General features: G+C 36.8%; 1 protein-coding gene across 4 annotated transcripts; it reads left to right on the top strand.

Annotated features, from left to right (window-relative positions):
• The first annotated feature begins 32,701 nt into the window (after positions 1 to 32,701).
• On the top strand, positions 32,702 to 65,631 carry FZD6 (frizzled class receptor 6). 4 transcript variants are annotated; one of them, XM_081070077.1, is made up of 8 exons: positions 32,712 to 32,850; positions 33,940 to 34,271; positions 54,780 to 54,891; positions 55,233 to 55,429; positions 57,651 to 58,668; positions 61,337 to 61,485; positions 62,684 to 63,112; positions 64,130 to 65,631. In XM_081070077.1, the coding sequence occupies exons 5-8, from the start codon at positions 57,718 to 57,720 to the stop codon at positions 64,296 to 64,298; spliced, it is 1,698 nt and encodes a 565-aa protein (XP_080926203.1). In that variant the 5' UTR covers positions 32,712 to 32,850; positions 33,940 to 34,271; positions 54,780 to 54,891; positions 55,233 to 55,429; positions 57,651 to 57,717; the 3' UTR covers positions 64,299 to 65,631. The 4 variants fall into 4 exon arrangements, 3 of the variants coding, with proteins under 3 accessions (XP_080926201.1, XP_080926203.1, XP_080926202.1); XM_081070075.1 differs by lacking the exon at positions 54,780 to 54,891 and having other exon boundaries at positions 32,702 to 32,850; XM_081070076.1 differs by lacking the exons at positions 32,712 to 32,850; positions 54,780 to 54,891 and adding an exon at positions 32,954 to 33,166.
• The last annotated feature ends 231 nt before the right edge of the window (positions 65,632 to 65,862 follow it).

Genomic DNA, 65,862 nt, shown 5'->3' with positions numbered 1-65,862 from the left:
TAGTTTCAGGTGTACAAAACAACATAACGATTAGACATTTACACACCTCACAAAGTGATAACCCCAACAAGTCTACTACCCTTCTGACATTGTACACAGCTATTACAATACCATTAACTGTATTCCCTATGCTGTACTTTATATCCCATGAATATATATATATATATATCTTTTAATTATAGTTGACATTCAATATTATTTTATATTAGTTTCAAGTGTACAACGCAGTGGTTAGGCATTTACAAAATTTACGAATTGATCCCCCCTATAGTACCAACTGACACCATACATAGTTTTTACATTATTGGCTATATTTCCCATACTGTATTTCACATTCCTGTGACTATTTTTGTGGCTTCCAAATTGTATTTTCTAATCCCTTCCCCTTCTCAGGTGATTTTTAGTCTGAAATAATCAATATGCATTGTGGGCTATGTTGGGGCAGGCTGCCCTGAACCCCCTACAGTAGGAAGTGTTTAACTTTACAGAACAAAACAATATTTGGAAATACCAAGTAGAACAAGATAACTTTCATTCTTTTATTTTGGCAAAAGGTAATTTACCCAAGATACTCCTCGTATTCCTCTAAACTCCTGTTTTGTCCTCTTAAGTGGAAATAGCTCTGAGATAGCTCTCTAAATATCTTGAAATGAAAGCTGTGAAGGGAGATGATGCCACCTTGGTCATCATTAAACGACAGGAGCCCTGCAAGCAAGAACATGACTCACACTCTGTGTTATGTCTTTGAGGGCTCAGTGTGACCTTCTCTGTCAATGAACTCGAGATGCCAAGAAAAACCTTGGACAGACTGAGGGAGGTAGGAACAAAGAATTCAAAGGGCAGAGGAGTGAGTAAGAGCAGGTTTGGGGAGAGAAGTGGAAAGAAACTGAATGATCCGATGAGTGAGATAAATCAGGTAATATGGAACATGGCCCAGCCGATTGTTTTGTTGGAAATTAGTTGAGCAGAGAGTCAAACAGTTTGATGATTCTGGGTCAGATGTTTTCCTTCTTAGCACCAAAAGATGAAGAGCTCGCCTGGCACAGGGAATGACTCATTGTTGCCTTGCTTTCCCTCCCCCTTTTTAAAAGGTATAGATATTAGGCAATAGAGTGAAAATAAAAACCTTGTAGCTAGAAGACAACCTGGGTCATGTAGTCCAGACTTTGTCTCTCAGCAGAGCAATGCTCAGCTCATAAGAAATAAATCCCCAATTTATATTTTTTTAAAAGAAAAGAGGTTAAAATTTTCTTACAAAAGCTACTTCATACAAGTACATATTTTACATCATCAAGTATGCTCTAAGGGCTTGGGCTTGGGAAGGATGGATGTCTATCCAAATCCCAGCTCCTCAGTTGTTATCTACCATGGTTCCCCCAAAATAAGACCTAACCGGAAAACAAGCCTAACATGATTTTTCAGGATGACATCCCATGTACACAAGCCTTAATGCGTCTTTTGGAGCAAAAATTAATATAAGATCTGGTCTTATTTTTGGGAAAACACAGTACATAGTTATCACACTAAGCCTTGGTTTCCTCATCTATGGAATGAAAATAACAGTGTAACTCGAAATCATAGATTTTTTTTTATAGTTTTATTTTATTTTATTTTATTTTTACATCCCTCACACCATGAACCCCCCTACCCCCATCCACCACCACCCCGACCTCACACGGAGCCATCACATTATACACATAAAATTATAGTTGGCATTCATTAATGTCCAGCCTCTGGTGTACAATGCCATGACCAGGCATCCACAGCATCCCTGAGGTGGTCTCCCAAACAGGACACATCGACATCATAGATTTGATGTGAGGACGGAGTGCTGGTGCTGGACACAAAGAGTCACTCCAAGTGAGCTATTGATGTTTAAAATGTGGGGAAAATTACCTATTTAGAGTTGATGACATATGGTCTGCAAAGCACCTAGAACAGTGTACGGCACACAGTAGGTGCAGATTAAGCCTCAGCCATTATCATGACTGTCATTGCCCTCCTCTTTATCATCAACATAGTAGCCTGGATTTCATTACTTGTGATGATGTTTAGTCCCATTTTATTTTTGTGATGCTTTTTTTTCTTTTCCCTCCAATTGCCAGTGAATTTCTGCTAGGTAATGTGATATTTATTCCAATATTTCCCAAAATGACTCAAAAAAGTATTCATCAACTCTACACAACCACGAGACAATACTGGATTCATGGTAAAAATTCAGTATATGTGGTTGTTATTTAATATTTCAAAATGTTACCTCTATATATAGTTACTCATTATATTCATGGTCTGACAATGGGACAGAACATTTAGAATTCAGACTTTCCAAAATCATCTTGTCTACATTCTGTAGAAATTTATTGGAATTTACCAAGCTTTGTCATCAAAATTGCTTCTTAAATAAATTCTGGCCTAGGAACCCCATAACATGACTTCATTTGCAAATGAATTGGGTCTCTCTTTAGGGACAGTCCTGCTAGATTCCTCACTGGTGCAATAGGGTGGCAGTTTTCCTCCTGTGTGTCTCCTTTCTAGAGCATCTGCTTTCAAACAGTATCTCTACCTGTCAGTATTCCAGAGCCTTATCAGAGTGGTGATCTTTTGCTTCTATTAAGCCCCACTGAGAAAAGGGATATTTACTGGTCATTGGCTGAAGACTGTTCTTCACTCTTCTAAGTACTGTAAATGTTAGAGTTGTATCTCACTGAATCCAAGACTACCTATAAATATTATAACTGATGTTTATTGAGCAATAACTAGTACCAGGCACTATGTAAATACTCTATTAGCTCACTTAATTATCAAATAATTCTTTGAAGGAGAGTCTCTTATTATCCCCCTATGGCTGACGCTGTCAATTGGCTACTCAAAAGTAATTTACATTCCTTTCTTCCTTCTTCATGACTGAAATGCTTATGTGAGGACGAGGGTACAGCAGCCATTTTGCAACCATAAGGCAACAAGCCTGAAGACAGAGGTCTCTGTGCTAAGAATGTCAAAGTAGAAAGACAGGGAGAGCCTGGACCCAGACAACATTCACAAACTACATTGGTCCTGCATGGTCGAACCCTGGACTTGTTATTATATCAGAAAAATAATTCTCTCGGTAACTGACAGATTTTTTTTTGTTCCTTGAGCCAAAGACATTTCTAATTAATGCACCTCATTTTATGAATGAGGAAACTAAAGCTCAATGAGTTTGTGTAATTTTTTTCCAAGTCATGCAATTGGTAAGTGTCAGAGACAGGATTTGTACCCAAATCTGCTCAACCTCAATGCACATGCTCTTAACCACAAAAGTAGCTGCACTGCCCCTCGTCATTGTATGTCCACCAGTTATCACAGCTCATCTTTTCCAGACTATGTGTTAGAGAATGCAGAGATTATGCATAGGTGAACCTCAGAAGAAAAGCCTTCCCCTCCACAATTTACATTAACACTATATCAGAATTTCCAAGAAATCCTGCAACAAAAAAACCCTGCTTGACTCAGTGATTCTCAAACTTATTTAAATATGGAATACTTTTTTTTTTAAAGTGACACTCCTAGTAATTTCCTTCAAAACATTGTTCCCTAGAATTTGGGAGGTCATTTACTGAATTTTTATCAAGAGTTATTTCCTCAGGTTCGGTTTAAAGTAAAAGAAAGTGAGTCACAATTTGCTACTTTGTGAATATTGTTGAGGATTTTTTCTACTGTGCAACTCAGGGCCCCCTATAAAGTCCCAGCTAATAAATTTCGTTGGGAATTTGGTACCAGGACAAAATATGCACCTCCTAAGGAAGTTGTCTGCTTCCTTTTTTCTAATAATGAGAATTACGTAACTTACTGTGCTTTATCTTTTGCTTTGGCTTTCTGGAAGCTCAGAGACAAATGGGAAACAACAATTGCTGGCTCATATTCCTGGGTTTTATGTATTTATATTTTCTTTTATCTGATCTTGGTTTTCCTCTTTATTTTTCCTGGTCCTGATATTGTATTTTAATTTTATTGGTATTATTGTGTATGTTCTTGTGAGTGATATTATATTCTTTGTGGAATGGGTGGAGTATAAACATACTAATTCAGCAAAAACCAACACTATCCTGAAAAAACAGAAGCCACATGGCCTCCTTATCAACATGGTTATGCCTGTGGTATCTGATCAAAGAATCAAGTTAATTTATTTAAATTGATACTGTAAAACTTGAAATTATGTCTTATGAATGTTTAATAAAAGGAGGGAAGTACATCTTCAAAGGAGGGATATATTCTCGGAGGTGAACCTTAAATACCTTTATCTTTATTTGAATATATTTTAATATAAATTGAAATTTTATTGGAATTAATTCTATTTCTCTAGATTACTGAGCTAAATCAGTCCATATCACCAAATCAGGTAACCAAATTAATCACAACCTTGCAGGAAAAAAAAAATTAAGACAGACATACCCTGTGATACATACCTATTTCAGAAACTTAATTTACTTAACTGGGATTGAATAACCATTCAATCCCTAAGGAGGAAGAATTTGCTATAATTGTCAACGCAGAGAAGCAGTAAGTTATTCATGAAGTTGATGACTTGTGCCATTCACTAAAGGGGCAACCTGACAATCCCCAGATCAATAAGCAAATGTTAACTAAGGGCATACTGTGAATTCAGTAGGAGATACAAAGAAATATGATACAGATGGTGACTCCCCAGCAGTTAAGGGGGGGGATGCTCAAGTGTGGAGTAGCAGCTGGGAGAGGCAGTTCAGAGTATGTTATTTGCAGCCACTGTATCAGACAAACTCCTGCAGGGCTGCTTTCAGATATCGTCAAATTTATCAGTAACTTTTCATGTCTCTGTATGGCTTCCCTTAGATCTTTAAAGCTCTAAATTCTAGGCTTTAATCCAAGAACATAGTGACTGGTTGGATAAATTTCATGTGTGAAGGTAACATTTTGAGATCTTAACATTTGCTTCTTTCTCTCTACTCTTTCAGGCAGCAAGATGTCCTCCTTGTGGCTCTTAGAAAAGGTCTGATACAATATAAATGCAAAGAAACAAAAAGAGTCAGATTTTTAGCTTTTGGGTTTCGATGTAGACCTTTGAAATGCATGGCAGAGAAAATAGCTTGAGAGAAAATGGTTTTCAAAATCATCCTTGTCAAGTGGCTAGATGGCTCAGCTGATTAGAGCATGAGCTCTTAACAACAAGGTTGCCAGTTCAATTCTCACATGGGATGGGGGGAATCCCACATAGCACCCCCTGCAACTAAGACTGTAAACAGCGACTGGACTTGGAGCTGGGCTGCGGCCTCCACGGCTGGATTGAAGGACAATGACTTGGAGACGTGGAGCTGATGGGCCCTGGAAAGACACACTGTTCCTCAGTGTTCCCTAATAAAAATTAAAAAAAAAAACCCAACCCATTCTTGTTATACTTGTTAGTTAGGCTGCATAAAACAGAAAATGAAACAGGCTTACATATAGAAATTTATTTCTCCTTTGTGTAAACGAAGTCTGGTAGTGTGGAGCTGGTGTCATCAGGTAGTCAGACCCCATCTGCATATCAGCTCCCTTCTAGTACTAGCTTGCAGCCGCAAGATTATCACCTGGTACAAATGGCTGTTAGAGCTCCGACCATTGTATCCACATCTGAGGCAATAGGAACTGTGAAAGGGCAAAAAGTATCCTTTCTGCTGCATCAGATCACTTACGTAGCCATCACAGAGGTCCCACACAACACTTATGTTTATATTTCATTTACCAGAATTTAGTCACATGGCTATGCTGCAAGGGAGCCCAGAAAATATAACCTTTGTAGGGCACACAGCTAAGCTAAACAAAAGCAGCACTTGGTTACTAAAATAGAAAGGGAGAATGGATACTGCGTGCCAAATAGCAGTCAGTGCCACATCCCTGACGCATTCAAGGTGCAATGTTGATACCATAAATATAAATTGAGAATAGTCCTTGATTATGTAAGATCAAGTTTTCTCACCCCAGATGAGATAAACATCTTTTCAACTGAGTTATGAGAGGAGCAACAGTAAGGAAGCAAGGCGCAAATGGATATTGTGGGTCCCCGAGCAAGTTTCTGTGCCCTAAGATTCACCATCAGATCTTCCAGAGAAAACTCAGATACACTGGAGGAATCCAAAAATCAGAGGTCTGTGCCTTGCTCCTTGGTGAAGACCTGGGAGGTGACAAGCCTCATGGAATTGCCCCAGACCTGTGTGGTGATATATCTGTAATAGAAGTGGCAGCCTGACATGTCTAGGCTGGCAGAGGCTTAGACAACTGTATGAGATGACCTATGACCCTAGAGCAGTATGGAAGAACATCCAAAAATGGATGTCCTCCAACCCTTCCCACTCCATTTTGAGGGGCTCAAAAGTAGCTGAGAGAGGTCAGCTGGCCTGAAGATGCTTAGAGATGGAGATGGGAGAGATGCAGAGTGACCTTCCCAGACCGACTACCAGAGGCCATATGGAAAACCCAGATGTCTTAGAAATTTCCTGTGGGGATGATGTACATCTCCACAAACCTCACCCTCCTCCAACACTGCAGCTTTGTGAAAATTCCCTGGAATTTAGACATCATCCAGGGAATGGTGGTGGTGGTGGTGGTGGTGGTGGTGGTGGCAGTGGTGTGTGTGAAAAAACTGAATTGACTGAAAAAATAATCCTGATTTGAATGAGAAAACTCTGATTTGACTGAGCTTTTTCTAAAATGTCTAGGAATGGGGACTTGAAATTAAAGTTGAGTTCAGTTATACCAAAGACAAATTATTTTTTGGTATAACTGAATGGATGACTTGTGAAAATTTATCTGCAGCACATGCTTTCTCTGTCTCACTCTCGAAAGTCATTCAACTCAGAATTTTGGCACCTCCTTTCGTTAATGGTGTATAAAAAGTAGTGACAAATGAGCATTTTGCTGTTTCCACTGAAGTTATTTTGAGAGAGCAGAATTCAGTGTCACATTGCTTCAATAACACTGTACTTTATATCTGTGACTCACAAACACCCTCCCTGCCATCAAGCACATACACAGGTGGCCTAAGATGATTTCCCAAACTTGAGCTGCATCGAAGGTGAACAATTTGTCCTGTCATGCCCAGGGCTTTTCAAGTTTTAGCACCAGAAGTTCTGTATCCCAGAAATCCTTTCAACAGTCCCGGGCAAACCAGGATGGTTGGTCACCTTGCTGCATGAAAATCACCTGGAGAAGTTCTTAAGCACAGATCCCTGGGTTCCATCCCAGAGCTTCTAATTCAATAGGGGAGGCCCAAAATTGTGCATTTGTAACAAGCTTCCAGAGAATCTAATGCTGCTGGTCTATCACCATGTTGTACTGGCCTAAGGTCACAGGTTTTCCCCCAACAGTAACATAGTAAAGCAATTATGTTGATCCATATATTTAATCAATGACAAATTCATGGCAAAAGCTTTGACCAAGATCTTCTTTCTCTTTTTTATTATTATTATTATTTAAAATAGCAATTCCCTGGCCTGGCCAGCTCTGTGGCATTAGCCTAGAACCTGTCTGTGGGGACAGAGTCCCGGTGAGCAGTTTCTAGACTCTCAGCCTCACGTGGATAGGTGCTGGCTCAGTTATTAGATGGCCATCAGCTGTAATCAGATGGTCATCACTGTGGCTGGGTGGCCATCAGCTGTTACTGGTTAGCCATTAGCCACTAACATAATTGCCGTGGCTATGCTAGGGGGTTGGTTGATTGGTGGGCAGAGAAGCGGATGGCGGATTGCACCTAGCAAGTGGGGTTGGTTGGTTGGCAGAGAAGCAGACGGCGGATTGAGCATTGTGTGGAGCCTGCTTCCTGTTATCTCCAACTCAGCCGCCAGCGAGAATATAGTGGTATGACTCCCCTATCTATGGGTCTGTTGTTCCTTTTTGGCCTCACCATATCCTGCGTTCTTGTGCGGGGAGCGGGAGCTGAGACCCTGCATGACACTGTCCCTCCAGCCCTTCTATAAGTTCTACAACCACTTAATGTTTTATATTAAATCCATTTCTGCTAAAACCAGTGAAAAATTGTTCTGTTATCTGTAACTGAATCCTGACTGATAAAGCATGGGACAATTGAATACAGAGTTTGAGAAAGAATAAAGAAAGGGGAAAAGGACCAGGGCAGAAGGAAAAGCAGAGACTTCCTGAGGGCAAAAGCCTGTCTAGACAAAGATGCCCCTGAACACCTCAGCCATTTATGAACAAAACACTTATAAACCTATTCTAGAAAACCATATCAATGCATTCCTGAACAATTACCGCAGTCAGCAGAGAAATGAGATCATGCCTCCTCTCGATCAGAACAATAAGCCGCTCTAACTCTGTTTACAACCAAAGTAAAATCTGTTTCTCTTCCAGACAGAAATGAACAGGTTTGAGCTCATGGTGACCTTTCTGTTGTCTAACTAGCCTCCCCCAGGACAACATCTTACCCTAGAAGATTACAATTGGAACACTAAACACAGTCAAATCACCTGAATCCTGTGAAGATTGCTAGAACCAGGGACCCAGGTCCACCATTGTGGGGACAGAGCCCCAGAGAGCAGTTTCCAGGCTCTCAGCCTCACACGAAGGGGTGCTGGCTCGGGTAGTAGATGGCCGTCAGCTGTGGCTGGTTGGCCGTCAGCTGTAACCATTGAGCCATTGGCCACTAATATAACTGCCGCGGCTATGGAGGAGAGTCGGTCGGTTGGCAGCAAAGCGGACAGCAGGTCGCACGTCATGTGAACCCTGCCTCCAGTGAGACCATTGTGGTATGACTCCCCTACCTATGGCTCCACGGGTGTTCCTTTTTGGCCTCACCATGTCCTGCGTTCTTATGTGGGGAGCGGGAGCAGAGACCTCGCAGGCTGCCCCGCACGACAAATGGGGCAGCGAGCAGGGTCTCCCGCATGACAACCATGGTAAGAGGTTTAAACACAAATAGAAGAGTCCTACAAATTCGCACACATCTCCAAAGAAATCAACTTCAAAGCCATATCTTTTGAATGTTTACTTAATCCTTAAAACAGTAATTCATCAGGTAAGGTACAAAGGAAAGAGAGATGGCAGACATACTCTCAACTATTAAGGCTGCTAATTTGCTAAATCAAGCATGGAGGAGGAAAATATAAGGCATGAAATCTCAGTGTACACAGTCCTTGACATTAACCTAAACATGCCAATTAAATTCTTAAAATTGGATTATGCATATGTAAGGACCTAGTGTTAGATATTAAAGTTAATATTTCTCCAGATGAAGCAGCACGTCCTCTAGGACTCGGCAAATAGGTCCATAGTGGCATTGGCACATTCAGGGAAGTACTGCACTTTTTTTTTTTTTTTTAATTAGGGAATATTAGGGAACAGTATGTTTTTCCAGGATGTCAAGTTGTTTTTCAATCTAATTGTGGAGGGCGCAGCTCACTGGCCCATGTGGGACTCAAACCGGTGACCTTGGTGTTATGAGCACCGCGCTCCAACCACTGAGCCTACCCACCTGAGGGGCTCATCTCCAAGCTCAAGCTGTTGTCTTCAATCTAGTTGTGGAGGGCACAGTTCACTGGCCCATGTGGGAATCAAACCAGCAACCTTGTTTTTAAGAGCTGGCGCTCTAACCAACTGAGCCATCCGGCTGCCCCTGTACTGCACGTTTTGATTTAATTTAATTTAACTTTATTCATTTTGTTTATTTTAAGATTCCAGCTTTATTGATATGTAATTAACATATAACATTGTGTAAGTTTAAGGGGTACAATGTAATGATTTGATACATGTATATATTGTGAAATGATTACCACAAAAGGTTAGTTAACATCACATCACATAATTACCCTTTATTTATTGTATGTGTGCTGAGAACACTTAAGATCTACTCTCTTAGCAACTTTCAAGTATATGACACAGTATTGTTAACTATAGTCACCACACTGTGTATTAGATCCCAGAAGTACTGGGCATTGCATGAGCCTGATTCTCTTACGTCATTGTAGGCATTACACCACCATATTTGACTCACTTAAAACAATCCTTTTCTGACTTACAAAATAATTGTAATTGGCCCTCTTTATTGATTGCTGTTCTGTAAGATCTCATTCTTATAAGACCACAGAATCAATATCATTCTTTTTTCCCCTCTCAAAACTTCTTATCCCAATAGAAACTTTTCACCCATATACAAGGTATAAAATCATCATATATTGCAGTTTTTAATTTTTTCCTTTTGCTTTTTTCTCCCGCTGCACTTGCAATGAACTTAATGTAATAATTTCATCCAGTTATTGAAAGGCATTTTATCTACAACAACTCCTCAAGTTATGGGGTAAGAGCAAAAGGGTGGTTGAGAATGTAATAACTTCTATCTACTCTTGCCTATCTCTGATCTTCACACAGCAGCAGGGCATTTGCAAATTTTAAATCCAATCATGTTTCTCCCTGATTAAAATCCCTCAATCATTTCCCATTATACTCAGAATAAAAACAAACTCCTTTCGATGGCCTACAATAACAGGCCTCAGGTCTAGAGTTTTATATAGATTAATAAATGTAAAACTTTTAGAACTGTGCTGGCACATAGCAAGTGCTTAGTAAAACTCAGCTATTCTCTCCCTTCCATCTTCACCCTCTTCCTCCTTCTCACTATTATATGACAAAGTTCTCCTGATCTGTCCCTTGCCTCACTCTTTGCTTTCAGCTACCTTATCCTTCCTTTTAGCATGCTGCGTCCACGTTGGTCATCTTTCAGATATTTGAGCACATCAAACTTTTTTCAGTTTCAGAACCTTCCCTCAGACTGTTCCCTCCCTTTTTTCTAGGTGGCTCCTTCTCAACTTTTAAGCCTTATTGGCTCTTCCTCATAAAACTTCTTTCCTGCTTGATTTAAATTGTATCCCACTCCCCATTATTCTCCCACAGTGCCAGGTTCTTTTCCTCAAAGGACCTAATTACAATTTGTAATTGATACTTATTTGTTTTACATCTTTAGCGTCTCTCTTTCCCATTAGACTTTGAACATTATTAGGGAAGGAGACAAATGTTTTGTTCACTACTTACACTTATAGCATGTAACACAGCATTTGGTACATAGAGGAAATTCAATTAATATTGAAGGAGAAAAGAAAAAATAATAAAAAAACAGCTTCAAATATTTATTAAGCATTTGCTTTGTGTCTAGGCATTCTGCTAAATACTTGGCATGCATTAGCTCATCTAACTTTTCAAATATCTGTGAGCTAGATAATTATCTCCATTTCTCATTTGCAAAAAATGGGATTCAAAGAGTTTATATAAACCACACAGGGAATGAGTATCAGAGTTTGAATTTGAACTGAATCTGTCTGGCTCCAAATCATTTGCTTTTCCTCCCACACCAAGTTGCTTCTAGTAACATGAGAACAAGTGAAATTACGGCACACGATAAACTGTTTCTGCCTCATTTATAGCATATAAAGGCTTCCTGAGTGAATGGTTCGTTATCCTCCTGGAATTTGAAACATCAAAGAGATAATTTTGCTAACATGTGATGAGCTTTTCCTTGAGCATGTGCTATGTCTTTTGTCAATAAATACTCAGCAATAATCTAAGGCTTGGGTAAGCACTATGTATTAATTTTGTGACTTCAAAATACTGAAAAGACAGTGCCCACCCACCAACAGTTGTGTTTTCTGGCAGGTACATTTTTGGCCCTGGACTTGCCATTAGTGTGAATGAAAATGTGGTCCTTTTCCAAAGCAACCAGAGGAACCCTCTGCAGAGCAAGCTCACTGGGAACAAAGTAATCAAGGACCGGGGGAAATAATAGGGGGAAATCTGTTGACTCTATATCAACTGCTCTTATTCTTAAAATCAATAACATCTCTTTACAGACCAAATGTTTCTATCTCCCTCAAATTCATATGTTTAAGCCCTAGACTTCAATGTGATTATATTTGGAGATGGGGCTTTTGGGAGACAAACTTAGATGAGGCCATGACAGTGGGGCCATCATGATGAAATTAGTGCCCTCATAAGAGGACACATGAGACAGTTCCCTCTATCTCACTCTCCATGTGTATACACTGAGGAAAAAAACCATGTGAGCACACAGCAAGAATGTGACTGTCTGTAAGCCAGGAAGAGAACTCTCAACAGAAACTGAATAAGCCAGCACCTTGATCTTGGACTTCCCAAACTCTAGAGCTATGAGAAATAAATTTGTGTTGCTTAAGCCTCGTCTATGGTATTTAGTTATGGCAATCTGAGCTGACTAATATACATCTCAAGTTATAACAGTGATTACCCACAGAGTAAAGGCTCTTTGGCTCCTATTTTATTTCTCAAGTAGAACAGCATTGAATAAAATTGAAATTAAAATCCAAGGAAACAAAAGACAAATTATAATATTTAACATTTATTGAATCTTGCTAAGTGCTTTACATGAGTTAACTTATTTTATACTCACACAACCCTTGAGGTAGGCATTATTATTATTCCTAATAAACAGTGAATAAACTGAGACACAGGAAAGTTAAGTAATTTGCAGTATGGTCTTGCTAAAAATTGTGTTGGAGTTGACATCAGTGGGAATCGTGGAATGAGAACAACTGAAAAGCCCCCCCTTCTATAAAAGCAACAAAAACACTGGGAAAATTATCAATATCAACTTTTTCAGAACCCTACAAATTAACCAAAGGCTTGCTGTAATCCAGAGAATTTATTTATTCAAGAAAAATGGCTGAATCTCAGAAAGAACAATAAGAACTTTGTGGCATTTTAACTTGTTTATTCCTATCCGTCTCTCCCATCTCTGGTAGCTTTGAAAACCATTAGTCTCACAATCATGGTTAAAACCAGCAACCACTGGAGGGAGCAGAACAACTCCTTCAAAGTCCCATTCTCAGAGAGTTGTCATTATTTAGCCTGTCTGTCAGTTCCCTGGAAAACTCCCTTTGAGGATTTATCTTTATTTGACTTACGAAGACCTCACCTAGTTAGAACAAACTTTCCCCCAGGAATGTTTATTGAAAACAATCAGCAGCAGTTACTTAACATCACAGATGCCTGGGGTAGCAACAACAGATGGGGTAAGCAAAAAGAACTATCTGGGAATGGCATGTCCCTAGGGGGCTTTGAAAAGTTTCAATATATATTCTTGGGAATCTAGAAGGCCATACATGTACATAAAGCTGTGCACCTGCCCAGGAAAGCTCTGAGAAGGCCCTAAGTTCTCACCTCTAGTTCATCTTGAGGTTCTACACAAGTATGAAGTGGAGGCTGAGTCAGAGTTGTAAACTGTATGCCTGAGCATTTTGTGTGCCCCGATATGCATACAAAACCTCTTGACAAAGCACCCCAAACCTCATTGCACAATCTGGGAGACTTATTCATTTCAGGCGTTTAAGGAAATCTATGCCCAATTATTAGCTGACAACTAGGTTGACCAAGCACAGATTATAGTGGCTACATATGACAGTGAATACAGATTTTTACATGACTATTTTAGAGAAGTCATTAAACAGACAAACAATAATAGCAATGACAACAAATCCTGGAGAAGAGAGATAATCAAATGGCCAGAGTTGCCACATTATATTACTTAAAATGTCCAATTTTCAACAACAACAACAAAAAATGAGACATGTAAAGAAACAAGAAAGTATGACTCATACATGGGGGAGAAAGGGCAAGGTACTCATTACAAACATCCAAGAAGAAGCCCAGATGTTGGGCTTACTAGACAAAGACTTTAAAACTATTTTAAATATTTCTAAAGAACTAAAAGACTATATCTAAAGAACTGAAGTCAAACGTGAGGACAATTTCTCATCAGACAGGGAATATCAGTAAAGAGATAGATAATCAAAAAGAACAAATATAAATTCTTGAGTTGAAAAGTAAATTAACAATAGAAAAAAAAATTCACTAAAGGGATTCAACAGCAGATTTGAGCTAGCAGAAGAAATAATCAGTGAACTTGAAGATAGACCACCTGACACTATTCAGTCTGAAGAATAGAAAGAGAAAAAAATGAAGAAAAATGAACAGAGCCTCAGAGACCTGTGGGACACTATCAAGCATGCCAACATACTTAAAATGGAAATCCCAGAAGAAAAGGAGAAAGACGGGGCAGAAAGAGTATTTGCAGAAATAATGGCTGAAAACTCCCCAAATTTGATGAAAAACATTAATCCAAGAAGCTTAATGAATTCCAAGTGAGATAAACACAAAAGAGATCCACACTTAGTCATATTATAATCAAAATGTCGAAAGACAAACATAGAGTTTGAAAGCAACAAGAGGGAAGTGATTCATTACATACAATGAATTTTCAGTACAATTAAAAACTAATTTCTCGGAGTGTAGAGATATGATGTATTTAAAGTGCTGGAAAAAAACAATGGTCAACTAAGAATTATATATCCAGCAAAAACTACTCTTCAAAAACAAAGAAAAATTAAGGCATGTCCAGGTAAACAAAAACTGAAAGAATTTGTTGCTAACACACCTGCCCTACAAGAAATAATAAAGAGAATCTTTCAGGCTGAAATGGTACAGAAACTAGACAGTAAATTGAATACAAATACACATGAAGAAATAAAGAACACTGGTAAAAGTAACTACAAAGTTAATATAAAAAACAGGAAAGTGTATTGTTTTCTAACTTCCCCCCTCTTATTTGATTTAAAATACAACTACGTAAGGCAATAATTATAAATCTATATTGACAGTCATATAATGTATAGATAGGCAATTGTATGACAAAGTAACACAAAAGAGCAGGAAAGGAGCAGAGCTATACAGGAACAAACTTTTCTATAGTATTGAAATTAAGTTGGCACTAATTCTAACTAGATTTTTCTAAATTAAGATGTTAAGTGTAATGAGGACAACTACTATAAAAGTAATTTAAAAATATGTATAGTAAAAGAAATAACAAGGGAATTTAAATGGTATTCTAGAAAATAACTATTTAACACAACAGAAGGCATTAAGGCAGTAATGGATCAATAAAGGAACAAAATAATACAAAGGTATATAGAAAATAAATAGCAAAATGTCAAATGTAAATCTTACCTTATCAATAATTACATTAAATTTAAATTAATTAAATATTTCAATCAAAAGGCAGGACTTGGTAGAATGGATTTTTAAAAATGGCCTAACTTTATGCTATCTATAATTGATTCACTTTAGATTCAAACACACAAATCAGTTGAAAGTAAAAAAATTGAAAAATATGTACAGACAGTCCATGACAATGATATTTTGAAATTATGATTGTGTGAAAGTGATACACATTCAGTAGAAACCATACTTTGAATTTTGAATTTTGATCTTTTCCAGGGCTAGCAATATGCAGTACAATACCTTCTTGTGATGCTGGGCAGTGGCAATGAGCCCCAGCTCCTAGTCAGTCATATGAATCATGAGGGTAAATAACAGATACTCTACAGTGTACTATGTTGCTTTTTTTTGAATATGTGTTTTGTGTTTTTGTACTTCATCATGTCATGCCCATCCGTGTCTCCTGCTTCTGATGAGAAGAGGAAGGCAATCACTCTTGAGAGAAACAACTGTCTAACTGTAGGCTAATGTAAGTGTTCTGAGGACATTTAAGGTAGGCTAGACTAAGCTGTGATGTTTGGTAGGTTAAGTGTATTACATGAATTTTCAACTTATGGTATTTTTAACTTACAATGGGTTTATAGAAATGTAACCCCATCATAAGTCGAGGAGCATCTGTACCATCAAACAGTAACAAAAAGAGAGCTGAAGTGGGTATGTTGATATCAGACAAAATAGATTTTAAGGAAAAAAAATGTTACTAGAGACAAATATTATATAATGTTAAAAGAGTGAATCCAGCAAAATATATAATAATAATAAACATATATGCACCTAACAATAGAGCCCAAACACAGAAACAAAACCTGAGAGAATTGGAAGAAAAAGAAGACAATAATAGTTGAAGACTTCAGTAACTCCAATTTTAATAATAAAACAACTAGGCAGAAAATCAATAAGGAAATAGAAGAGTTGAACACTATAAACCAACCAGACTTAACACACATGGATGGATTGTGAAAATACTATGCTAAAGAATGTTAGAAACAAAGGGACACATATTGTAGGATTCCATTTATAGAAATTATTCAGAATAGGCAAATCCATAGAGACAGAAAGTATATTAGTGGTTTCTAGGTGCTGTGTAGAGGGAGAAATTGGCAATGGCTGCAAATGGGTACAGGGTTCCTTTTTAGAGTTCGGGAATTAAGCAGTGGTAGCATAATTACTAATTTATTTCTTCATATTAGATATTGCCATGTCCCTGGGGCCTTTTAAACTATATATTGATTGCTTCGGCAGTAATTGCCATATGAAGTCTCTAACTCCTTCATGTGAGTGAGTTTTCAGACCCCAGAGAATGAGCAAAGAATGAGACACCACCTTTTCCTGGCTCATGACGCTGTTTAGCTGGAGGAGGGGGAAGATGAAAGGGAGACATTCCTCTCTGGGATCCTATTATCATGTATAACTCTGTGCCCTTACAAACAAGTTTTAACTTTTCTAAGTATTTCTTTGTGGTTTTCTAGATTAATTGCCATTTATACATCACTAGAATTTTGTTAAGATTTATGACATATTAAACCTGAGAAAATCTAGCCACAAGGGCAGCAATGGGGCCCAGGAAGAGTGACGAGGAGTAGGAAAGAAGGAGAAGAGAACTGTTGTCTCTTCACCCACAAAATATTTGTTTGGCCCACATCATTGAGCTGTTGCAAGGATCAAAGGATGATATGTCTATGCGAGTGATTTGTATCCACAGTACTCCATATAAATGAAAGAAATCATTACAGTTTATTGAGCCAGAGAAATAGTTCACAAAATTATTAGTGGTCTGAGTTAGTGTTCAGTTCTCATATATAGGGTCATGTACAAATATTCCATAAAAAATTTTGGTCTTTGAAAGATTGTGTGTTATAAACTAATAATAGTGTTATTAACTGGCAGAAATTATCCTGCTACCATGACTAAATGACATGTCAACAAAAATCTAAAGCACATAATAAAATTTTCTCAATGCATTGACAAGAGTTTGAGATAGAATTGAGAATTGAGGCAAAGATATAAAAGTACTTTGTTAATGGCAAAATGTTAAATAAATGCCAGTTATTTTCATCAATTGGACTAAAAACATTTTATTCACTTTAGTTTTTAAAAAAATTTTATGTTGAAAAATATCAACCAATTCCCAATTCAGCCCCATGACAGTATTTATTGGTGCCATCTGCTGGAAGTTCCTGAAAAATTGATGAAGTTAAAATGAACAAAATGATAAGCAGCACACCACACTGTATTTTAAGTACGTGTGTTTTTTACATATTAAAATTAATGTAGGTAAAGTTTTAGACAAATGTTTCTTATGTTAAAATTAGCTATGTAAAATATTTTGATGCTGAAAAAATGAATGTGTTTCATGAATTGTAACATTCCTTCATTCCTTCATTCATTCAACCAATATGTTTTGAGCTCTTGCTGTCTGCCAGGCCTTGTGATTTGAACTAGGGATGGAAAGAGGTGTAAGTAACTGTTCCTGTCACAAAGGGTCAGAGTCCTCCATTTAGTGGGGTACTCCATGGAGGAAACGAAGAAAGGGACCTCCTCCATCCAGGAAGTGGTGATCTTTTCCACAAAATATTGAAATACACCATCTTTACAGGGGTGGAGGAGAGAAGGAAGAATTACAGAAGAAAAATCAAACTTGAGTTAGGAATAAAAAAAAAAGCTTCCTCCAATCTTGTAAAACATCGCAGGTATCAAGTGGTCTCTAAGAGCATTGAGTTAGAGCTAAATTAATCTAGCCTTTCATTTAGAAAATGCACCGTGGATTTTGATATGGAGTGTATATTCTCTGAAGACCAATATATTCATCATAAAATATCAGCATAATTTGTCCTACAGTGAATTCAGACATAGGATAATTGTGATGAGCTTTCATCCTCTTAGGCAGGCTCCTCCCAATCAGTTCATTAATCTCACAATTATGCAATCCTGCATTTGACATAACTGACATTTTTGGACCCCACTTCCGAAACATTAGGTACATTTATAGATGTGGGTAATGAAAGCTGTTTTTAGATCAGTGGTTCTCAAACTTTAGCGTGCATCAAAATCACCCGGAGGGCTTCATAAAACACAGATTTCTATGAATATTGGTGTCTGTCTATTTGTTTGTATCTTCTTTGATTTCTTTCATCAATGTTTTGTTGTTGTCAGTGTACAGCATTTACACTTTTTAGTTTATTCTGAAGAAGTATTTTATTCTTTTTGTGCTATTATAAATGGGATTATTTTCCTAATTTCATATTTAGGTAGTTTGTTAATGTACAGAAACAACACATTTTTGTCTGTTCATTATGCATGCTGTACCTTTGCTGAATTTGTTTATTGGTTCTAACAGTGGAGTATTTAGTGTTTTCTATGTATCAGATCATGTCATCTACAACAAGGGACAATTATACTTCCTTTCTGAAAATAACAAAAACAACAACACAGATTCGCTGGACCCCATCCCCGAGTTTCTCATTCAGGAGGTCTTGGGTGGGGGTTGATGACTTGCATCTCTAACAAGTTTCCCAGGTGATGCTGATGCTGCTGGTCCAGGGACTGCTCTTTGAAAACCACCGCTTTACACTATGATAACACAGACTTAAAAGTAATAAACGCAAAGCATTCATCAGTTTTTATTTAAAAAATAACATAATGATTTGTTGTTATTTAAGAAGCAGTGCAGGGCACACTGGAAAGAACTGAAAAATAGAGATAATTATAAAGAAGAAAATATAAATCACTTAAAATTTCAAACCCAGAAGTAAGCACTACAAACATTTAGTAGCTTTCCTTCCATATTTCTTTTGATATGTACATGTAGGTGCTCACATGTGCATATAATTAAAATCATTCTGTGTATACAATATTGTAGTTTTGTTTTTGGAAGTCCTGCCTCACTCCTCTGTTTTTTTCTTCCCTGATCAACAGTTGGTGGGAGGAGCATGAGTAAGTAGGCAGAAGGTGATTAAAAGTCTTTCCATTTTGGAAAGGTTCTCTTGAGCCAATAGAAGAGTTCACATTCTAGGATCTTCCCATCCTCTGTATCCCCAACCTCTTAATCACCAGAGAATACTACTAACTTTGAATGTGTTTAGTATAGGAGGTTTAAGTTGTCATTGTTGTGGGGGATCAAATCAACTAAATAATCATGGAGTTAGCCTAATTAATTGTTTAGTATTCCCTAGAAATCCGGTTTCAGATTGGTAAATAAAAATTTAGGGTGAGAGTAAAGATTAAAGGCAGATCTATAACTTCAGAAAAATTTTAAATGTTTTTAAAATTATGTAAGAAATAATGTATATCATAGAAAAAAGAGCTATATCTTTTGTTTCCAAACAAGTTATGAGGTGTGATTGAAAAATATGGTAAATGTTTAAATAAAATAATTTATTATAGTGAAAGACACATTGCCTTAATCTCTCTCAAAATACACCCTCTCGCTTCGAACACACTTATCCCATCATTCTTGCCACTTTCTAAAGCAGTTCTGGAAGTCCTGTTTTGTGAGTGTCTTTACTTCATCCTCCATCATGACAACACTCCGTGTCACACATTGCTTCTGGTATGGCAATTTCTGTCAAATAAAAACATTACGGTGGGTCCTCATCCACCTTATTCACCAGATCTGGCACCATGCGACTTCTGGCTCTTCCCCCAAATCAAAATGACCATGAAAGGAAAATGTTTTGAATTGATTCAAAACATTGAGGCAGCCACAACAGTGCAACGAAAGATACTCATGAAAGAGGACTTCCAGAACTGCTTCAGAAAGTGGCAAGAACGATAGGATAAGTGTGTTTGAAACAAGAGGGAGTATTTTGAGGGGGATTAATGGCAATGTGTCTTTACCTATAATATATTTTTTAAATTTAACCATTCACCATAACTTTTGCTCATACCTCATATTTTGATTGTTTAGGTGCTCTTCTAGTTAATAATCACTCTAGTTTTGGTCTAGATAGTAATCACTCTGCTTTTTGTCTAGATAATAATCACTCTACTTTTGGGTAAATTCTAACTCCTTTCATTTTTTTTCCTGACTAGTTAAGAACTTAAACTCAGAACCGGAGTCCAGTCAGAAACATTCTAGGTATTTCACACAGGGGATTCAATAGAGGGGATAGTTAAATATGTGTTGGAAGACTGAAGGAGCAAAAGGGGAACAGTGAGATAACTGAGCAATTAGTAACTACAGGATATTACTATTACTCCAAGGATAGAGAAAAAAACAGAGAAAAAGAAAAGAAGAAAGTGATGTCACCAGGCCCATCAGGCATTGGTCACTGTCACTCCTGAGGCTCACTATTGTTTCCAGAACCACTGACATACCACTATGGTCCACTGCTGCCACAGCTGCCAGCCACTGTCTAGCAGCAGCCGTGGCCCACTGCCACATAATGTTTGTTGAATCTGATGTAAGTTTTCTTGCCATTTACTGTTTTGTTCCCAGGGGTGATTTTTCTAATACCACTATGACATTCTACAAGGCTTCAATCACAACACATTACACTGTATGTTAATGTCTGACTTTTCCTTATCATATTCTTAAGATAAGAAAGACTTATAAATGTTTATAAATGTCTTATAATAGTTCTAATGCATTGCAAGGCTTAATTTATTCTGAAATATATTATTTTGTGTGCAAACTAGTTTTCTCTCCCACTATCTCTTCTGCTCTTTGGGTGGTTTAGGAGGTCAGACTAGCATCTGGATTCTAGTTCTTTACATAGATAACAGTGATATGGCCTTCCTATTGTGAGCTGCTTAGAGATTAATATTCCAATTGAGAATGACAAGAATCGTACAAGACATTAACTGTCCTTGCAATAGCACTGAAGAAGCATCTTATCTTGGTTCACATCAGAAACAGTGCTAATGAGACACACCTGGGCGTGAAATGATTCTATCATGAGAATTAAAAAAAAATTTTCTTCATTGTCCAACTACATTGTCAAACATGGGACATTTCTTAGATAACTTACAAGAGAGCCTTTTGAGGAAAGGAATGTTGCGTTCTTAATGGAACCTAACCCAACAATAACAAGATTAGCCTGCATGCAGCTACAGTGGGCTGCTATTAGTATTATGGGATGACACATCCACAGGCACAGCAGGCCTTTCACCTAAGCCAGGCAAAGTCATGTATTGTTATGAATTTTTCCTATGGACATGCTATTAACACTAGTGGGAGCTCGTTACATTAAGTAAAACAAAAACAAAAACAAAAAGATCACAAGGCCCACAGTTCTGCCATCCGCTCCCTCTCATACTACTCCTCATGTCTGGGTTATCTTGAAGGAGATCCTTTGCAAACACTAAGATTAATTTTTTTACGCATCTAAGGCACTAGAACATAGAAGTAAATAATTTGGTACAATCTTCCTTTCTACCTCTGAACAATAATTAAGGCAGTGACAGGAAATTAGCCCCTGGTCATTAGTTAGTGCTGTCTTTCGACTTTAAGTGATTTCTACACTTGTTATACGTGTGAGGCTAACTTGAAAAAAATCACAAGAAAGGACATAAGAAGTTGCAAATGAAGAGGTAGTCAAACTGTTTTCCTAGGCTTTAGGGGACAGAGAAAGGGAAATGTGAGCTTGTTAAGCATTTACCTGTAATATTTGACAGTGCTATTACTGCTTTCCAAAATAGACTCTACCTAGCTGACTATCCCCTTAGTTACAGCTGCTGTGACACCCCCCCCCACACACACACACTGTATTCTTTTTAGCAATATATGAAACTCCTGGCATGATGCCAGGACAAAAGAAGGCAACTTCTCTTTAACTTTGGCTTTCCACACCATCATCCTTCATTATCAAGGAGAGGGTGGCCTGGCATATTCTTGGGGAGCCAAGATTCTCCCAATATGGGATCATTTAATCTTGGAAGGGCTTTGAATTTCATTTTTCTTGCACTCTCTACAGTCATACCAACACTCCTCCATAGTTTTATTTCTGGTGAAAGGAGTAAGAGAACAACCTGGAAGAAGCACATCATAGGCTATTAGAGATGTAAGTTATCCTGGGGATCAGAGAATCCATCCTTACACACTGAGATGAAGAATGAAAGAGCTGGAATGACTTTGACCCAAGTTTTCTCCTGATTCTTTCCTTGACATATTGCTATACATCATGAAATGCATTAAATAAAATTCACAGTTTCCATTTGGTAAAGAATGGACAGTGGAGGGACTTAGCGTTAGGACCCACATTAGAGGTTTTATGTACATTCTCTGATATAATAATCCTTACATCAAACCTATGAATTATTATTATTCTCATTTTGCAGATTTATAAACTGAGGCTTTGAGAGTTTAAGTCACGGAGTTAGTAAACTCCTGAACCAGGATTCAAACCCAGCTGTGTCAGACTGCAAAGCCCATTTATTCAAACTACTACACTACGTTATATTGTCTATGTAGAATATTTCTCATGCTAAAGAAAAAAGCATTGCCAAACATGAAGAGTAATTTGGAAAAAAAAAAAAGAGTAATTCGAGACCCCAGGAGACCATGAGATCCCAAGAAACATATCGAGGGCAGGAAACATCTTTTAATAATATTAATAATAGTAGTGATAGCTACCATAACTGAGTACCGACTAAAGGCCGGGCACTTTATATTTGTTATTTCATTTAATTATCACAACCATCTGTGAGGATAATGATAATTACATATCCATTTTAAAGATGAAGACGCTGAGAAGTAAGGAAATTATATAACTTTCCTAAGTCACACAATTGGCAAGTGGTAAAATGAGAGAGTTAAATCTAAGTAACTTGAAACACCATGTTCTTACTAATCTTAGATGAGTGCTTGGCCCATGGAATCTGCTTAATAGATCCAGAATGCATGAATAAATGAATGGAAAAAAATGAATAAGTGGAGGCTGGAATGGTATGTACCAATCATGTAATGCCCAAATAGGCCTTGTTTAGAGGCTCTTAAAAACATAATGTTTTGTTTTGCCTTAAAAGGCAGAACTGGGACAAATCAGTAGAAAATTGCAGATTTCCTGTGGCTTCCTATACAGGAATCTGGCTTCTAGAAGTTCATTGCCTGAATGGCCTTCAATTCTATGATTCAAAGATTCTGTGAGGGTCGGTGTCATTTAGAGGCATAATAGTGAAGAACATTCCCATAATGAGAGCTGTCTCATAAAACAGTGATCTGCCCATCTTTGAAGGTGCTCCAGCTACATGACCATTAGCTGGAAATACTGTATAAGAAATCATTAAATTGAGTTGTATAGAAGCTTGTTTGCAAAAATGGCTGCAGTTATTCCCTTCCCTTCACCCATTGCCCTTTGCAAGATTACACTGAAGTTCCTCCCATTGAAAGATGGCATTTTCCCACCCCTTGAATCTGGGTTGGCCGCGTGACTCACTGTACCCAAAATAATGCAATAGAAACAATATGCTGGTTCTGAGTTTAGGTCCCAAAAGGCCTTGCATAATTTCACTCTTCTAGAAACCCTGAGACTCTTGTGGAAAAACAAAACAAAAACTTGCTAGACTAGCCTGCTAGAGAATGCCAGATTAGATGGAGAAGTGCCAGCCAGCCTCTGGAAGCTCAGTCAACTAGCTAATCTCTAGCTGACCACAGAGGCAGGAGAGAGCTTAGCAGAGACAAGAAAAACCACCCAGTTAACCTGTAAATACATGGGCAATAGTAAATGGTTTCAAGAATACCTGCTGAGGTAAAGGGAAGACTTGGAGAATGCCTGATGTTCGGTCAGAATAGATCATACCACCATCAACTGCCTGTATTCCAGAAGGCTTCCAGGGACTTTCTCAAAGGACTTAGTAGCCAACATGAATTCAGCATCTTACTACTTGCCAGACAACAGTTTTAATGCTTTATATAAATTAGTTCTTAAGTCTCACAACAACCACTGGGAAATGTATTATTATTATTGAACTGATATGACAGATATAGAAACCATGGCAGAAAGCTGAAGGAACTTACCTAAAGTACAGATTAGTAAACGTCCAGCCCATGTTTCCAACCCAGGAAGTCTGAAGCTACAGCCTTTGCTGTTAGTCACACTACACTGCCTCTTGCTGTCCAACCAAAGGGGAAGATTATCTGTAAGGACTATACTTATCTTCACAAAACCTGGGAGTTGTAAGTGTTCCCCCAGTGCTTTTCACCAGGTTCTCTTTACAAAGCCTGGGATGTCACCAAATACCTCATTCATTTTCCAGGCTTTTCCCATCTCAAAGTTGTTTTTCCTACAGCTTATTTCTAAGGAATCTCACTATTATACTTGAAGCTTAGAACCATGATCAAGTAAAATGTTTTAAAATAATGATTCCCAAAAGCATGGAATGAATTAAAAAGAAAACTTCTTTTCCAAAATAGAATCAATTTTCCAGTATGAGAGTTTCCATCCTACACAGAAAAGGAAATGTGCATAAATTCAGTTTAGAAAAATACATGAGATCGTCTTACGCAAAAGGCTTAAGAAGGGAATCAACTGCTAAATAAAATGATAAAAGCAGAACTAATAATCATGCCTAATGTTCAAGATGTGTTGAGTTTTTTTCCTGCCTGATATAGTTACCCTGCAGTTCATAACAGTTACCAAATGTCCAAAATCACTGTTTTTCTTATTGAATACAATGGTCTGCCAACATTTCAACCATAGTTAAACCAGTCCCATGGGACAAAAGTCAAGGAATGTATCCATTCCAACATTTTCTGCAGTCTGGTAGTGTGTAGCTCTCTGCCAAAATATCTCTTAAATGGGAACTCCAGTTGCCAAACTGGATGAAACATGACCAAGACGTACGCATTTTTCTAGAAATTTTCCCTGCCTTCCATTAGAGCAGGCAGTATCACTCATTTTCTTACCATTGTGGGTGGGTTTTTTTTCTGAAACCTCTCAGGAGTCCTGGTGCAGCACTCCCCACCTTCTTCCCCCATCCCCCCAACAGAGTAGGAATTAGTTGGAATCCCCTATTACCCGCACCCCTATCCCATTGCCCAGGATTTGACTACTGCCTCTTGGCAGAGCAGTGTAAATACCTGTGTATCTGCTTACAGACTTTCCTTTCATTTCACTTATTGGTCTAATTATTTTACAGCGTTCCTATAATCTCAACTCCTTTTTGCCTATAACTTTTCAAGGTCCTAATAAGGACTTCTAACTTCTCCCATCTTTCTAAATTAACCATCAGGCTCTCAAAAGCAGAATGTCAGTCTTGTTCTGGGAAGTTTTCATAGAACCCTTTCTTTTTCTTTTTTTAATGGCCTTTATATTTCAGAGCACTTTTAGGTTCACAGACAAGTTAAGTGGTAAGTACAGAGAGTTTCCATATATCCCCCTTCACAGACACTCAGCCTCCCACACTATTAGCATTCCACACCAGAGTGGTGTATTTGTTACAACTGAAGAACCTAGACTGGCATCATTAATCACCCAGAGTCCACACTTTACATTAGGGTTCACTCTTGGGGTAGTACATTCTATGGGTTTTGACAGCTGTACAATGACATGTATACACCATTATAGTATTATACAGAATTGTTTTACTGCCCTAAAAATCCTCTGTATTCTACCTATTCATCCCTCTCTCCCCCCAAACTCACTGATCTTTTTCACTGTCTCCATCGTATTGCTTTTCCCCAATTGTCAGAATCATATCTTTTCAAATGCAGTATTCCTTTCAGTTAATAGTATGTATTGAAGTTTCCTCCATGTTTTTTCATGGCTTGATAACTCCTCTCTTTTTGGTACTAATGTTCCTTTGTTTGGATGTACCATAATTTATTTATCCATTTACCTACTGTCTCAGTCATCTTGGGCTGCTGTAACAAAATCCCATAGGTTGGGCTTAAACAACAAATATTGATTTCTCACAGTTCCGGATCTGAGAAGTCTAAAATCAAGGTGCTGTTGGATTTGGTTCTTGGTGAGGACTCTCCTCCTGGCTTGCAGACGGCTGACGTTCTGGCTGTATCCTCACATAGTGGAAAAAGAAAACTCTGGTATCTCCTCTTCTTATAATCTCATCTAATCCCATCAAAAGGACCCCACTCTCATGACATCACCTAAACCTAATGACCTCCCCAAAACTCCACTTCCTAATACCGTCACGTTACTGGTTAGGTATTCAACATATTGATTTCGAGCGGGGACACAACATTCAGTCCATAACACCTACGGAAGAACATCTTAGTTGCTTCCAAGTTTTGGCAATTATGAATAACATTGCTATAAACATTAGAGTGCAGATTTTTGCATAGACATAGGTTTTCAACTCATTTGAGTAAATATCTAAGAATGTGATTGTTGGGTTGTATGGTAGAGTATGTTTGGTTTTGTAAGAAACTGCCGTACTGTCTTCTAAAGTGGCTGTACCATACCATTTTACATTCCCACCAGCAATGAATGAGAATTTCTGTTGCTCCACATCCTCACCAGCGTTTGGTGTTGTTCATGTTCTGATTTTGACTTTTCTAATAGGTTTATGAGAGTATCACATTGTTGTTTTTAACATTGTGTTTTTATTTCATTTTTGTCCTTTGCTGTTATACATACACTACATTGTAAGATTTTCCTATTTTCTTTCAAAATGTTTTAGTAAAAGTAATATGTGCTCAAAATAAGAGTCTCCTTTGCACATCGGCCTCTGCCTTAGATTCTACTTATGCCAATCAGCCACAGGGAACCTAATGTTACAGTTTCTTACATCTCCTTGTAAATATATCTTTTTATCTCTCCTTTTCATCTCTGTCACTCCTAACATATCCTGGTCTCACACAGCTCAAGCTTAGATTTGCCAACTGTGTTTTTGTTTTTAACCAATTAAAATTTTTTAGGAAAATGTTCTATGACTCTCACATTTATCTTATTACTATAGCAAGCCCAGAGAATTGCTTTTATAATCTCCGCTGTCTCTAGTTCAACCGCCCATATAATTCTTATTGTCATTTTTGCTATAATGAATTTGTTTATCAAATTAAAATACAATATTTTGTCCAGTTTTTACTAACATGGAAATATTTGATTCATATAATCCTTGTTTAAATCATCTCTTTTTTTAAATAAAATACTCAAGATTATAATCTACTCAATTTGAACAAAAGTATAGTCATTTAAATAAAAGACATAAAGTTAAAAATTAAAGTGATCATTCAAAATTATATTAGGAAAGAGACCATAATTACCCAAGTTTGTATTGTGGTTTTAGTTGTTCATTAGTAGATTTATTTGGAGGCTGAATCCATCTTGAGGGTGAATTCTATTTTCATATAGGGCAGTGTGCGTATGGAAGAATCCAGGCCAGTACAGAGGATAACGAAGAAAACTCTCTCTAAAAAAAAAAAAAAATTCCTCATTATTAATAGAGGATTTGAAGGGCCAGGACAAGAAATGTGGGAGACTATCTTCTTCCAATGAACTCTCCCTTTGCCAGTAAAGGTCTCTAGATTAGAGAGGCAAAGACTGGTTTGCAGATCTCTGCAATAAAGAACTTGCAGGTACATGTACAACCCAGTGCTCCATTTCTCCTTAAATAAATAAATAAATAGATGTTTAAAGTTTCGTCAAAGTTATGTGAGCAAAAGTTAACCAGTTCTACAAGGTTTATTATTAATAAGAACATAGGTTGACAGCCTTCCCTTCCACCACTCCCCCTTTCCTAGAGGTAATCAATTCAACTTTTTAAATTGTTTTTAACTCCCTCAAAATCCACCGGAGTTACTCCATTTCCCTGGTCTTTATTATACTATTTTTTCTCTTTCAAGAGTAGTGAATTCTGATCGTGAAGCTCTCAAAGCTTTTGCAATTTGAAGGACTCTTTTTAAGAAAAAGAATGTAAGATTTCAAACATAAAATTAGACAGGACTTTGGAAAAGTCCCTGAAGCTTAAGCTTCATTAGCTATAAATCTGCCTCTGCCTTCAAGTGAAAACACACAAGGTCTATTGTACTAAATTATCCTGTTGCCACCACTAAACTGTCTTGCAATCCACATACCATGTCTGAAACACCAAATCTCTCAATAATTTTACATTCACGTTGCACCCAAAAGCCCACCTCCTCTAAAAACTCTTTCCTATTGAACTGCAAAAATAGCATATTTCTTTAATTGCACTTTCTCTAAAATTTAATTCCATATTTCCTTCACTTATGAATCTATAACACATATTTATCCCATTCGTTTTTAAGGCAATTTTTAAAAATCACATATCGTCATTAGCAGCCCCTGATGCACAATTTAGGTGTAAGGTTAGTTTTGCAAGTCAGAGAAAATTAATTTAGTTATTATCTAAACCACTACATTTGAGGCAGAAGCCTCTTTCTGGTTGCTACTAGCTTTAGAGAAAATACAATTTCGATTATTTGACTTAATATGGCTGCTTTGCTAGAAGAAAGAATAAGATATTAAATATTAAAGATGACCAGATGGCAGATATTGAAGCCACTAAAAACAAAACCAAGCAGGGTGAACTCACAGGCACAAAATGTAACTCAAAAACATTAGTAGAGCTGAAGCTGTTTTTCTTTAGCATTATGAATCTCTTTATTTGTAAATGACAATTCCAGAGCTCCAAAGAGGCAATCTTATACATCAAACTGTCATTAAAATATGTGGCTCTTTCCTGCAGTGTCATGTTACTACTGAAGTTTTTTTTTTTTCCAGTACTACTGGAGGTAGTAATTAAAAGATGTATTATTTCTGGCCAACCATAATGGATACAACCACAGCAAAAGGTTAATTGCTATGCTACAGATACTACAGCAATTAGCTTTTAGAGCAGGGAGCGACAGGTACTGTTCTTCCAAGTGAAAGTTTTTAAATAAAGGCTCTCCTCAATGTGTGTTCATAGGCTCCCCTAAACTAAGTCAGTAAGTCATCAAATTCACACATGTCACTTGGAGGGACTAGAGCTAGGCAAAGAAGAGTTTGAGAGAAAATTTTGGGAGGGAGGGAGCCCATGCAGCCCAACTTCCTCTCTTTCCCTGCTCTTTTCTGCTCAGCCCAGCCCTCCAGCTGTAGTTCCCCTACTGCTGTTTGCTCCCCAATCCATTCCCTAATGCCTGGCCATCAGGTCGCAAGCAGGTCTACCCACATATGTCTCCAGGCCTCAGGCAAGAGTACAAAAGAGGACACCGTACTATATGTCAACATAGTTAAAAGTCATAAATCAAGCTAACAAACTGTGAAATAAAATATGTTCTGTCTTCCTACCTTTATCTTAAGATAAAATTTTTAATGTATACATTTATTTTAGTGAGTATAGGCAAACTATCAAAGATGAATAAATTTAATATATAATAATAATTATGTGGTCGTATAGCCTGGTGATGAGTTGAAAATGTTTGGATAAGTAATAAAAATAAAATAAAAACTTACACAATTTACAAATTATATATTTACTCCATAAATTTATTTTCTTCCCTTTGTTTCAGCAAAATTACTTAATTATGTTGTTATAATGAAGATTTTCATATAATCAGTGTTCTATTAATAATAATGCCAGATTTTATAGCTTTCCTGAGTTATTGTAGCTCTTGAATTTTTAAACAATTTTAAATTGGAGAAACTTTGTTCTGCTAAGGCAATAGCAACTGGAATTATCAATCAAATTCTTAAAGCTATACTTACTTTAGAAAATGAAGAATTAGGGTTTCTGGTCTGACATGTAAAGAGCTTAGAAGCCATCTTTCTATCCTAACAAGTAAAAAGCTGAAGAAACTGAAAAACAACAATTCTTCTTAGATCTGTCAGAGATTTGAGGCCACAAAGCAAATTGCTGCTCCCAAAATCAGAGAGACAGACAGATACAGAGAATCACAACTTGCTGGACTAGAAACCCATGAGCAGAAATCTCCAGGGGAACCAATTGGGGGTATGGAAATCTGAACTGTAACTGATGAACTGCTGAGGCTGTGTAGACAAGTCTGAGAAGACATGGGAAACCCAGTCTTCAGGGGATCCCCCACCCTTTTGGGAGCTTACCTTTCTGAAAGACTGGGAAAAATGTCCCTTCTCGCCATTCCTTTTCAACATCATGCTGGAAGTCCTACCTAATGCAATAAGAAAAGGAAATAAAAGGTATTATAGATTGGGGAGGAAGTCATAAAATTGTTTTTGTTTGCAGATGACATGATTATGTAGAAAAATCTGAAAGAATCAACTAAGAGAACTGCTGGAACTAGTAAGTGATTATAGCAAGGTTGCAGAATACAAGGTTAACATGAAAGTCAATCACTTTCCTACATACCAGTAATGAACAAGTGAAATTTGAAATTAAAAACACAATGCCAATTGGGAAAACAAAACAAAACAAAACAAAAAAACACTCCCACAGTATCATTTACATTAGTATCCCTCCAAATGAATTATTTAGGTATAAATCTAACTATATATATATATATATATATATATATATATATATATATATATATATCTGCATATATATATATATACACACACATATACATACATATCTATATATATATATGTATGTATATGTGTATATGTATATATCTGTATATATGTGTATATATACATATATATATATATATATATGTATATGGGGAAAACCACAAAACTCTGTTGAAAGAAATCACAGAGGAACTAAATAAATGGAGAGATATTCGATGTTCGTGGATAGGAAGACTTAATATTGTTAATGTCAGTGCTTCCCAATCTGATGTAGATTCAATGCAATCCCAATCAAAATCCCAGCAAGTTCTTTTATGGACATCAACAAAGTGATTCTAAAGTTTATATAGAGAAGAAAAAGACCCAGAATAGCCAATACTATATTGAAGAAGAACAAAGTTAGACTGACACTACATGATTTCAGTTCTTACTATATAGCTACAGTAATCAAGACAGTGTGTTATTGGCAAAAGAATAGACAAATTAATAAATGAAACAAAAGAGAGAGCCTAGAAATGGATTCATATAAATAAAGTCAACTCATCTTTGACAAAGGAGCAAAGGCAATAATATAATGGAGCAAAGATTGTCTTTTCAACAAACAATGCTGGAACAACTGGTAATCTACATGCAAATGGTTACAAATCATACACCCTTCATAAAAATTAACTCAAAATGAATCACAGACCTGAATGTAAAACACAAAATTATAAAACTCCTGGAAGGTAAAATAGGAGAAAATCTAGAAGCCCTTGGGTTTGGTGATGACTTTTTAGATACAATAACCAAGGCACAATCCATGAAAGAAATAATTGATAAACTGAACTTCATTAAAATTTAAACTTCTGCTCTGCAAAAGATAATGTCAAGAAAATTAGAAGATAAGCTGCAGACTGAGAGAAAAATATTTGCAAAAGATATATCTGATAAAAGATTGTTATCCAAAATATACAAATTAATCTTAAAATGCTACCATAACAAACAACCCAATTAAAAAATAGGCCAAAGACCTTAACAGACACCTCATCAAAGAAAATATACAGAGAGTAAATAAGCACATGAAAACATGCTCACATCATATGTCATCAGGGAAATGCAAATGGAAACAATGAGCTATCACTACACACTTATTAGAATGGCCAAAATCCAAAACACTAACAGCATCAAATGCTGGCAAGGATGTGGAGCCATGGGAACTCTCATTTATTGCTGATGGGAATGCAAAATAGTATAGTCACTTTGGGAAAAGTTTGGCAGTTTCTTACAAAACTAAACATGCTCTTACTATATGATCCAATAATTGTGCTCCTTAGTATTTACCCAAAAGTTGAAAACTTATGATCCCAGGAAATCTGCACACAAGTGTTTATAGCGGTTTTATTCATAATTGCCTAAACTTGGAATCAACCAAGATATCCTTCAGTAGGTGAAGAGGTAAATAAACTGTGATGCAGCCAGACGATGAGATAATTTTCAGCACTAAAAAGAAATGAGCTATGAAGCCTTGAGAAGCCTTGAGAAGAGGAATATTACTAAGTGACAGCGGCCAATTCGAAAAGGCTTCATGCTGTATGAGTCCAACTACATGACATTCTGGAAAACGGTAAAACAATGGAGACAATAGAAAGATCTGTGGTTGTCAGGCATTAGGAGGGACGGAAGGATGCGTAGGGGGAACACGTGAGATGATGTGTGTGTCAGTTGGTACCAAAGACTAGGTTGATGTCTCGAGTTCAACTTTCTATTACGATTTTGAATGAATAAAACTGTAAGGCCTGCCAGGGCTGGAATTCCATTGCCACCTGTGTCTCAAGTTGCTGACCAGACTCCGAAAATTGACAAAAGCATTTTTTTTTTTAGTCCTGTTACCCGGGAAGTGACTCAGTTTCCAACTACAGTCACTTAGGCAATTTACTTTAAAGGGCCAATTCTTTAAAGGGCCGTTTAAAATTCTTGGCTCCTGAAATCCAAAACGAAGTGGGTTCTTTTCAAGGAAACTTTATCGGGGTGATCACCAAGAGCTTCCAAAAAATCCTGGCAGGCTGCACCCCGCTCGACAGGACCGCGAAATAGGGCACGGTCCCGCGCTCCTGGGACTAGCACAGACGGCAAGGTGCAGGGCACTTCCCGGGCCGTCACCGTGCCCCCGGCAGCCCGGCCCCGGTCACCCCCGCCCCGCCGGGCCTCTCCCGAGCCAGACGCAGCCGGCGCAGCGCGGGCGGAGCGCGGGCGGGGGGCCAGGCCGGCGCCGCCGCCGCCGCCACGCGCCCGGACCTGCCCGCGGGAACTGGAGGCGCGTTCTCGCGGGATCGCTCAGCTCTCGCTCTGCGCGCGGCTGCCCCGGCAGCGGGAGTCCCCGACGCCCCCGGAGCGGTCTCAGGTCGCGGGGGTCTGGCGGGCTGGAAGGGAACGGGGGGGGAGGGAGAGCTGCCTTCGACCGCCGCCCGAGCTGAGGCTCCGCAGGCCCCGACCGGGCGGGTCCCGGGGCGACCCGGGCGGCCTCGAGGGGTGCGGGGCGGGCGGGGAGCTCGCGCTCGGAGCCGCAGGTGCCCAGAAAGCAGCGGCGGCACCGCCCGCTTCCGCCGAAGTTTGAGCCAAAGTTGGGGCTAGTTTCTGAAAGGCGATGCCAGGTCCCCTCGGGGTAAGGGAAGCTGCTGCACGGTTCTAGACCGCACAGGTGCCCGGTGTGGGACGAGGTACGGCGCCCGGCGCTGGAGGGCTGGGCACGGGGGCGAGGGGTGCGGTCGGTGGCGCCTCTGCTCCCGCAGCCTCCCCCCCGCGGAGCCTCGGTCGCCCTCCCGGGACAGACCTGCTTATTTTCCCTTTCGGTGGAGTCACTCATCCCCCAAGCCCCTGTGAAAACTCGTTTCGGTCCTCCTGCAAGTCCCCCTTAAGAAAAACAAAAGTACTAGATCCCTAGAAGACTGCCACAAACCCTGGCTCTACCGTGTCTTGAAAGTATTTAAGGACACATTAGGTCTTAAAAGAATTTCCCTGGGAGTCGGTTTTCTTGTACAGGATAAGGTCCAACAGGGGCACTTAGATTTTACGGTTCTATGAATCCTTTTAAACTTGTTCTGCGCTACTTCTCCATCTCACTCGTTCAGTGCCTTTTTAACTTATTCAATCCCTTTTAACTTATTCCGTCCTTAACTTATTAAATGCTTTTTAACTTATCCTGCATTACTTTTTTCTCCATCCACTCGTTCAATTCCCCCCCACCCCCTTTTTACTCCGTGTTCAGTACACAGCACAAACCTATCATCGGTTCCCTACAGATGAGACTTTCTCCACAAATGAAAATGGTACAGTCTGGGCCAAGGCAGGTGGAAGAGTATCTCCCAAGGATGGAATTTTCCATCGTTTTGCCAATGTTACTTACCTACAGTGAAAATCTTAACTCTGCGCTTGGATGTCCTTTGAGTTTATAACAAGTGTTGCTCATACACCCTCCTGATTGTTTTTACAGTAATCGATGTGGAACTCGTTTTTAGGAAAAGAACTTCTTTCAAAATGGTAAAATAATGAAATGAGGAATTTGAACATTTTATCTTTGGATGGAAATCTGAGAAGGAAAAGAGCGATTAATCCAAGCCATGTGGTAAAAGCAGGAATTTGAAGAAAATGGAAATGTTTACATTTTTGTGGACATGTGTTTTTCTACCCCTCATAAGAGGGCACAGTCTTTTCACGTGTGAACCAATTATTGTTCCCAGATGTATGAAAATGGCCTACAACATGACGTTTTTCCCTAATCTGATGGGTCATTATGACCAGAGTACTGCTGCTGTAGAAATGGAGGTGAGTAGCTCTTCATACCATTATCGCAAAATAGTTTATGCTCTGTTCTGGAATAAACTATAAATGTGACTTTTTTTAAGACAGTAAAGGATTCTTTCAGTTGTGTACAAGTCATATTTGGAATAAATCCTTTTGAAAATTAGTATATGTGCTGCCGAAGCGAGCACAATCCTTTTGAAAATGAAATCTCCCTTTTAACTTGTATTTGTATACATTTGCGGTTCTGTTTAGTGTATTTACTTAAGATAGGGTCCATTTTATATGAAATGTAATAAATGATTTAGAAATACCTTGCACCTGGCAAATATTTTGCTTTCCTGAATCAATTACAGTACTTCCTCTAATAATGTGAATTCTGGATTTTTCCTAATTCACTAAATATGCAATCTATATTGCCTGGACTACATATATTTTCGTAAGTAGTTGTAATGTTCGTTTGGCACAGTTTTCTGAAGCACATCAATTATTGAAAGATTTGGGGGCTGTAAATGGTGTTTTGCTAAAAAGTGACTTTTTAAAGCACTTCAATATTCTTTGTAAGATATTTGTTAAAGGAAACCACGTGTCGGGGTAGGAACAGAGTGAAGCTAAAGATTGCCTTAGGTGCCTCAGTTACCTGCCTCTGCTTTAGAGATATGCAGATTTCTAGGGAGATGTGGGAAGAAAGAGGTACCGATAGAGGTAGGGACCTGCCCTCTCCTATATATCTATTAGGTTGATAAGTATCTTAAAGGAAAGAAGACAAATGTTGTTGTCGTTTTTCTCCAGAAAAGCTGTCCAACGTTGGTAAAGGCCTCTTTTACCCTCAGATTGTTGCCAAGAGATGAAACCCCTATAATTTTAATACAGTCACTACTTTAAAAACTGACTGGACTTGATTTTGCAGCTTCAAAAGTCTTCCATTGTTTTGTTGGATAGTTGTCGGACTACCTTATATACTCATATACCTTATATACTCATGTCTAAAATAGAAGGGCTCTTCTTTTTTTTTCTTGTTTTTTATTTTTTTAATTAAAGTTTATTGGGGTGACAATGGTTAGTAAAGTTACGTACGTTTCAAGTGTACAATTCCATAATATATCATCTATATATCGCATTGTGTTTACCACCCAGCGTCCTCACCGTATATTTGACCCACTTTACCCTCTTCTACCCCCTCCCCCATTCCTTACCCTCTGGTAACCACTAAACTGTTGTCTGTGTCTATGATTTTTCATTTGTTTGTTTGTCTTGTTCATTTGTTGGTTTCTGTTTTATACCCCACATGAGTGAAGTCATATGGTTCTTGACTTTTTCTGTCTGACTTATTTCGCTTAGCATTATAATCTCAGGATCTACCCAGGTTGTCTCAAATGGCACTATTTCATCTTTTCTTATGGCAAAATTGTATTCCATTGTGTATATATACCACATCTTCTTGATCTAATCATCTGTCTAAAGACACTTTGGTTGTTTCCATGTCTTGGCCACTGTAAATAAAGCTGCAGTGAACATTGGAGCACATACATCTTTACGGATAAATGTTTTCAGATTTTTTGGGTAGATACCAAGGAGAGGGATTGCTGGGTCATATGGTAATTCTGTTCTTAATTTTTTGAGGAACCTCCACACTGCCTTCCATAGTGGCTGCACCAATTTGCATTCCCACCACCAGTATATGAGGGTTCCTTTCTCTCCACAGCCTCTCCAACACTTGTTATTATTTGTCTTGTTGATGAAAGCCATTCTGACTGGGGTGAGGTGATATCTCATTGTGGTTTTTATTTGCATTTCTCTGATGATTAGTGATGTTGAGCAAATAGGAGGGTTTTTAAATACTAAGTTGATGTACTTTAAAAGGGTATTACAAATTATATTATTGTAATCTTTCAGTGGATTTTCAAACTGGTGCAAGATGTAATTTTGAACACTGAACGAGTGATCCAGTGAGACTTTTCATTGATTAATCAGAACCATCTTGATAGTTTACTCTGATTAAAATAAAGTATGTAGTGGGGATACCTTCAAGGAATAATTATATCATTTATTCACATTTTCTCTGATGCTAGTACATGTTTCATAACTCGTAGAGATCTTAATATTGTTTGTTTGTTTGTTTTTTTAAATCTGGTTCCCTTTCTGTGTAGTGGCTACAAACATTGTAAGTTCAAATGCTAGCATCAACCTTATACATATAGATCATTTAGGGCTCCTAGGGGAGAGATGCGTCCTGCTATTAAATGCATATAATTATAGGATGATAGAACTAATATTTGTTCTATACGTGTCTTTTTTAAACCAATGGTTTCTGGCTGAAAAAAAAAGTTTTTTATTTACCTTGCTCTTTCCCAGGTAATTTTGTGTCTGGACATTATCAAAAAGGCATTTTTGTTCTTATTTATTTGAAGATACATCTTTGTTATATAACCTTCCTTGTACACTAAACTTTCTCATAGCCTTTACTATTAAGATTTATTCTATAAATCATACTTCAGTAGGTTTAAGGATATAAAAGAAGAAAGCCATGAAGCAGTCATTTAATAGCATTAGTTGAAGTCTACAAGAAGAAAGGGGAATGGAAAGGCAAAATATCAACCTGAGTCAGACTTTAAATCCCAATATATGATTTTTTTGGTCCATGGTATTGTGCTTTTCCTCTTGCCCCATCTTTATGTGTCGTTAGCCGGTGGTATTCTCTTTTAGTTCCTGTACTGAATGTCCAAAATCCTATTATTTTAAAGTTATAAGTGACCCTAAATACCATGCAGAGCTTCTTTACCTCTTTTGTGCTTTTGACCCCTTCTCAGAGTAAGAGAATGTTTTAAAATTTTAATAAAATGAGTAGGATTACAAAGGAAACCCATTATATTGAAATGTATTTGTAGTCCAGGTTAAGAATGCCTGAATCCTTCATTATACAGGCGAAGAAACTGAAGCCCAAAGAAGTTATGATTTGTTCAGGGTCTGACAGTCTTTTCTGCCAACATGGACCATAATGTCATCTTTAACTTTTATTTTTACCCTTAACCTTATGGGATAAAAAAATTATTTCTTAAGATTCAGAATGTGATGTGTTAATTTAGTCTTGGCTACTTTATTGCAAACTTCATTTAAATAAAGATTACACTGGGAGATTGTTTCTTTTAACCTTTATTCATCTCTACCTCTTTTCCCCTCTCATCTGTACCTTGAATATAAAGTCTCACCAGAATTTTTAGATGAAAAATGAAATCTTTAGCCTTCAGTTGCTCCTGATTTTGTTAAAATGCAAATCCATGCAGTCCACTTTACAGTTAAATTCGTCACTGTTTCCCTAAAGCTGGAAAAATAAAGACCTGACTCTAGTATGGCACCCAAGGCTCTTCTTGTGGGAGCCTGCCTTCCTGTCCAACATCCCATCTTGTCCCTTCCAAACACTGCTTCACCCAAACCAACCTCTTTATAGAACTCAATCCATGTTACTCGCTCACTTCTGTACCTTTGCACATCGTATTGTATCCACTCCCTCTTGGGCTCTTTACCCATCCTTCTTCACCTGTTCAGTTTCTTCAGGTCTCAATTGAAGTAATAATTCTTTGCTTAGTGAAGCTTGTTTTCACTTTGTCCCAAGTTTATTTAATCAGCTCAATCTTTACACTGTGATAATACTATATATGACTGTCCTTACACTTACTTTACTGTACTGCAATTATTTACCTGTCTCTGACACTGGATTGCAGGTTTGTTGAGAGTAGGGGTCATGTTTATTTCCATCCCCAGTGCTCATTACAGTGCCTCTGAGCATGGCAGATGCTCAGTAAAGGCTGAACAAAGAAAAAGGTGGTGTTTCCGGTCCTAATAAATCAGCAAAGAGAATTTCTCCCCTAAATCTTTACTTTCTATTTCTATGTTCTTCAGTGTCCAAGTAAAAGACGTTCTAATATTTTTAGGTGGTTTACATATCATCTACTTTCTTTCTGCCTAAACTTAGTTCTAATAAAATTTGTCAGTGGACATCCTCTATGTTCTTTCTCATATTAGCTTGATAACATTTGTTAGAATATATTTAAAGAATTTGAATTTTAACCATTTGTATTTATTTATATGGAGTGAAGGAATCATCTTTAGATTGGACCATTATAATATAAACTGTGTCAGATTTTTTTCAAACGTTGTACTTTAGTACGTAAGTTTATAGTCCAGCAAGTACTAAGTTATTAACTGCATGTATCTTGGCTTTTACTTTTTAAAAGAAGTGTTTTATAGTTTCTCTAAAGAACAGATTGGACTTTACATCTCCAACCCAAGTGCCTTTGGTTCCTGCTGGTCCCTGTTGAATTTTCAGTGTTCACTATGAATTAATGTTAGGATGAGAGGCTCAAGAATGATATGATGATTATGGCAACCAGTTGTGCTGTCTTAGCCACTAAAACTTCCATGTAAGTCAGGAGATCTATCTCAGTCCTCTTGTATGCCTTACTTTTCATTTTGTGTGATGTCTATCCTGTTTTATAGAATTTATAACATTTGTAGTCATTGCTGATCTGTGATTATATGAGATGATTTAAAGCAGTGATTTTCAAAGGTTAGTTCATAGATCAGTGGCTTGTGAGCTTGTTAGAAATGCAAGTTCATGGACTCCATCCATCCCAACCTACTGTATCATGACCTGTGAAGACAGAGCCCAAGACACTGTATTTTAACAAGCTGTGTAGCTGTTTCTTATGATGTTAACATCTGAGACCCACTGGTGTAGAGCAAAGAATTCAAACTTTCTGTAAAGGGCCAAATGTTAATAATAAATATTTTGGCTTTGCAAACCATGCAGTCTCTGTCACATCTACTCACCTCTGCAGTTGCAACAAAATCAGCTAGACAATATGTAAAGAAATGAGTGTAGATGTGTTTCAATAAAACTTTATTTACAAAAACAGGCAGTGGGCTGTTTTTTGGCCCACAGGCTATAGTTTGCTGAACCCTGGTTTAAAGTACTTAGAAGTGTCATTAAGGATTATACATGTATAACACATAAAAATAAACATTCTTATTAATATGTTAACTGAGTTATGTGTTATTTACTTTACACATAAATTTTTTTTAAGTCAAATTTATCACAAACCAAAAGGATCTGATTGGGATATCCTACTTCTTTAGTTTTGTTTCAGATTGCTTGAAATCAGGGACTTCAGTTTTTTCCTTATTTTATTATCTGAAGCTGAAGTCATTTGTATTACAAAGAGTTAATTTACAGTTCTGAATAGTAACTTGGCTTCATAATGAAAGGATGTTGTACAGTGTAATTCTCCCAAGTGGAAAAACAAATGGCTGCTGGTTTTCCATTGTGTCCCTTTTTGTTTCATATCTAGAGCATTGTTTCTCAAATTGTTAGGTTGATGTCCCTTGAGAGACTGATTTCATCCAAAAAAGAGCTGAGACTGATCTAGGGAAAATGGAAACAGGAATATTTATTTTTCTTTTTGAATTGCCTTCATTGAGGCCTAGGCAAAAGCAAAGTCATGTATTGTGTTTGGAACAGCATGTGGTCGTTCCACTTTTGAACAATCTAAAGGGAAGTAAGCCAAAACAACACAAAAACCCTTTCTTTTCCACCTGTTAATATGCCCTACTAAAAGTCTCTATTCAATTAAAAATAAAGAGGTGGAGAAAAACTCTATAAACAAATTTCTAAGAAAAACTCTATTTGTCGTGGGCAGTGGTTTTTAAACATTTTCATTTTCCTGCTTTTAGAAGAGTCTGGTGGACCCCTTTATTTCCTCCTTAATTCTCTACTCTTATACCCCCCCATACGCCAGTAAGAAAATGTTTAGTGTTACTAACCTCTTTATTTTTCAGGGAAGGCTTTCTGAAAATAGCTGTAACCATTCTGAAAGTAAGCTAGTGAGTCATTTAAAATGAAGTAGACATTGAAAAGTGTTCCAACTCAGTTGTGTGTAGTGGCTACTATTGTGTTTAAAATGTAGAAACCACAAGTTTACTTTGCTTTGTGATGTTGTATTGAGGCAGTAGGGAAAATGACTAGACTGTTTCTAAGTCTGTAGAATCAGGGTTAGACGTGTGCGTGAACAGAGGACAGTATTTCTTCTGGGAAGTTCTGCTGATAGGCACAGGTTCCCATAGAGCTATTCCCTCTATCCCGCAGTCTAGGATATTATTAGTTGTGCCCTCAGGAGAGCCTGTCCACCAAAGGACGTGGTTCTTTCAGACCATGGGAAGACTGTTGTGTTGCGATTATTTCCTTTCCTTGAGAATGTGGCATGTGGATAATGAAGCCTTATTACTCTGGTGTGGATATTTGTCATGTTATTCATTCATTAATGTTATTGAATGTGTGCCTGAATGTGTAGCTTCCCCAGAATTGCAGTTTTTCAAGTTACAAGTTCTAAATTAAAAAATTAATTGACACATCACCAGAGAGATTTCTTTTTTTGTAGTGTCAACCAATTACTGTATGTATTTGTCTAATTTCCAAAGGAAAGCCGTTTTGGAGAAATAATTAAAAATTTGTAATGCTAAGAAATGTTTCAGAAATAGCAAGTTTTCCATTATGGAAATAATGCAAATTTTTGTTTTTTATTCTTCTCTTGTATTCTAGGCTCTGCCTTGTATTTTTTAAAGATGCTGACTTGCCTAAGATTAGTCACATTCATGAAAATAAGTGGCAGAGTTTTTACCACTTTATTATACACAGTAGTCCATTAATATTCTCAAAGAATTTACTCCAGACCCTTGTAACCATTTGACAGTATTTGTTTTGTGAATTGTAAACTTTGAGGACCCTTTTAGGTCTTTAATGAGTCTGTGGTCTGGCTGAAGCCCATTACTTTTTTCTTCACTTTCTCTCTCTTTTCTTTACCATTACCAGAAGTTGGCATTCTTTTTGATGCCATTATAAAGTAAGAAATAAAGCTTTTATTACTTCTTGAGCGTTACTCAGTATGGCACCATGAGTAGAAAACACAAATCTTGAGGTGAAAATCGGATGCTTTGCAGTCACTTGGCCGTGTTCACTGGTGACAGTGGCTTGCTTCCATGTACCAGTGGGATTCTGATTCATGCTGCAGAAGTGACAAATGTTTATATATCTTGTGTCTTTGAACTAGAGGGGCAAAGCACAGCCAAGATACTGATGCAGGACCACGCTGCTTAGGCTTTGCTTTATATTTTTTAAAACATCAAAATATTTTTCTTCTTTTGATCACTTTCTGTTAGAATTCTAACCCAGACTTTCTCTTCAGGATCTTACAGTGTCACCAACCCCGGGTCCATATTATGGTTCCTTTCATTATTATGTCATTATAGCATGGGGGAGCTAGCTGGTGTGTTTTAAGGAAAAGGTGGTAGGTAGTATGGCACAAATAGGCATTCTGAGAGTGTGAGTAATATGCTCACACTACTTTCCCATGTCTTTAATTCTGCTCATGCCACTTGAAGATGGAATGCTATTTGAGTACACTTGATGTCAGGAGTAGGTGAATTAGGTAACACCCCATTCATGAGAGGTAGCTTGTGTTGATTACTCTAGATGTCCCATAGTTGTGTCCAGTCTGTACCAGGAAGTATTAGCAAAACCAAGGTCCCTTTTATTTATGTAGGATTAATCTCCTGAGTGTCACATGTCTATGGTCTCATCAGCTTTTTGTCCTAAGTATGATGGGCCAGTATGACGTCCTGTCCAACCATGATATGGTTAGAGTCTGACAGTGAAATTCAGGCACAGAGCTGAAGAGCTGATGTTTTTCTGAGGCAGTGTTTCTCAGCCTTTGGTGTGTATCAGAATGGTCTGAAGAGCTCGTTAAAACACAGACTGATAATGGGATTTTTTTCTAGCTTTTTTTTCTTGCAATAAAATTCAAACAATGATGTTACAAAAAAAGTAAACAGCAGCTATTTAAAAATGTATGTGTTCATAAAGAGTATTCATAAGCAAATACATAGACTATATACATTAAAACCTCAGTAGTGAATTTACTTTTTATTTATTTTGACTTTTCAAGCTCTGTATTTACTGCCATAATTTCTACTGTCATTATTTTGGACAATTTCAATTTAATTAGTTGTGTAAATTAAATTTTAGGGCTGTGAAAACATACAATCTAGTATAACTACCGCTTCCCCTAACATTGAAAAACTATTACAAACAAACAAATAAAACAAACAAACAAATCACTAACCCCAGCCTAGAATTCCTGAATCTGGGGTGGGGTGGAGAGTTTGCATTTCTAACAAGTTCCCAGGGAATGCTGATGCTGCTGATTCACTCCCATGGCCACTGCTCTAAGGCAAGTCAGTAAGATGTGCTGCGGTCCCTGCGAGATGAAAGTAAATTGCTTTCGGAGAAAAAAGCGTTCAGATTAGAGCTGCATTTGAGGTACTAGGGCTATACTGATTTGCTACAGTAAAGAGACCACATCTGGAAAAGCGCCTTAGTCATTTGATTAAGGTTGCATAAGACAATCTATTAATAACCTATCCAGTTGTACTGGACAATGAAAATGGGCAGCTGCTAAGAATTACTACCCCTGAATATGTTTTTGATGGTGTCGCTAGTCTCTGAAAGCCCCCTGGTCAGAAGTATTACTCTCGATTTTCTGTCATGATAAAGAAAGACCACTAATGGCTTTGCTTGGACTCTTCTGCCTTTATAATGTTTACGAAAGATGTCAGTGTAGTGATTGTGCTATTGCTAAGCACGACTATTTAAAATATACACTCATGGACTTGGGAAATAACAGTGGGTTGATTTTGGGTTGATTTCCACCAAGCCGTTGTCAAAAGTCTGTTTATCATCTGACCACCAAAAGCCCGGTTTCTGAAACTTCCAATGAAGCACATTGGATCCAGAATTAATATACCCATACCAGTGTAACTTAGCCCCATCTAAAATTGTGTTCTTTTCCTCCTTAATCAAGCACCCTCAGAAACAGCATAAATGGACAGTATCTTAGAGTAATGTCTAATCTTTTTGCAGATTCAATTTTGACTTGACGCAGGGCATGCTGGGGTAGAACCGTACTTGTAAGTTGGGACATTAAAAAGGGGTGGGGATGGAGTATGAAGCTATTTGTTTTCTTCTTACAAAGTAAATCTCTCAGGAGTGTCTGCCTCAGCAGACTAGGGGAAAGGGTCTGCTTCGAGGGCTCTGAGTGCGGAGGACTGTGTGAGAACGTGAACCTTGTCACGTGTGGCCACTTCAGAGCTCAGAGTCCCGCTGCTCACTTAATCACAGTATCACTAGATCCTTCTGTGACAGGGAAACGAAGTTAAGTGATGTAGTTTGGCAGCCTGCAGGATCAAACTGTGCATTTGGTTTGCAGCTTCTTAAAGCATTCAGGCCTTTTAATCCTGTTTCACTCCACACCTCCAGCCCAGGTTTGTCGCAGCCTCCCTAGGCCAAACAGTGCCACGGGAAGCGCCCACCTCAGCCCGGAGTCCTTGAATGCTTCATGCTCTTCATACTATTTTCAGCTTCTCTGGCAGCAGCCACTCCGCCTTGCCTTTACTGGGCACATCGTTCTAAGACACTCTGGACTCTAAATGATTGCTAGGATAATGCAGTTTGCCGTTTTTCTACTGTATACCATGGGCTGCCAGATTTCCCCCTCTAAGTACTGACGGAGTAGTCACGGCATCAGCCCCAGTTAGACCAGAAAACCGTTTCTAGAATTCCTCTTATTTCACAGAGATCACTTACAACTGAGTCTTGCTCTAATTCGAACCAGTCAGTCCTGGTTGCCAACAATAGAAACCAACTTTGACTAAGCAGAAAATGAACGGATTTTGGATGGCTTGTCAGATCAGTGGGAGGAGGCTGAAGAACCTGGTCCAGAACCAGGACACAACTAAGATCATGTCAGAGGATCAGTCTGTGCCCAGTGCCAGTGCCAATGTCCCTGGAGAGTTAGTTTCACACTGTGGCCATTATTAACCCCACTGCAGTTGTCTCACATAATCTATTTGTTGTTCTTTTGTGCAACTGTTTCCCCAAGAATCACAATACCTGGAGCATCCAAATGGCCGAGGTAGGTTGTGTGACTGGTTTGTTGTCAGACTGTATCCCTGCGTCCCCCCTACTTTGTGGCATCCCATGGGATGCTACATGGGTTGCTTCTGTAGCATCCCACCTGCTTTGGAATAGGACTGCCAGACAGACAGAAGTGATCACTGTTCTCTCCAGAGCTCAGTATAAGACAGAGTTACCTACGAAGGAGAAAATTTCATTGTAGCACTTAACGGTTATTTCAAAATTTGCGTCCAATTCTGCTACTCAAGTCTTGGTTATCTTCTTCATAAATTTTTTGATCCATAAAGTGTCCTTAGAGATCATTTAATAGTTTGTTGCTCTCATTTTCCTAATGGATGCTCTGAGACACAAAGACAGGAAATTATCTGCCAAATGTGACACCAGTAGTTAATGGCAGAGCTAGAACCAGAACTACAATGCTGGCATTATTTCCAGTAAAGGATTATATAAAATACTCCATGTATTTTGGTTCTCATTGTCTATTTATCATCATTTGGCTCTGGCTATTTTTCAGAATGGAGATGTAAGGTGCCTTCTTAATTGTCCTCCTCTTCCTTATCCCTGCTAGAAGAACCCACCTTTTATTTCTCTGAGCATTAAAACTATAATCAACAAGACTTTTAGTTATTATTGAATGGTAGAATCTCAAAAGCATTATTTTTGTGTTGTTGTTAGTTATTGGGTGAGTTTCTGAGCCTTCTTTGAGAGTGAAATTTGAAAAGGAGAAATTCATGAGTGAGACCATGAAGGCACTGGGTTATTGAGAGAGTTGAAGAAGGTGTCACTAAGGGAAAGAAAGGGAACACACTGAAGAGGCTAGGAAGTTTGACTCTTCATTCAATTCACGGGTTTACATAGCACTTACCATGCTAAATACTAGTTTAACAATATGTAGAATTCTGAATATAAGATTAAGGACGTAAGAAATACCACAACGAGCCAAGCTAGTGATGTTTTCATCTCAAAGTTTGGTTTCTGAGAATGTTAGGACATTTTATGGAAGACCATAAAGGATTCCTATTAAGATTTCCTTACTTCAAAAGATTAGGGAAATATGCTCATTCGATTTATGTTTTTAACTGATTGGGATCAATTCAATAATAGGCTGGTTACCCATTATTTAAAGTGCTGTTTATTCCAAAATTATTTGTTCCCAAATTACCAGGAGTACATATATCATCTGGAATATAATACAGCTTGAGATTTTATAGTCTTTGATCATATGTCGTATTATGAACATTTACTTTTTCAGAACTCTTCAAAACTTTCATACTTTTCCCCACAATGGAAAAGAGTATGGAGGCTCCTCAAAAAATTAAAAATAGAACTACCTTATGACCCAGCAGTTCCACTCCTGGGTATTTAACCAAAGAAATCCAAAACACTCATTTGAAAAAACATACACACCCCTATGTTTACTGCAGCACTATTCACAAGAGATAAGATACGGAAACAACTGAAATGCCCATCGATAGACAATTGGATAAAAAAAAACTGTGATACCTTTATACAATGGAGTATTACTTGGCCATAAAAAAGAATGAAATCTTGCCATTTGCAACAACATGGATGGACCTAGAGTATATTATGCTGAATGAAACAAGTCAGACTGAAAAAGACAAATACCATATGATCTCTCTTATATGTAGAATCTAAAGAACAGAATAAACGAACAAACAAAACAGAAGTAGACTCAGATACAGAGAACAAACTGAGGTTGCTAGATGGGAGAGGGGTTGGGAGGATGAGTGAGAAAGGTGAAGGGATGAGGAAGTACACATTGGTAGTCACAAAATAGTCACGGGCATGTGAAATACAGTATGAGGAATATAGTCAATGTAAAAACTATATATGGTGTCAGATGGGTACTGGACTTATTGGGGGGATCACTTTGTAAATTCTGTAAATGCCTAATCACTGTGCTGTACACCTGAAAGTAATATAAAATAATATTGAATGTCAACTATACTTTAAAAAATATATAGTCACAGGATGTAAAGTACAGCATAGGGAATATGGTCAATGACATTGTAATTGCTATGTACGGTGTCAGATGATAGTAGACTTGGTGGGGTTATCACTTTGCAGGTGTGTAAATGTCTATTATGGTTTTTTGTACACCTGAAACTAATAATAATAAAAAAGTTTCATTTTCTCCACATCCTTGCCAACACTTGCTATTTGTTGATTTATTGATGATGGCCATTCTAACAGGTGTGATGTGCTATCTCTGGTGGTTAGTGACATTGAGCATCTTTTCTTGTCTATTGGCCATCCGTATGTCCTCTTTGGAGAAATGTCTCTTCAGGTCCACTTCTCATTTTTAATTTGGATTGTTTGTTGTTTTCGGTGTTAAGTTGTATGAGTTCTTCATAAATTTTGGATATTAACCCCTTATCAGATGTATTATCGGTGAATATCTTCTCCCATTCAATAGATTGACTTTCATTTTTTTGATGGTTTCCTTTGCTATGCAAAAACTTTAGTTTGATGTAGTCCTATTTGTTTGTTTGTTTGTTTCCCTTGCCCAAGGAGATATATAAGAAAAAAATATTACTAAAAGCAATGTCAGAGAGTTTACTGCTAAGAGTTTTCTTCTTCCTGTGTTTTCTTCTACAAGTTTTATGGTTTCCGGTCTCACATTTAAGTCTAATCCATTTTGAGTTTATTCTTGTGTAAGAAGGTGGTCCAATTTCATTTTTTTGCATGTATCTGTCCAGTTTTATTGAATAGACTGTCTTTACCCCGTTGTATATTCTTGCCTCCTTTGTCAGAATTTATTTGATCATACAAGCATAGGTTTATTTCTGTGCTCTCTATTCTGTTCCATTGATCTGTGTATCTGTTTTTATACCAGTACCATGCTGTTTTAATTACTATAGCCTTGTAGTATAGTTTGATATTAGGTAGCATGATACCTCCAGTTTTGTTCTTCTTTCTCAATATTGCTTTGGCTATTTGGGGTCTTTTGTGATTCCATACAAATTTAAGAACAAATCTAAATTACTTGTTCTAATTCTGTGAAAAAATGCCTTTGATTGCATTGAATCTATAGATTGCTTTGGGTAGTATAGGCATTTTAATGATGTTAACTCTTCCTATCCATGAGCATTGTATATGCTTTCATTTATTTGTATCTTCTTCAATTTCTTTCTTCAACGTCTTATAATTTTCCGAGTACAGGTTTTTTTCACCTCCTTCATCCTTGTTGACCTTCGTGCCTGTCTTGTGCTTTGGGGAAGGGTAATTTTCAGGGAGAACTGGGTGGCAGCATAGTGTCAGGGCTAAAGAGGATATAGTCTGAATTCGTACGGACCCCCGTTCATATCCTGGTTACCACTTATTCCACATGTGACTCTATAAAAGTTATTTCAGCTCTTAGAGCCTTAGTTTCTTCATTTGCAAGGTGGGCCTAAGAACACCTATCTCGCAGGATTGTTGTAAAAAGAATTGGTATACGGAAAAGCACAGTGCCCAGCTAATGGTTAAGTGCTGAATAAATCAAAGTTCTGATTTAATATCAGTAGCTATATAGTATTGGTAAAATTAGCATTAGATGAGGAATAAGAGTACTTAAATTTAAATTCAGACAGATTTTGGGATTTCAACAACAATTTCAGTAAGAAATTGGATGGCCTTTTCTCATTTGTAATTTGAGGCTTTGGATTATGTCAGTGGTTTCAAACTGTGATCTTTGGAGGTACTTTGAGGTCACTGGTGGGAAAGGGGAGCAGTGAGAGGTATCTCAGAGGGAGGGCTTCCTCTTAGGCCAGAGCAGCAGTGCTTTTATTTATCTAATATATCAGGCTTCTTTGTAACCTCTTATTTAAAGAAAGTGTTCCTTGGCAAAACACACACACACAAACACACACACACACTTTGAAAATAATACACTTAAAAAGTCACCTCAGGTCCATTCCAAGTCTGAAATTCTTCATGTCTATTAGTTTGCAACAAAATTTGAAAGTTTGTGGCCCACACTGGATCAGACCTAAAGACATGTTTTGTTTGTCCTGCATAGTATTTTAAATGTTTATTATTAAAGTGACAAAATTTCTGTTTGACAACATATCTTGTGAGCTTCCTGTATCACTTTTAAAAATCCCAGTTGCTTATGATGAAGACTGACTAAAATAAGTCTCATTACCCACGGATTTTTCCCTGGCAGAAGCTTGTTTTGGGATTTCAGGGGATGGTGAAATAAAATATAGATGTTGTGATTTGGAAAAAAATAAAAATAAAGGTGACAATTTAAAACTTTGGAGATTTCACATAAAAATCCAGATTCTGTTTTCTTATGAAAATTGATATATCTGACAGTTCTGGGCCCACATTCCCAAATAACATCTGATGGAGTTGGGTAGCAGCCTAAATATTCCCTCGTATTTTATACCCCCTCAAATTTACCTGCCTAGACTCTGAAGGTATTTGAGTTTTCAACATCTGATTTATCTTCTGCAGATTGCATGAATCTCAACATTTTTAAATTAACCAGTGTTGGCACTCTGGAAGAATTACACAAAGGATGTGACTTGCCATGATTGCCCTGTAAGGAAATTATTTTAATATAGCAAAACTACACATGTTACTGTTATTTTCCCTGCCCTTACACTGGACAATAATAGTTCTTAAATGCTCGCCATGAGTTTATCATAGCTGCTGCAATCTGGCTTCTGAGTTAGAAGGATATTAAACACAGTGTGTTTTAATTCTTTCTGCCATGGGCTCTAATTACTAGACACTCAAAAATTTTAGGAACTAGATTTATTTGGGACAGTAAACAAAGAAGTAAATACTACCCCGTTGCCCATGCCTCCCCTTGTTTCATCTCAGTTCTAGAGGAGGATACTCACACAGCCTGGGCATTCTCCCCCTCAGGAGAGAGAAGATTGAGACAGTTCTCTGCTGTTTGCTTTCCAACAAGCTCCTGTTAAGTGGCAAAGGGTCAGGTCTTAGCATCATTCAAATAAGGGAGACATAATGCCAACTGTGACAGCCTGTCTTTGCTCAGTCACTTTGCCCCTTCAGGACAGGGTGAACTCTCCACTGCTCCAATGTCCTCTAAAGCTGTTGGCTCTAATTGTTGGGTTTGGGTTCTGTATGTACCCTTTAAATCAGACTTGTTAATTTTTGTGTAATCATAGCTCATATTATTTTTTTGTCTGCGTAAACTTACATTTTTTAAGAAATATGAATTGAAATTTCTTATTACAATCATGGAATTGTCCAGTTCTCCATGTAGTTTTGTTGCTTTTTAATTTACACATTTTATACTATTTTATTAGGTGTATACAGTGCTCAGCAATCCATTTTAAAGTGTATTTGTTGCAGTTTATCTAGAATCTAAATGTTTTATGGCAGAAGATACTTAGTTGGTCATACTGCTAGAAGCAGAAATCCTCATTCCTTCTTTTTGTCTTCCAGAAATTCCTCAAAGTTTGTGCAGTCCACTGATGAGACCGTTCCCTGTTTTTTTTGGTGTAGCTATAGGTTTTATTTTATTTTTTATCTTTAAACCTTCTCTCTCATTTCAATGGCATTTGGAGAGGAAGGAGATGTTAATATGTAAGTTCAGTGCATTTCCCCTTGAATCAGAATTTTCATCTTCTCTTATTCTACATGTCCTCTTTAGGTAATGTAATTCATCATTTTTATAATGATGACTTCCAAATATATATCCTTAACTTAAAGTCTTTCACCTAAATAGCTCTACTGCACTGCCTACTATGTAGTAGATAGAAACCCACACTCTAATGTCCCACAGACACTTCAAATTGTCCATCAGTTGGTGAATAGATAAACAAATTATGGCATAACCATATAATGGAATACAACTCAGCAACTAAAATGAATGAACTATTTTTTTTTATTAGTTTCAGGTGTACAAGACAAGGTAATACTTAGACGTTTATCATTTATATCCCTCACACTGTGGACCCCCCTCCCCCCATCCATTATCCCTCCGACCTCACACCGAGCCATCACATTATATATATAAAATTATAGTTGGCATTCATTAATGTTTAGCTTCTGGTGTACAATGCCATGGTCAGGCATCCACATTATCTCTGAGGTGGTCTCCCAAATAGGACGCATGTCCATCGGATACCCAACAAAATCTTTACAACATTATTGAATAAGTTCCCCAAATTAATTTTCAGAAAACCCTGAGGCCATCTTGTGGTTACCAGCTGCTTCCTAATCTCTTCACCTTTCCCCTTATCCCCAACCCCCCTCCGCCCCAGCCCATCTAACAACTCTCGGTTTTTTCTTTGTGTCCTCAAAACTGTCTCTGATCAGTTCATTCACATGTTCTTTTCTTTAGATTCCGCATATAAGTGAGATCTTTCTCTTTCTGACTTATTTCACTTAACATAATGTTCTCTAGATCCATCCATGTTGTTGCAAATGATAAGATTTCTTTCTTCTTTATGGCTGCGTAATACTCCATTATATAAATGTACCACAGCTTCTTAATCCAGTCATCTACCGATGGGCATTTCAGTTGTTTCCATGTCTTAGCTATTGTGTATAGTGCTGCAATAAACATAGGAGTGCAACGAATGAACTATTGATACACGGTTAACAACATGGATGAATCTCAAAATAATGATGCTGAGTGAAGGAAGCCAGACAAAAAAAGCACATACTCCATGATTTTATTTATGTAAAATTCCAGAAAATACCACTCTACAGTGACAGAAAAGTGAGTGGTTGCTGGGGTGGGGGGTTACTGGGGGTGAGGTGTGAGAGGAGAGATAGAAGGGAGGGATTATTAAGGTGCAAGAAGAAACTTTTGGTGATGATGGATATATTTATTACCTTGGTTGTGGTAAGGCTTTCAAAACCCATCAAATTGTACACTTTATACATGGTCAGTTTATCGTATATCATTTATACGTGAATAAAGCTGAAAAACTCTATATTAAGGGCTTTTAAGAGAAAAATAGCAGCTTACCCTTCTACACTCCCATTTCCCAAAGGAAGCCACTTTGAACTCTTTTAGGTGTTCTTCTAATATATAGGCTATACAGTAAAAAATATTAATTCCTTGAATAATGTAGTTCCGTTCAACATTGTTTTGTTATGTTGATGAGGTGCCATAGGAACCTGTCTTGTTTATGTCAATTAGCCAGTGATAAAAATTGGTTTTACATTGTTTCACTTAGAGTCACAAAACCTATCGACGATGTTAAGTGAGGACTTACTGTACTCTAACTAGTATGTTTAGTCTGTTAATTTATTGATTCATCAGTTCAGAACTTCAGATAGTACCTGTTTATTCTTTTCTTTTATGGTAGTTGATAATTTATTTCTCTTACTTCACCATTTTTATTTCTCCTCCCAACCTAATACAGTTTTTGGTTAAATCAATAGTCAGTGCTAACATTACTAAGAGTATTAAATATTGTACACTATAAAGTCAAGAAGTATACTTTGATTGCATTAATTTCTTTAATACATTACCCACTCCCGTAGTTAATGGAGTCGTTGCATTTTCCCCCATTTGCTTTGTTTTCTATGTACCTGTTGGTAACTTTTTTCAGATTTCCTAACAGGCTTGTCAAACACCTAGCAGCAATTTTCTGAGATGCTCAAAATATCACATAATCTGGCATTCCAATTCCCGACTTCCAAAGTCTAGGGTTTACAGGAGATATTGGGACCAGAAATAAATTTGGGAATTCATGTATGGTTGGTATTTAATACCATGGTTCTGGATGAGTTTCTCCTGAGGAGTGAGCATAGATTGGGAAGAGGTCTGACGATTGCACTCTGGGGCAATTCAATATTTAGAATTGGGAAACGGAAGCAAAACAGAAAATGAACAGCCAGTGAGATAGATAGAAATCCAGGGCAATAGATATCCTAGAAGCCAAGTAACAAATATATATACATATATCTTGGGAGGAGGGCAGGATCCACTATGTCAAATGTCATTAAAATTTGAGTAGGATGAGGGACTCAGAATTTACCATTAAATTTGACAAGGTGGAGTTTATGGTGACTTTGACAAGCAGTTTTCATTGGAGTGTGGGGACAAAATCTGATTGGAGAGTGTGTTCAAGAGGGAATGGGAAGAGTGGAATTGGAGAAAGTGAGCATAGACAACTATTTTGAGGATTTTTTCATAAAGGAATAGGAAAATGGAACAATGGTTGGATGGGGATTGTGATATGGAGTCAAGGAAAGATATTATTTGGTGTGTGTGTGTGTGTGTGTGTGTGTGTGTGAGAGAGAGAGAGAGAGAGAGAGAGAGAGACAGAGAGAGAGAGAGAGAGAGAGAGAGAGAGAGAAATAATAGAGCAAGTTTTTCTGATGGAGGAATCACTGTAGATAGAGTGGGGAGATTATTGCAAGAAAAGTAGACAATTGCAGAAGCAAAGTCCTTGGCTAGTCAAGTGGGGAGGTTCCAGTGTATAAATGGAGGACTTGGTTGATTAGTTTGAGTTGTTCATCCATTGAAATAGAGAAGGTAGAGAATGTAGACAAGCTGTAGGTATGTTGGTATATTTAGTTAGAAGAAGGAAATTATCTGATTGTTTCTGTTTTCTCAGTGAACTAGGAACAAAATCATCAACTGAGAGGATAGGGTGTGGAATTGGAGGTTTGAAAAGACAGTTGACTGAAGTTTTAGCCCAAAAATGTTTTAGCAGTAGGATTGCAAAGTATGATGCCAGCCTTTTCATTTTGAAGACTAGTATCCTTCTGTTTTGAGAAATGTTCTTATGTTGTTTTTTTATCACCCCACCTGTATTTTCCCTGTTGTTTCTTTCTGAAACCCATTTAGTCACGTGTTGTACACAGACTGATCTTCTGATGGGGAGGATTTTCTCTCTGATTGTCCATTTCTTCCCTCAGCTTTATCTTCTAATCCTTCTATAGAGTTTTTTATTTCAGCTATCTTAATATTTTAGTTTTCCACAGCATCCTATTCTTTTTTAAAGGGTGCAATAGCCTTTCATTTAAGATATTAATGTTTTTGTTTGTTTTGTGATTTATTTTGTTTTGTTTTCTTCTTTTGTTTGCTGCATAATCTCTGTTTTCTCCAAATTTCCTTTTATCTGCTTGCTTGTTTTTGTCTCTGTCTTTCATAAGACTTCCTTCAAATGCCTGATGATCCTTGGCCGCCTATTTGTATTTGTGTGGAGCATTGAAAAGCTTCGTGTGCATAAATGGGTCTTGTTACTGATGGGCTTCATAGTAACGTAAACTCAAGCTTTTTCATTGTCAAATATGTAGGAGGTCTTTCCCCCCAAGACTTGAGTTTTTTCAAAGATTGGGGATGGTGGTATATGCCTGTCTTCCAACCTTTTAGGAACAGAGCAGGCAAAGGAAAGTGAGAGCTTCACTTTTCCTAGATAGACTGTTACCCAGCTCAACCTCTTCTCACTGCACTGTATCTCTGCCCGCCTCTGTGCCTGATAGCCCATGCTTCATTTCTCCTGGAAACAACTTTATAGGATTTGGTGTCATCTGGCTGCCCGGGGTGCCGGTGCAAGGATAATATAGAGAGGAACTGATCTGTAAACATCCCCCAGTTTTAGCCTTTTATGCTGCTTGGTGCCTAAAAGAACTGAGACTTTCAGATTCTTTAGGGCAAATGAGCTCATTCTCCCTCCACTCCTCCTTTGTAATCCACCTCCACGTCCAATTAAGTCACCTCTCACTCCCTAATAGCTTTCTGTCACTCAAAAGTTTTGGGACTTTCTTTTTAGATGTTTCGTTTTTGTTCTTTGGAAAACTCAAATACACTAATGTAGTCCCTCCTGTTCATTTACTAATGGAGTAATACCTTTTGTTCCTTCATTGTCATTTTAGTGAGGAAATAACAGAATGAAAAACATATGTAGTCAATACCGTGTTTCCTTGAAAATAAGACCTAGCCGGACCATCAGCTCTAATGCATCTTTTAGAGCAAAAATTAATATAAGACCCAGAATTATGTTATATTAGATTAGATCCAGTATTATATTATATTATATTGTATTATATTAATTATATTGTATTATATTACCCAGTCTTATATTAATTTTTGCTCCAAAAGACGCATTAGAGCTGATGGTCCGGCAAGGCCTTATTTTCGGGGAAACACGGTATACCATGTTTATCCAGAACCCATCCCTGTACTCTAAAGTATAATCATCACAATAACTAACATTTATTGAGTACTGACATTTATTAACTTAGTATTCATAGCAATCTTACGAGACAGATATGTACGATTATTATTGCCATTTTACAGATGAAGAAACTTAAGACAAAGAAGTTAAATAGCTTGCCAAAGTTACATAGCCAGTAAGTGTGGACCTAGGATTCACATTCAGCTGTCAGACTCTAGCCTCACTTCCTGCTTAAAACTCCCCAATAGTATCCCATTTCTTCATTTTAAAATCCAAGCAACTTAGCGTGCCGTTTGTGCTCCCCACGATCAGGTCTGGCGTACCTCTCCAGTCTCCTCTCTCTCTAGTCTGTCCCTGACTCCACCTCTTTGACCTATGTTCTAGTCACACTGGACGTTTTGCCCTTACTACACCATGGTCTCGTGATCTTCGCACCTTTGTCTGTTCCCTCTGCCCCAAACATTGCCTTCTCCAGAATGCCCAGAATAGTGTTAAGGTATTTCAACATATACTTATAAATTGAACATTTATATAATTTATTTTACCTAGCAATTAACTCATGCTTTTGATTTGCTGATTTAGCCTGTCTTCTTGAAAAATGTATAATTGAATAAAATAATAATATTGCATTGTATATGAAAGTACCTAAGTCTAACAGATTTTAACAAAATGATCTCTAACAGACTAAACAAAATTTGATTGTATGGAGAGTGATGCTTAAAGATTCTTTTGGAGTATAAGTTAAAATGTATATACACTTTAGACAGCAAATAAGTTAATTTTTCTCATTTGTTATTAAAATGTTTTCTAACCTTATGTTGCTGTTTTTCTTAATAGCTTTTTCTTCCTCTTGCAAATCTGGAATGCTCACCAAATGTTGAAACTTTCCTTTGCAAAGCTTTTGTACCAACCTGCACAGAGCAAATCCATGTAGTTCCACCTTGTCGTAAGTTTTGTGAAAAAGTATATTCTGATTGCAAAAAATTAATTGACACTTTTGGGATCCAATGGCCCGAGGAACTAAAATGTGACAGGTAAATGACGTTTCTGACTGAAAGCTAATGATATAATGATATTTTATATTGGTGTTAGCTTTCCAGAATGTTAGTGACAGGCTTTCATTATTTAATTCAACAAATGTTTATTGCACACTTAATATACTCCAGACACTGAGGTGATACGTGTTGTGGACACAGTGGTGAGCAAAAACAGACTTGGTTCCAAGGGAACTTACAGTGGGGTGGAAGGAATGAAAAATATTCAAATAATTATACAAGTAAATGCAAATATACAACTGTGCGAGCTCTGACAAAGAAGAGGTGTGTCGTTCAATGAGAACATATAATGGTGCCTTTGACTGTAACAGGGACAGGAACCTTATTATCAATTCACTGACCCTATTGCACAGTACTCTTGATCAATTACTTTATCTCCTATTCTCTAGACATTGGGAGCTTATAATTTGAAATATTCTACTGATATAATGAGACCTCACATAATAAATCCGGAAAGGAAGCTGGCTACCTTTTTGTTTCTTTATCTGTAAACTGAAGAAACTAGAACCTTTTAGGAACTCATACACTTATGGTAGATGCATAATCATTTACAAGAACAATTGAGTAATACAGTTGACCTTTGAACAATGCATAAGGTTAGGGTCTCTGACCCCACCCTTGCATGTCACAGAAAATCTGCATATAACTTTTGACTCCCCAAAAACGTAATACTAATATGGCCTACTGTTGACCAGAAGCCTTACCAATAACATAAACAGTCAGTTAATACATATTTTGTAATATGTATTACATACTATATTCTTACAATAAAATAAGCTACAGAAAAGAAAATGTTATTAAGAAAATACATGTACAGTATTTGTTGAAAAAAAATCCCTGTGTAAGTAGACCCATGCGGTTCAAACCCAGGTGTTTAAGGGTCAACTGTGTGTAGCAAAGATGAAGATGCTTGTACCCTATGTCCTAGGAAACCCCCTTGCTAGAAACTTCTACACAAATAAGAAATCATAAATAAAAACTTAGCATTCCTGATTTTTTTAAATGGGAAAAAGATTAAAAGTCTATTGTAAAAATGATTACTTACATTGTGATGGACTTACACGCAAGAATACTACCATCCAATTGATAAAATGAATGCAGTTGACCCACATCTGTCAATATGGATAAATCTAACAATTATAGTGTTAAGTAAAGAAAGGAAGTTATAGTATGATATATGATGTCGTTTACATAAAGTTCAAAACCGAGAAACAGCTATTTACCATTATAGTTAGAAAATACCCTAATGAGAATACTAAAAATACGTGAAGAGAATAAGAACTGAACTTGTAATAATTAATATTTCTGGGGAGAGAAAAGAGAATAGAACCAGAAAGGGGTTCCAGCTATATCAATAGTGTTATATTGCTTTATTTTAAAAGATATAAAGCAAAACTAACATAATATTAAATTTGGAAAAGCTGGTAGATACATGAGTGTTTTTTATGGGCGTATGTTTTATTATTTTCTATTCTTATCTAAAGTATATGTAAAATGCTTTCTCATTAAAACCCACGCTAATTTTTAAACCGTGTGGATCCTCCAGAATAACACTGGTGTGTAGACACTCAGCTCAGTGATAAAGCACTGCACTGAGCAAATTGTCCTGTGTGCCACTCAGGCGACCCGTAAACACGGGAGGCTAATAGCCAAACCCAAACCAAACGCTGATGCGAGTTACGCTGCTCCTCAGCCTGCCTCTTGAGGATCTTCTTGTCCTTCTTTAAGAACTTAAATATCACTTGAACTTTAACCTATCAATCCAGGAAAGGATGTTATTTTGGTCATCACTTTACCATGTGGTTTATCTACTTTGCTCATGGGCATTAGATAATAGAAATTAATTTCCCCAAGACTTAAATTTCTTATGTTTATAAACAGACAAGCTAACACTTTTTTTGTGTGGAGAGTACCAGTCAAGATAATATTTTTCTTTATAGTCTTGAGAGAAGACATTATTTAAAAATTATTCATTGTTTTCTAAGTAAGAGAATTTTTATGTTCACTTACCTTGTATTAAATATATATTTTAGTGTTTTGGAGCTTTATAAGCAACCATAAGTTTTTAGTCAACTTCAAAACTTTCTACCCAACTCTAACCATGCATAAGGAAATATTTTATAGTTGGAAAGCATAACATTAAAATAATGACTCAATAAAAATGTCAACTTTATATATTTCATTTTTATAATCCTTACAGATTACAATACTGTGATGAGACTGTTCCTGTAACTTTTGATCCACACACACAGTTTCTTGGTCCTCCGATGAAAACAGAACAAATCCAAAGAGACATTGGAATTTGGTGTCCAAGGCATCTTAAGACTTCAGGGGGACAAGGCTATAAGTTTCTGGGAATTGACCAATGTGCGCCTCCATGCCCCAACATGTATTTTAAAAGTGATGAGCTAGAGTTTGCAAAAAGTTTTATCGGAATAGTTTCAATATTTTGTCTTTGTGCAACTCTGTTCACATTCCTTACTTTTTTAATTGATGTTAAAAGATTCAGATACCCAGAGAGACCAATTATATATTACTCTGTCTGTTACAGCATTGTATCTCTCATGTACTTTATCGGATTCTTACTAGGCAATAACACAGCCTGCAATAAGGCAGATGAGAAGCTAGAAGTTGGTGATACAGTTGTTCTAGGCTCTCAAAATAAGGCTTGTACTGTTTTGTTTATGTTTTTGTATTTTTTCACAATGGCTGGCACTGTGTGGTGGGTGATTCTTACCATTACTTGGTTCTTAGCTGCAGGAAGAAAGTGGAGTTGTGAAGCCATTGAACAAAAAGCAGTGTGGTTTCATGCTGTTGCATGGGGAATACCAGGTTTTCTGACTGTTATGCTTCTTGCTATGAACAAAGTTGAGGGAGACAACATTAGTGGAGTTTGCTTTGTCGGCCTTTATGACCTGGATGCCTCTCGTTACTTTGTACTCTTGCCATTGTGCTTTTGTGTGTTTGTCGGGCTGTCTCTTCTTTTAGCTGGCATTATTTCCTTAAATCACGTTCGACAAGTTATACAACATGATGGCCGGAACCAAGAGAAACTAAAGAAATTTATGATTCGAATCGGAGTCTTCAGTGGCCTGTATCTCGTGCCATTAGTGACACTTCTTGGGTGTTACGTCTATGAGCAAGTAAATAGGATTACCTGGGAGATAACTTGGGTCTCTGACCATTGTCGTCAGTACCACATCCCATGTCCTTATCAGGTAAAAGCTATCATTTGTATTGTTTCATGATTTAATATTAACTTAGAAAATATTCCCTGAAAGTAACTTGAATTAGTCATGAACATAAAATTAGATTTCAGGTGAGAAATCCAATGGACATAGGAATGATTCCCTATGTATCAGTTGAAACTGGGATAATTGTCAAAGTTTTTTAGTTTCAGTTACAATAGTAAAGTGGCTCTGTTAGCTATTCCTTTAAAAATTACATTGGGTTGCAAAGGCAGATTAATAATAATGAAGAGTCACAAGAGTAGGTCTTGTAGTGGGCAGAAAAAGGGAAGTAACTTCTGCTGAATTGGGAGTTGTTTTAAATTCTTTAGTTAGTAGAGGAAAACCTTATTTGGGTATATTTAATTTGATCGTATTATCTTATAATTTTTTGCAGAGTATTTGCTTATAAAAACAGAACTTGATTTTTACCTAAACCATCCTGTCATTTCTTAACTGAAAAGCACAATTGAAACAAAATGTGTTTCATATGTCTTTGACATAATATAATATGATTAGTATAAAGGTGCTGTTTTAAAGATTAAAAAAGTATATTCCTAAAAATAGAACATTTTAAAAGCATTTTAGTTGAGGTTTTTTTAACAGAATTTATTTTTGTTTTTAATAGATTTTATACATTTTTCTTGAATATTTATATATATATTAACTAATTATATTGATGTGAGTGCTATCATCATAGTGCATCAAATCAACCAATGTGTGGGGTAAAGTATTTTACATAATAATTTATATTCTAGAAAGTGACTACATTTTAACATAGTGGAACCTAGTTTATATACTGATGTGTGTGGATAATAGTTTTACTTACCTTACATACTGTCCGTAGTCAGTTATCTGTTTTTACAAATAGGCTGTTTTTACTATATATTTAATAAAGGAGCTGTGTCTTAAAGTGATCCTGATATGTTAAATGTGTCCTATATTCTTCAGTATTTTGGGAAAACTGGGAGAAAACAACAACTATTACTGCCCAAAAAGTTAAAGGTCTATGATTTTTAAAACTTATGTTTCATGTAAAGAAAGAAACTATAAAGTATTAGAAGATAAAATGAGAAAATTCTAAACTTAAAGTGGAGGCAGTCTTTTTAAGAATGATATAAAATTCAGGAACTATAAAAGATTACTAAATTTGACTAAGTAAAATAGTTTTTTGTTGTTGTTTTTTAAGATTCTGCATGGCAAAAACAAAAACACACACAAAAAACCCCCATCATAAAGTCAGAAAACCAACTGGGAAAATTTATTCACACATCGTATCCTAGTTGAATGGCTAATTTCCTTAACTTATAAAGAGTTTCCATAGATCAATAAGAAAAAAAACCAACAATCAGATATAAAAATGAAAAAAGATTGTGAAGAGCATTTACAGAAAATGAAAATCAAAAAGCTTTTCTTAATGTAAAAAATGTTGTAAGAGATGCAAATTAAAATTATAATAAAATTATATTCTATAATATAATATAAACATCTAAAGATTTTATAGCCACTGTGTTTGTAGAACTGGCAAAATATGCATTCTCAGACTTCAGACTTTGCTATTCAATTAGTTCAAACTTCTGTAGAAAGCAATTTGACAGCATTATTTAAAATGCACATACTTGGGGGTGCCTGGTTAGCTTAGTTGGTTAGAGCGAGGTGCTCTTAACAACAAGGTTGCCAGTTCGATCCCCACATGGGCCAGTGAGCTGTGCCCTCCACAACTAGATTGAAACAACTACTTGACTTGGAGCACACTTAACAAATAAATTTAAAAGCTTAAAATTAATAATAATAATTCTAAAATGCACATACTCTTTGATCTTGCCCTTATGGGAATTTATTGATGGATATGCTCACAAATGTGTGATTACATACATACAAAGATACTCATTGCAACATTGTTTGCAATGGCAGTAGGTTGAAAACAACCTAAATATCCATTAATAGGGGTAGTTGAGTAAATCATGGTTCATCTATACAATGGAATAGTCTTTAAAAATAAATGAAGACCTCTATTTTTATTGATATAGAATGGTCTTCAAGTAATATTAATAAGTGAAAAATGCAAGAAATACAGAATGTATAGTATTTTGACATTTGTGTAACATTTAAAAAATAATATTTGAAAGTTTATGCTTGAAAGAAAAGTATGAATAAATTTTATGAAATTTCCACATTATTATGATACTTATTTTGTTCTAACAAACCAAGTTTTTATAACATAAACATCAACAATGTGTGAAGACTCTAAAATAGTGTGTTGTAATAATGAGTCTAAATGTGTTTTTTTGTGGTAGATTAAGGTGAAAGAAAATAAATATTTAGAGGCAAATATTTGGCAATTATGAGAGGCTTCTGTACTTCTAGGGGAACAAGGTCAGGAAATCAAGCCAAGATTAGGAAGGACATCCTTCCGAAATATATTTACATATTTTCCTTTTCTAGCTATATATCTTGACACACATATAAAGGTTCTTTGTTCGGAACTTAGGTAAGGAATGTATTAAACTTAAAGCACTATTCATTATATTATGTTATACCAAACATTTTATAATATAACAGACTGAAAATTTATATTTTTGTTCAAGTTTTACATTGACTGTGTAGACTTCTCTCCACTTTGAATGTATCACTGAAATTTTATTACTGTTTTTTATAGGCAAAAACAGAAAGTCGACCAGAATTGGCTTTATTTATGATAAAATATCTGATGACATTAATTGTTGGCATCTCTGCTGTCTTCTGGGTTGGAAGCAAAAAGACATGCACAGAATGGGCTGGGTTTTTTAAACGCAATCGCAAGAGAGAGTAAGAACCTATTGAATTATCTGACATTGTTTTAAAATAAATAGATCAAACATAAAGAAACTATTCAAATCATACCGTTTATTATATCGACTGTTTTTTCAAGTTTGGAAATCTTTTTCATGGAGAGAGATGCTTTATTTTGGCATGCATTATAATAGTCTTTGACATACACTATTCTGTTGAAATACGAATGGAAGATTTGTAAAATGTACATTTTCTTTCCATGGCTTATAATATATCCATTATTATTATTGTTTTCATTGGATTCATTATTTTGGGTGTAGTGCTTTTAATCATTTTATTCTGTCTTAGCAATGATCAAAGATTAAATGGTATCAAATATGTGTAAGGAAATCTATAAAGTATGATTCAGATGTGATGTGTTATCATTAGTTACTACTTTTAAATTTTATTACACACAAGTGTTGACTCAAAATTTCGTTTATTTGCCTTGCCTAAGATGGTAAAAATTCAAACTTATGGAATATTTTATGACATTATAGTAGATTTACATTTATGAGTAAATAGTTCACCTTAGTTATTTACATACATTGTATGCCATGTACTAGCAACAGTATACAATGGAGTTTTTTAAACTGTTTCTCATTGGTTTGATTAATGAACTTTTTTGTGATAATTTCAGAACTGTAGACCTTTTCACAAATAAGTTTTTGAAGTCTGAAGAATTGCATTTAACTGGACTTTACATTTTTTTACACTATTATTATATGTGTATCCCATATTTACATACCCACACCAACTTCAGTATAACTGGCTAACTTTAATGTTAGAAAGAAAACAATTGAATTTAAGCAGACCACTAATTATATTTTGTGTCCTCTCTCTTCTGGTTTACTTTTATATACTTATATATGATCCACATATGGGTAATCCCCTACTTTATGTTGGTTTCGTTTCCTTGCCCTCATCCTTTGATTTTGCCTATTTAATTCCTTACCATTCTAATTATGCTGACAAAAGCAACTAACAGTGTATGCACAAAAGATTTCACTTTATGGCAATCTGCTTATATCTCAAAGTAGTTATAATCCCAGACTTTATAAATAACATAGCTCTTAAAGAATTTCTAACTTTATTGAATAAGGATTTTTAGCACAAGATAGGTGATATGCTTTATGGCTTCTACTATAATACTTAATATTTACCAAGTAAGTCCTTTCCTTTGATTTTCTTACAGTCCAATCAGTGAAAGTCGAAGAGTACTACAGGAGTCCTGTGAGTTTTTCTTAAAGCACAATTCTAAAGTTAAACACAAAAAGAAGCACTATAAACCAAGTTCACATAAGCTGAAGGTCATTTCCAAATCCATGGGAACCAGCACAGGAGCTTCGGCAAATCATGGCACATCTGCTGTAGCAATCACTAACCACGATTACTTAGGACAAGACACTTTGCCAGAAATCCAAACCTCTCCAGAAACGTCAGTGAGGGAAGTGAGAGAAGACGGAATGAGCACCCCCAAATCAAGAGAAGAGGTCTGTGGGGAACCTGCCTCACCAGCAGTATCCAGCTCTAAACTCTGTGGGGAACAGGCCGACCGGAAGGGCCGGGCAGGCAATGTGAACGACAAGAGCAGTGTATCTGAAAGTGGGCGGAGTGAAGGAAGGTAAGCTTTGATTTTATCTTCAATCCAGACTGTCCCGAATACCGCATTGTACATTTTTTACTAAAGCGTAACACATTGGAAAGAAGGCATTCTATGAGATGACGGGTTTATACACTTAATCCAAAGGAGTTTGGATTTAAGGATTTTAAGTTCAACCTATAAAAATGCTGTTTCGTAGTTTAATTAATTCTTAACTTTGAGAAGAGCCTTCATGTTCACTGTTCAAGTACCGTAGAGCAGTAGTGTTTATTTCTATGGTTGCATGTATATTTAGGTAAATGTTTTTTAAGATTCATCTGAAATATAGGCTAAGTTTTCATTAGTATTGCATTACAGTAGCATCTAAAAGGTATTTGTCCGTTTTCGCAAAGATGATTGTTTTTACTTTCTGAACATGAAAGAATGTTGACATTGTCTTTAATGAGTATTTCCAAATAGTCATAGGTGATCCAAACACAGGTAAACATCAAATTAACCAGAATGCTGACAACTAACTACTTTCAGTTACCAAGGTTTGTCTTACCTCACCATCTCAAACTAGGCTAAGTACACCTTCTCTGTGTTTCTCTCACAGCTTTTGCATACCTGGATTGTAATTAGATACATGCTTTTTAAAGGAGATTTATAAAGTCCTTAAAGGGAGAGCTGAGGTGTTACTTATCTTTGTGTTCCCAATAGCTTACACGGTGTCTGATCCATGGTGAGAAATCAATAAAAAGTTTGCCAAGCCGAGGGCAGGAATCCTGGCTCATTAATTGTATTCCCCATGAGACATCATGCTCAGCCTATGCATGGGTGGTGCTTGACAAACGTTATCAAAAGATGTATTTGAAAATCAATTATTTGTGTTTCGAGGTATTAGTGTATATGTAAAGAGTTTTAGTGAATTATCCTTTGATAAAAGTGGACACTGGTTGGGAGTAAAACTCATGAAAAGTGGATAGCAGTTTTAAGGACATCTGGCGTCACATTCGTGCTTTGGTATGTATGTGTGTCAACTTTCCTTCTTCCACTTAGGGTAACTCCAAAAAGTGATGTTACTGCAGCTGGCCCGGTCCAGAGCAACAACTTGCAGGTCCCCAGTTCTTCAGAGCCAAGCAGCCTGAAAGGCTCCACCTCACTGCTTGTTCACTCGGCTTCAGGAGCTAGAAAAGAGCAGGGCACTGGCAGTCACTCGGATACTTGAAAACCAGGTTATCCCATTACTTGGAAGTGGATTTGTGTTACACTGGAGGTGACCAATACATGGTCTTAGAAGAATCACTATTGCATTCTTTTTTTGCACTTAGAGCTACATTGCCTGCTGTTATACTGGAAACAATAGATTCCAAGAAGAGTATGATTTATTCACATAGAGGTCAATGACAGCAATATACCTGAAAAACAGAAACGTGCGGGTTAATAATGTTTTTTAAATTGTGTGGGAGGAGGGAATTAGAGGAATCTTCTTCTTTATTTATGAAGATCCTACTCTTGTTAAAAGTATTTTAAGGTGTACAATGCTATTTCACTTTTATGATATAATATTAAGAGTTTTCTTGGCTGAAATATTTAAAACTTATCCTTGTATCTCTTATATATTTGAAAATAAGTTTATATGTATTTGAACTTTTTTTTAGAAATCCTGGAAAATCTATTGAAATATTTTTATTATGTTATTCTAATATCTTGGCACTACTTTGGTAGCTTTTACACTGAATTTCTAAGAAAACTGAAAAATAGTATTCTTTTGTAGTTTAAAAAAATAGTTGATACACCAAAAGATGTTATAATGGGTATTCCACTAAAAAAAATCCACTTACTCTACCTTATCATCTTCAGTGTGTAAATTTTATAAAGTCTCATTATTTTAGGAATTTCACAGCCTTCTTGTGCAACTGAAATAAGGTGCTTATTGAAAGAGTGTCCAATGTTGATTGTATGATGCTGCTTTCTGGTCCTTCTGTAATTTTAAAATAAAATGTCCTGAAGGATTAGTAGATGAAATGTTACTCTTTTATAAATTAAACCAAGTGCAATTGATTTTCTGTTTTTAATGTTTCATGACCACCCAAGATTGTATTATTATGACCATTTACATTTGCTTATACTTTTGTTTTAACTTTTGTTTTTTTACATTTAAATACTATAGATGCTTTGTATTTGTGCAGTAGCTTTCTCAGACATTATGTAGAATTAATTTCTGCTCTTAAATAGAATTTTGCTGAACATTAAAAAGTATGTTAGCAATACTTTTTAGTTAGTGCCAATCAAGTGGAAAAAATGTAGTCCTGATAAAATGTGTTTTACATGACATTTTAAAATATTAAAATTTTGTTTCCAATTAAGTATTATTCCTTGAACAGGTTTTCTGATGCTTTTGTTTTTTTCTTTATTTAGCATTCTGTTAAAGCATAAAAAGAAAATTATCCTGTACTGTATGGAAAATGTTGTAAATATTAGCTTTCCCACATTTGTTAACTTTGTATACAAAAACTTCGTTTTGTGTGATCTTTTCAGTAATAAAATTTTCTTTATATAAAAGATTGTGGTGTATTCTCTGTTATATATAGTGGTCATGGCCCAGGAAGTAGTATAATTTTTCAGATCAATGGCTCAATGATTAATAAGCCAGAAGCTTCATTTTAACTTGAGAAGGAGAATACAGTCAGATTCTTTATTTTTTTTATTTGTGACAATTTCTTCCCAAAGTATAAATTATACAGCCATATTTACCATAAATTTTTTAAAGCCAGTGGGAAACCTGGGAT

The sequence above is a fragment of the Rhinolophus hipposideros genome (genome assembly GCF_964194185.1).
Source record: "Rhinolophus hipposideros genome assembly, chromosome: 13".
Taxonomy (NCBI): Eukaryota; Metazoa; Chordata; class Mammalia; order Chiroptera; family Rhinolophidae; genus Rhinolophus; species Rhinolophus hipposideros.
The sequence above is the reverse complement of the archived record's forward strand: the minus strand, read 5'-3'. Positions and strand labels throughout refer to the sequence as shown.

Excerpts from the sequence above, each read along its gene's own strand:
- FZD6 (XM_081070075.1), top strand. The coding sequence starts at position 34,095 with ATGGAAATGTTTACATTTTTGTGGACATGTGTTTTTCTACCCCTCATA. Across the intron at positions 55,430-57,650 it reads GAGGAACTAAAATGTGACAG|ATTACAATACTGTGATGAGA; the intron begins GTAAATGACGTT and ends TAATCCTTACAG. Across the intron at positions 58,669-61,336 it reads ACATCCCATGTCCTTATCAG|GCAAAAACAGAAAGTCGACC; the intron begins GTAAAAGCTATC and ends TGTTTTTTATAG.